Source organism: Strongylocentrotus purpuratus, unplaced genomic scaffold (assembly GCF_000002235.5).
Source record: "Strongylocentrotus purpuratus isolate Spur 01 unplaced genomic scaffold, Spur_5.0 spur5_scaffold_1, whole genome shotgun sequence".
In the NCBI taxonomy this organism is placed as follows: domain Eukaryota; kingdom Metazoa; phylum Echinodermata; class Echinoidea; order Camarodonta; family Strongylocentrotidae; genus Strongylocentrotus; species Strongylocentrotus purpuratus.
In genome coordinates this window covers 42690729-42762359 of record NW_022145594.1, presented here as the reverse complement: position 1 = coordinate 42762359, position 71631 = coordinate 42690729, and the positions used below count along the sequence as shown (strand labels likewise).

The 71631-nt window shown below is 37.6% G+C and overlaps 4 protein-coding genes and 2 long non-coding RNA genes across 10 annotated transcripts; 2 read left to right on the top strand and 4 right to left on the bottom strand.

Annotated features, from left to right (window-relative positions):
* The first annotated feature begins 5507 nt into the window (after window positions 1-5507).
* Window positions 5508-11384, top strand: LOC585934 (mitochondrial import receptor subunit TOM40 homolog). Its single transcript, XM_785739.4, has 6 exons — window positions 5508-5927; window positions 6802-6962; window positions 8377-8478; window positions 9164-9392; window positions 9945-10121; window positions 10992-11384. The coding sequence occupies exons 1-6, from the start codon at window positions 5744-5746 to the stop codon at window positions 11129-11131; spliced, it is 993 nt and encodes a 330-aa protein (XP_790832.1). The 5' UTR covers window positions 5508-5743; the 3' UTR covers window positions 11132-11384.
* Window positions 11385-16167: 4783 nt separating this feature from the next.
* Window positions 16168-43465, bottom strand: LOC585913 (coiled-coil domain-containing protein 191). Its single transcript, XM_030978264.1, has 17 exons — window positions 43286-43465; window positions 29583-29624; window positions 29113-29248; window positions 28164-28361; window positions 26704-26876; window positions 25899-26122; window positions 25390-25558; window positions 23904-24094; window positions 23194-23437; window positions 22257-22768; window positions 21160-21269; window positions 20556-20638; window positions 19724-19825; window positions 18873-19016; window positions 18270-18422; window positions 17570-17724; window positions 16168-16382 (listed from the first exon to the last, which is right to left on the bottom strand). The coding sequence occupies exons 1-17, from the start codon at window positions 43361-43363 to the stop codon at window positions 16247-16249; spliced, it is 2850 nt and encodes a 949-aa protein (XP_030834124.1). The 5' UTR covers window positions 43364-43465; the 3' UTR covers window positions 16168-16246.
* LOC115921136 lies at window positions 31003-33789 on the top strand. The gene is made up of 2 exons (XR_004062761.1): window positions 31003-31221; window positions 32077-33789. It is a non-coding gene; the product is annotated as an uncharacterized LOC115921136 (long non-coding RNA).
* LOC100888157 lies at window positions 34940-43006 on the bottom strand. Of its 4 annotated transcripts, none has more exons than XM_003728967.3 (6): window positions 41503-43006; window positions 41072-41228; window positions 40641-40797; window positions 40203-40396; window positions 36732-39922; window positions 34940-36453 (listed from the first exon to the last, which is right to left on the bottom strand). In XM_003728967.3, the coding sequence occupies exons 4-5, from the start codon at window positions 40382-40384 to the stop codon at window positions 36733-36735; spliced, it is 3372 nt and encodes a 1123-aa protein (XP_003729015.2). In that variant the 5' UTR covers window positions 40385-40396; window positions 40641-40797; window positions 41072-41228; window positions 41503-43006; the 3' UTR covers window positions 34940-36453; window position 36732. The 4 variants fall into 4 exon arrangements, with proteins under 4 accessions (XP_003729015.2, XP_011671542.2, XP_030834122.1 ...); XM_011673240.2 differs by having other exon boundaries at window positions 34940-36385; XM_030978262.1 differs by having other exon boundaries at window positions 34940-39922; window positions 41503-41659; window positions 42495-43006.
* A 1102-nt stretch (window positions 43466-44567) lies between the features above and the next one.
* Window positions 44568-59965, bottom strand: LOC580530 (DNA repair protein XRCC1). 2 transcript variants are annotated; one of them, XM_030978260.1, is made up of 14 exons: window positions 59759-59963; window positions 58540-58740; window positions 57196-57354; window positions 55652-55732; window positions 53682-53787; window positions 52861-52943; window positions 51847-51982; window positions 50861-51029; window positions 49910-50023; window positions 49239-49380; window positions 48452-48561; window positions 47180-47374; window positions 46809-46884; window positions 44568-46156 (listed from the first exon to the last, which is right to left on the bottom strand). In XM_030978260.1, the coding sequence occupies exons 1-14, from the start codon at window positions 59807-59809 to the stop codon at window positions 46043-46045; spliced, it is 1737 nt and encodes a 578-aa protein (XP_030834120.1). In that variant the 5' UTR covers window positions 59810-59963; the 3' UTR covers window positions 44568-46042. The 2 variants fall into 2 exon arrangements, with proteins under 2 accessions (XP_030834120.1, XP_030834121.1); XM_030978261.1 differs by lacking the exon at window positions 47180-47374 and having other exon boundaries at window positions 59759-59965.
* An 8657-nt stretch (window positions 59966-68622) lies between these two features.
* On the bottom strand, window positions 68623-71234 carry LOC115921135. The gene is made up of 3 exons (XR_004062760.1): window positions 71185-71234; window positions 69636-69760; window positions 68623-69127 (listed from the first exon to the last, which is right to left on the bottom strand). It is a non-coding gene; the product is annotated as an uncharacterized LOC115921135 (long non-coding RNA).
* Between the last annotated feature and the right edge of the window lie 397 nt (window positions 71235-71631).

Sequence of the window (71631 nt, the reverse complement as noted above, 5' to 3'; positions counted from 1 at the left end):
GGGCCTCCCACGGGAAAAAAAAACGTGTAAAAACACTTTAATTTTACCTTATTTAGGGGATGCCCCCCAAGGGACACACAAAAGTGCTTCCTACCCCCTCCCCCTCCCCCCCCCCCCCCCCCCCCCCCCCCACTGAGCGAAATATTGGTCGGCACGATTTTCAAATTTCAGCACACTTAATTTCAAATTGATTTCAAATTTGGGCCCCCCTAAGAAATCCTGGATCCGCGCCTGGGGCCACTGGCTAGAGGTATGGTGCATAGCTAAGAGAAATGAAAAGTCTGCTTTATTAAGCTGTAAAAGGGTAAACTTAAATGGTTTAATCCTTTATTTTCAATATAAAAGAATCAGGGGCGAATCCAGGGGGGTTCGGCGGTTTAACGGCGCGATTTATTGAAAAACATGAATCCGCCACTGGGTAAAACACCCCATTTGGCAAAAGCTAGATCCGCCCATGAGAATCTATTTATTCTTCATTTCATCTAAATGATGTTTGCATTTTAAGAAACTTATAACCTTGAAATCGACCACGACCATTCCAACCTGGTGTTCCTATGGCTCCCTTTGTACGACACTTCTTACGTTCTTACGTTGAAAATAAAGGATTACCGCACCTTCAAGCTTAGCTTATGTTCGAATCCCTTTTCATGATAACTTTATGTTAATATTACAAAGTAATTTTTTTAAATGGATAATGTATTGATTATATAATGTGTTTATTATCCCGATTATGTTGTAATTAGTTTGTAACTCTGGAAAAAGACCTTGAAGGAAAATCAATTGAATCAAATAATTCAAATCAAATAGGGCCTACCCTTTTTCATGCAAATAAAATTCAAAAAACCCAAAAGGAATTTAAAAATCATTTCTCAACTCTCCCATTTCTTTTTAGTATAGGCCTACACTCTGTTTAAGGATAATGCTGATCCGCTACAATCTTATCTACCGTAATGTACATATGTCAATGATGTTTGATATATATTCATTTCAATTCATACATTAAAGCCAGTTTCATGTTCTTAAGTAGACAATCTTAAAACATGGGACACAGTACATGAAGGCCTATTCATATTTGTGAAGGGTGGTTCTATTTATTTATTTCATTTTCATTTTGTCTTTTTTTTTAAAACCATGATTAAAAACATATCATAAATATAACAAAAAAATGATTCTGGTGGTATAGAAAGTTCAGAATTGTATAAAGCAATTAAGTAATAATTACAAATATTGGTAAAATAGGTATTGGGGGTAATGAAATTTTGTCTCCAATGGAAAATACGAGGCACACCTAAAAAGCCCAAGAAGCCTGTGGGAAAGAAGCCCAGGTAAAAATAGATGACGGTGAATAAAACAGATTAAAACAAGAACATAACTAAGGTTGGAGCATTAACATAAGTAAAAAATAAATAAAAAAGTGGAAGGCTTATAAGGTAAAGAAAGATGGGAAGTGGGTTGAATAATAAGATTTGCTATGGTAATCAGAAGAGAAAGTGGGTCGAGTACAGGAAAAACAGAGAGGTAGAGAGGGAGGGAGAAAGAGAAAGAGAGAGATAGAGAGAGGGAAGAAGAAAGAGAGAGGGGGAGAGAGAAAAGAGGGAGGGGAGTGTAGATCAGATTAAAGAGTGAGAGAAGAGAGATATAAGAAGAGACGGTGGCTCCAAAATAATACAAAATAATAATAATAGCTCACATTTATAATGCGCCTAGTACTTTTTTCTAGGCGCAATACATACAAACCCCCCCCCCCCCCCCCCACTGAGCGAATTTTTGGCTGGCGCGTTTTTCAAATTTTCGGGAGCAAAAAAAAAAAAAATTGTGCTCTGTACCCCCCCCCCCCCCCACCCCCCCCCCCCCCACCCCCCCCCCCCCCCCCCCCCCCCATTGAGCGACTTTTCGGCCGGCGCGATTTTCAAATTTCAGGGAGCAAAAAAAAAAAAAAGTTGGGCCCCCTCCCCTAAGAAATCCTGGATCCGCGCCTGCTGCCAGTCGCCTTGGTAAAAGCGCCAATTGCTCCTACAACCACATTAACTTTCGCATCCTACCGGGTACCCATTTAAAGGGATAGTTGAGTTCTGTTTTCAGACCGCAAATGCCTTCAGATTGCATGGTTATTGCTCTTATTCTTATCTATGACATTTCTAGTGCCCTTTTAGAACCTAAAATCAGTGGCGTACCTGGGGTACTCCGTCAGGGGGGGGGGGGGGGCAAGCGACCGAAACAAACAAAAAAGGCGATGCTAATTTTCACTTCTGGCGAACGAGCGAGCAAAAAAAATCTTTAAGTAACGTTTGGTATATAAACTGGTATTGTTGCTAGTTGGGGGTGGGAACATTCACTTGTTAGCGACGTTAATTTCATTTTTTTGCAAACAAGTGTAGCGAGCAAGAAAAAAAATCACTTCTTTTTTAATAATTGCCACTTAAACTTGGTTCAATTGTCCCATGCAGGGCGCGGGAACAATATTGTGTTTAGGGTGATTTTATACCCATTTTAGCTAGCGAGCGAAAATACATCTTTCTCTCAATGAATTGCTATATAAAATTTGTTTCATTGTTGCAGGTAGGGGCGGGCACAATCGTGTTTAAGGTAATGTCAATCCCATTTTGGCGGGCAGGCAACCCCCTACATTTCTCTTTTTAATGATATTGTAGCAGGTTAGTGGTGGGCACATAATTCCACGAGCTAGCGAGCGTAGCGAGCGAAAAAATTTTACTTTTCTTTTATAGGGAAAATATGGTACATAAAACTTGGGTTCATTGTTCCATGTCAGGGACGTGATTATTAAAAGCGGTGTTATTTCTATTTTGGCGAGCGAGCGTAGCGAGCGAGCGAAAAAAATCACTTCTCTTTTAAAGGGAAAATATGGTACATAAAACTTGGGTTCATTGTTCCATGTCAGGGACGTGATAATTAAAAGCGGTGTTATTTCTATTTTGGCGAGCGAGCGTAGCGAGCGAGCAAAATTTTTGTAATGATAATTGGTTCATAAATTTCAGATTTTTTTGTTGCAGGGCAGGGCTTACACAACAATGTCTTAGGTGATGTTAATTCCATTTTGGCGAGCACGAGCACACCAAAACTTCTTTGAATAACGTTTGGTACATAATTATTAATTGGTTATTGCAGGTTGGGGCGGGCACGTTAGCGGTGTCAATTCCATTTTGGCGAGCGAGCATAGCGAGCAAGCAAAAAAAATAAATTTTCTTTTAATAGAAATTAATAAATAAACTTGTTTTTATTGGTGCAGGTCAGGATGGACGCAATCGCGTTTAACGCGATTCAATATTTATTCCTTTTTGGCGAGAGGGCGAAAAAACATTTTTAATGATATTGTTGCAGGTCAAGGATGGGCACAATTGTTTCCAAAGCAATGTCTATTCATTTTATTCGCGAGCGAGTGTAGCGAGCGAGAAAAATGAATTAGTCTCTTTTAGTAACATTTGGTACATATATTGTGTGTTATTGTTGCCATGGTTGCAGGGCGGGGCCCGTCGGGGCAGGCACAATTGTATTCTAGGCAATACTAATCCTTTTCTTTTTTCAGGGGGACGAGCAAGTGAAAACATTTAATACAAAATAGGCTAGCAAGCAGTTCGCGCCAGCGAAGAGTTTCAAATTTGTTATATCACTTATATTTTCCTAATTTCATTTGTTATAATTTTTCAGGGCCGTATGCGGAATATTTTTCTGGTGGGGGAGGGGGAAGATGCGTTAAAAGTTTTCGAAGAATCTCAAAAGCAAAAGGAGTGAAGGGAGTTCGAGCGACCGAACTGGTCATGAGGGTACTTTTGCATTTTCAAAAGTAGAATTGAAGGATTTGGTATAGGCCTACACTACATTTTCAGGAAAAAAACTGTACGTTTTCAAAATATCTGGGGTCAACTGCCCCCCCCCCCCCCATGGTGCGTACGGCCATGGTCTTTTTTTTTTTTAATTTCCCCATTTTTATTCCTTTCCTTTTCTTTTCCCTTTTTCTTCCTTTTCTCTTCTTCTTCCTTTTTTTTCTTCCTTTTTTTCCTTTTTTCTCTTTCTTTCCTTTTTTCTTCCCTTTTCCTTTTTTCTTTTTCTTTCCTTTTCCTTTCTTTTCTTTTCTTTCCCCTTTTTCTTTTTTTCTCCTGGAGCCCGTCAGGGGGGGGCACTCTGCCCCCCCTGCCCCCCCCATAGGTACGCCAGTGCCTAAAATGGCTATGAAGGTAATTTTAAACCCTAAAATGTTTGAAATTTAGCCAATACGATCATACCTATTCAGCTCCACTTTAACAAAAAATACGGTGACCGTTAAAAGCGCGCTCATTAGGGGGTGGGATAGCGCGGAAGCTTAGACGTTTCCTTAAATTATTAGGAAAAGAAGGCGATTTATTGTACCGTTCTCGACCGTTAATCCTTGTCTGAATGAAGTTCCCCCCCCCCCCCCTCCCGCGCGAAGCGCGAAAGCTTTGACGTTTCATTAAATTATTATAAAAAGAAGACGACTTGCTGTACCGTTCTCGAATGTTAATCCTTGTCTGAATTCAGTTTCTCCACCTCCCGCGCAAAGCGCGGAATCTTTGACGTTTCATTAGATTATAAGAAAAAGCAGACGATTCGGTGTACTGTTCTTGACCCTTAAAGCCACACTGTCCTACTTGTATGTACTTGCTCCCTCTATACAGAAAACAATGCCTAATCGGTGACCATTGGTCCCCCATATGGTCCTCTTTTTCTTAATTAATTGAGAGCTGAGTTGATGAGATAACCACCTGTCCAGTAACCTTGCAGTGTGGTCTTATCCCTCCTATAAACTAGTACAGATAAACTTAAATCCTTATCTGAATTCAGTCCCCCCCCCCCCCCCCTTTCGCGCGAAGCGCTGAACTTTGGACGTGTCATTAAATTTTTATAGAAAGTAGACGATTCGTTAATTGAACCGTGCTCGACTCAAATCCTTGTCTAAATGAAGTTTCCTTTCTTTTCCTTTCTTTCCTCTCGGATTGTCTCCTCCCCTTTTTTCTTCTTCCTTTCTTTTCCTTTCTTTCTTTTCTTTTCCTCAGTCTTTTTTCTTTTCTTTCCCTCAGTTCCCTCTCTTTTTTTCCCTCCCCCTTTTCTCTTTTTTCCCGACGGCAGTGCAATTTTACAGACAATATCCTGACAGAGACGCCCCTGCATGGGAGCCATTGTTTTGTTTTTGGTATATGCTGATTTCTATTCCGTATTTCTTGCTAGCCCTCTTCATGCTGTAAATGCGGATCTTATGGCCCCTACGGCTCCCCTTTCCTGGTATAGATACCATGAACTGTGTCTCAGTACCCTTGATCATACCCCCCCCCCCCCCCGAGCCACATGTAACATATATATATATATATATATATATATTTTAAACATGATTTAATCGGAGATACAGGCACCTCCCTGGTTTTAGGATGAAATCGAGAATTGTTCACTAATGTACGCGTACGTTTAGAGTTCAGTGGAATTTCTCATAGGTTACCTCACGTGACGTATAGCAGCCAATCAAATTGCGTAATTATTTACACATGTTCCTATGAACGTACATGTGCGCTAATAAGCGCTATGTTGTAACAGATAATTGAACGCACACGAATTTCAACTTGTGGGACTGAAGTAAATCCGTACCGTGGGATGGTGGTGAGAGAAGTTAGAGTACATTTAAGGACGTAGTGAGCAATTTGTGAAGTTCACCAAACTTGTGTTTAAATTCAGTTGAAAGAGGGGAGAAAAGAGTGACTATTTATATATTATCACAATGGGAAACGTTTTTGCAGCTGAGAAAAATGCATCGCCACTAGGCGCCGGTAGTCCGCCGTTGATGGGCATGCCCATGCCTCCCGTCTCTCCGGGGGCTGCGGCAGCGCTGGCCGCAGCTAACAAGGCTAACAACGACCTTCCAAACCCGGGTAACTTTGAAGATCTCTTTAAGAAAGTGAAAGGTTAGTATAGTAAGAGTATGGAAGTTACTTGATGAAGTCAAACAGAAGAGAAAATATTTTTCCATTAGTCACTTCAGTCTTTACGATAATGTGGATTTAGTAACTTGTGACAGTTGGTTGTGACTTGTGAGTTGTGTCGAAGTGTAAATATTTTTTTTTATAATTTTGTGAAATTAAGCAATCACCAGATTGGTTAGCCTTAAAGACTAGTTCATTTTAATTGATAAGTCTCAATTGGCACCAATAACCCTTGGTGAAGAAGGAGGTAAATAAAGCGTAAAATGCGCTCGTAATCACCTCTTCCCGACGAACATTGCACACGGCTCACAACGGTTTGCTTCCTGTGTACAGAGTTTATCAGTTCCGCATTGAGCTACATCGCATGTGCAAAATCCATATGTATATGCATAATTCATGAGGCAGCTTACATTCATAAGCAACAGCTCATCTCATGTGCATAAATCTCTTCTTGCACATACCTTGCACACACTCGCACTTGGAAAAACTAACATCAAACGATGCAGCACAGGCTTCGGATTTCGCTAGTGGACACTTCTTTCTTCTCATGCAAAGCACTTTGAAATCGGTCAAGAATTTAACCAAAATATCATGATGATAAGTGGTCAAGGTGCGATTTACAGTACAAAAATGCTGACTTATTACAAAAGTTTGCGATGTGGTAGGTTCCAGTCTAAATACATGTAAATGCAAAGACATGCGGTGTAGAAAAAAAATTATTTGCCCGGCCAATTTCATACTCTAGGATAATGCTATAGTGATTAGTTTAGTACACGGTGATGCAGGCAGAGATTAATCTTGTTCTATGTAGCTCCTAATCTTTGCTTTCATTTCAATGTTGTTCCTTTGAATCCAGAAATCTTCCCCACACCACTCGAGGGATGCAAGCTGGTGGTCAACAAAGGTCTAAGCAATCACTTCCAGGTCAGCCATACACTGTCACTGTCTGCCTTCAATCCATCCTCGTACCACTTTGGTTCTACCTACGTTGGCAGCAAACAGATCAGTCCAAATGAGGTAAGGCTGTGCACAACAGTGTAATGAGGTACTCGAGTACACTCCAAGAGTCCAAGGCTTACAAGCGAAAAACTCTACCATTTTTTTTTCTACCGTTGTAGTATGGTGGTGGCAACTTTATTTTATTTTTTATTTTTTGCCACCACCGTACTACTACGGTAGAAATATCCCAGGTCCGTCTGGGAAAACTCATGCCTTTTTACTTTGAGTTGCAGTTGAAGGCGCCGATTTAATAATAATAATAATAGTAAACAATGCTGTTATAAAAACCAAAGATGACTTTACCTCCGAGTCTAAACAGAAATCCGGACATTTGGTCCCAGTTTTTGAGTGGTGAGTTAACAGTAATTGAACCGGAAACATTTTTAACCACAGTACCATGCCGGTGGCCGGCGCTCTCCCTGGTACGGGTAAGCGTCGGGTGACCAGGAATTTTTTTTTTTTTTTTTTTTTTTTTTTTTTGCGGGGGAATATTCGAGTACGACAAATCATACTCGAGTAGTTGTCAACAGTGCGAGTACTCGAGCATTTGACTACTCGTCGCTACCCTAAAATATGGTATGTAGTAGTAGAAGTAGGAAGATTAGTAGTCACACATTCCTACAATGTAGTATAATAAACAGGCGAGTCCATCACAGATGTATTGATGTGATGTCCTAATGCACTTCTAATAAGCCATTTTTGTTATGTAATCAAATCTATTACATCTGTTTTTGTAATTTCACCTGTAGTGAATAATTGTACTTCAATAGTCAGAATGCAAAATGCATATTACGTGTTGTTGGGTAGGGCAAGTCGTAATGTTTATCCAACTGGGTAACTAGGAATCCATACAGTTTACATTCGACTATTGAAATAAAAAATTGTAACAGATGAATGAAATAATTTGTATCGAGGCACTTCACAAAGACGTATGCATTGGATTTTGTGACATGATTACTAAAGTGATCTATTCTCTTGGATATTAGCCTACATGTAGACCCCTAGGTTTAGTTACAAAAACTTCCTAACTATAGCACTTCAAGGAATATATCCTGGCAGATGCCCACTTAATCCCTGGGATAAGAGAGACAGTTGCAGAAAAAACTCCTTGTCCAGTGCAAGTGTGACCAATTATGAAATTAGTGGTTCAAAACTTTTCATTGTTTGAGCCTTAGACATTCACTCCAATGAAACTCAGATGAGTATGTAATGATTCTCTGAAGATTTTTTGTTATATGTGATTCATTTAATGTTAGGATTCCTGGGAGTAATTTCTATTATCGTAAAGAAGTTTTCGGCTTGGACCCAGTAAATAAAGGTAATATATTTCATTATTCAATCAAATTGGTGTAGAATTGTTGTTTTTTTTGTTTGTTCTGTTTCGTTTATTTGATTCAATAACAGCTGTTCAATCCTTGTATTTTTTCTGCAGTCATTTCCCGTTCTTCTTGGTGACATAGATACCTCAGGGAGTCTCAACGCTCAGATCATTCATCAGCTAGCAGACAGAATACGCTCTAAATTTGTAGTACAGGTATGGTCTAAACTAGTAAACAAACAAAAAGGAAAAATTGTAAAAGATATAACTGCAGTAATGATGGCTCACTCTCTCCAATACAATGCCCCAAAAGGTTTGCTTTTTTAAAGGGGGAGGGGGTAAATCGACAGAAGGAGGGGGAGAGTGAGAGAGGAAACATTGAAATTAGACGATATATCACATTTGAATAAAAATAACATGGGAGATCAGGCATTTGTGCCGGACCAACAATTGTGAAATAACTTAACATTAGAGATCAGGAAATCACCATCAATTTCTTTTCATACATGTATAACTTGATGTTGTAGATTTTAAGCCTATCAGGAGCTCTGCGGTGCAGTAATATATATTATAAGATGATGACGTGGATCCTAAACAAATGATTGGTTAAAAGCGTACACGTGACCAGGCATTTATTTTGATAATGACCGGTCATTATCCAATTCTAATGACCAGTCATTAGTAAAATCATGTTATAAAACATCATTTTATATACCGTAGCAAATAAAAGATAATCTTATAACACAAATAATAGGCAGCATTTTGTTCGGGCATTAGTAAAATTACACAGTAATTACCTTGTGTGAGTAATTCTTACAAATGCCCTCACTGCTGTGTATTATTTGTATATTCACATTGCGTCTGTGCTTTATTAATGTATATTATTACCATTCTCCAACAGACACAGCAAACCAAATGGGGTGTATACCAAGCCGAGCTGGAGTACAAGGGCCCGTCCTACACTGGTGTGCTTACCATGGCTAACATAGATCCGTTAGAAGGCACAGGAATAGCCGTAGCTCATTACATGCAGAGCATTACACAGAGATTGGCTGTAGGGGCGGAGCTTCTTTATCACTGTGGGCAGGGCCAACAAGCCGCTGTAGTCTCGCTCGCAGGCAAATATGCAGGTAAGTAATAATAATAATAATACAGCATTTGTAATGCGCCATCGATCTAGTTAACTATTCTGAGGTGCAGAGGGATAGAATTGGAATGAGTTACATAGGGAAATGAGAAGAAGGAAAAAAAAAATTGCGCTGTAGTAGTGTAAAGAATTTTTTTGTCATGGGAGCTCGTTTTTTCAATTGCTATGGTTAAGTGAGATTTCATCATAGAGATTTTTAATTATTCTAAATTATTTTTGTAATCAAGGGTTCTTTTTCAGTTTCCTAGAGCTAAACATGCTTACATCTCATTTCTCTTTACCCCCACTTTTGTTTAGCGCAAGTCCGTGTTAATTTATTCCCTATGTTACCAACGTCATGAGAGACTTGAGTATCTGATTTATTTTATTGAGTAGCCATACTGGAGCTTGGTCAAAACACAAACACAAATTAAAATGGCAGATTTGATGGGAATTCATTATCACTCCACAATACTTGGGACCTTGTGGGACACCAATTCACCAAATACCTTAGATTTGCCCTTTAACATTTGTTTCCTTTCAAATTTTTCCACAGCCGACAATTGGATAGCCTCCAGTACTGTAGGACCAACAGCATTCCACGCAGCATACTACCATAAGGGGAAAGAAGTCCAGATCGGAGTGGAGTTTGAGAGTAATTTAAGAGGTAGAGAATCATCAGTCTCGCTAGGGTACCAAGTCGACCTACCAGCTGCTAATGTAGTATTCAAAGGTATGTGACTAGTTATGTCTTTGGGAGTAATTAAAGAGGTAGAAAATTGTCAGTTGAACAACGATATACATTCAATAATAGTTATATACAATCATGGGCATTTACTATCTCTTTCCTCATTGTTTTCTCGAGTCTTGATGAGTTTCATGTAGACTTACGAGTCTCTTATATGCACAACTAAGACATTACAACAATGGGTTGGTGCAAGGAAGAGAGGTGTGTGATCTAATTCACTTTTGTACACAATATACTGTGCGAAGACATAGTAAGCTTTGATATATCACATTCTCGAGAAACAAAATTTGTGACAAATCTATTTCTCACTTACTTAAAATTACCAAACATGGTAAGGGTATGAAAAATTTAGTTCATAACTGTAAATAACATGAAAACAAAGGTTATGAAAACAAAGATAAATTACATAAGAAGAAATATTGGAGAGTGTATCTAATTATAAATGTATGGTATATAACCCAGACCTGCCAACCAGTACGATTTAGTCGTATTTCATACGATTTTTAGAAGCAAATATGACAGTTTTATTTTTTTGTGTGTGTGTGCCATTTTCAATGGCAAAATGCCCTTTCTGTCATGTAAAGTATCCTACAAGCATCTCACATCAGCGATTTGGGGATGTTCATTGGTTCATCAAACACACCAGTCGTGACGAAATCATGCATATTCAACCAATGCCCCATCAAAAAAATTCTTACTGTATGTAGGAACTGTAAGAAGGATTGATCCGCGTCAGTAAAATACAACTTTGGGGATTAAAGAATACAGTTTTTGAACTCCAGAGGTTGGCAGGTCTGTATAACCGCTCACTGCTTTATTATTTTCATTTTCTCTACATTCTCTCTTCCATTACAGGTATGGTAGATACAAATTGGACTGTAGCCGCCGTTCTAGAGAAGAGACTTCAACCCATGCCCTTCACCTTTATCCTGAGTGGTGTGATCAACCAGACGAAGAACCAATGTAGATTTGGGTTTGGATTAATGATAGGTTGAATAGAAACAGCACTTTTATTATTTCTCGTTCGTACATGACCCGGTAAGCCTCCTCAAAATACCTCCTCCTCGGCAGCAAAATGATTCCTTTTTCGGATAAATGATGCGACATAAAGGCAGCAGTTCTTTATGATGATGTAAAGTTTAAAGCCCAACTGCACTACTTATAGCTACTTGCGCCCTCTATATTGCAAACAATGCCTAATCGGTGACCATTGGTCCCCCATGATCCCCTTTTTCTTATGTTAATTGAGAGCTGACTTGATGAGATAACCTCTTGTAGGTGACCATACAGGGAGGTCTAATCCTTCCTGGCCAAACTAGTGCAGAAGGGGTTTAATACATGTCGTGTTTCTGTATCTTATAACACAGAGGTTAATATGCATAGGACCTTTGTTGCTATTCATTTATGTGTAATAAGCAGCCACAGGTATTTTGTTTTGTATCTTAACAAGCCTGTAGACATTTTGATTGTACAGTCAAACCTGTCTATGAAGGCCATCCAAGGGAAAGCCAATGAGTGGCCACTGTAGACTGGTGACCTTTATAGACAGGTTCTTCAACACATTCCCTTTTAGAGGGAGACAATATGTGTTACCACTTTAGACAGGTGGTCTTTATAGAGAGGTGGCCACTAAGGCAGGTTTGGCTGTAACTGAATGTCAAGATTTGACATGGGAGGTGAAAATCTAGGGCAATATAGGCCTCTTTGTGTAATTACTAATCTTTGTGTTGTAATACCTTGGTCACACCACCAAACCGACTCTAAATCCACGCCAAGTCGACCGATTCATTGCCACTGGGGTAATGTGGTGTTCTGTCGAGGGTCTGTATCGTTGATTTGGCCAGAGTATCAGTGTTTGTTGTGTACTGTGCTTAAAGGCAGGGTATTCTACCGACTCTACTTCAGACTTATGTATACTGCCATCTGCTGCTCACGCTGTCCCATTGTGTCAACAGCCATGTCCCACAATGCATCACCAACTGCATGACACGTGCATAATGATGCTTGGGGACAGTACCTGGAAATTGCTCCATGTACTCCTTCACTGGAAGATGGTGCAATTGAAAATATATTACAGCACTGGCAGCAATGGCGGTAAAATACCCTTCCTTTAAGTCATTATATCTGCTGCGGACGTTTTTTGATGCGGCTTACCAGGTCTTGTCTGAACAAGATCTTACTCTAATAGCTATATCCCTCTCTCCTGTCTGTAAAGGTTTGATGATTCAGTTTTGAATTGTTCCCCATCATAGAATGCGTTTGTGGTAAACAAAGAATGGTATAGCAACTACAAGGTACACTTACCAATTAAATTATTCATAACCCTTGTAAATCTTATGTTTTTGTAACTCAAGAATGAATAAAGGGCCTTTGTTGAATACTTTCAGATGTAAAGTTTGATATGTCACATTCTCAAGAAACATGAATTAGAACAAATCAATTTTTCACATACTTCAAAAATTACAAAACTTTATAAGGGTATGAATAATTTTGTTGTTCAACTGTATATGTGTTTACTACCCAAGTCACACCACAAAAATTGACATCAAGTGACAAATGGTCTGCAAGCTCCTAGTCATTTGGGATAACATAATTCTTGTTCAGTCTATAGTTCTGAATCTTTTGTCAGTTTTGGCGATGTAACTGGGGTATTACCTTGAAGGAATTGATGTGTTTACAATTAGACCAAATGTAGAGCAATGTTTAATGGGTGACGGCAACTATGGTATATAATTTGATTGGAAATAAGATCCCAAAGGTCTGATTACGTGATTTTAAGGATTATATTATGGTACATATTAAATGGCTTATTAATTACCTTCTTAAAAAAGATAACAACTTTCACATGACTTAAAGCCAGTATTCTTTTTTCACAAATTTCAGTGATTGATTTTGATTCATTTTCAGCAGAATTAATGAATTGTTCATTGGAGCCACATGAGTTTTAGCCTATACCTTTTAACAGAAAGCTAAAGCATGTGTGGCTCCAAACAGATTTGATGATGTAATGTTTTTCCACAACAGAATTCAAAATGTGAAATAGTATTTTAGAATGGACTCTTGGATAATCTTGCAATATCATATATGGTGATATAAATGATCTCCTCATAGCCAGGTATTTAATTGAAGATAATTTGGGGCTTTTATAAATGACATGCAGTTGATATTTACCCCCTCGCTACTTCTAGTACTATCTTATCACTAATTATTATTTTCAAGTCAGATGAGGATGCCCAGTCCCTATAAATTAATGTACATTCTGAGCTCAAGGTGAGAGTTAAATTATTGATTACACCACTTTTACTCTTGTCATATTGTAGGCATATGTCATTGTATTGTGTTATCATCCCTTTGCGAACTACTGTTTAATATTACATCAGATTATTTATGTCAAAGTTTTTTTGGTATAGGTACACATAATTGGATCCAAAGTGAAAAACTTGTTTGTTTATTGTACTTTAGCCAACCAAATTTTACAAACACATACAATGACATTGATAAAAAGTGTTCTATAAGGGCCAAAAATGATCATTTAATTAGTAACCAAGTCATCATTGATATGTCAGGCAAACCTTTGATAAGTACCCTCATATAGTACTCCTATGCATAACATCATTTCAAAATGTTGACTGTTCTATTGTAAACCTGGCATGCATGATACTGTGTTACTGTTTTTGAGTTTAGAAATTATCTGCAAGAGACCAATTATAAATAAATAGGAAAATAAGAAATTATAATAAATTTTATTGGATAAGAGGAGTACAGTTTAATTTTTACCAGGTTAGCCTTTAAGCATATTGATCCAGAGCCATCTATACACAGAGTTTGGCCAACTTAGTGTCACTTGGTCACAACATGGCGTATATTCCTTTGTTTTGTGCTTGCCCCCAAAATCATTATTTACCATATTGTGTCCAGCTGGGTTGGCCAAACTCTTCTTATCATTGGCTCTACATTCATCACTAAACCAGAGACATAAATTATTTTCTATATGAAAGATTTCGAGTTGACTGTTCGGAATGAATAGGCTGGCATTTCTAATGTACTAATGGCAAATAATGGACTCTTCTCTGTGTTCACAAGCCTATTACCTCATTCTTATGTTATGAATGTTATCAACTTCGTATTCTAAAGAGGGAATATCATCATTACATTCACGAGTGAGGTTGGAGCCAATTTTTCTAACGTCATTTATTTACAAATGATGTGTATAGTGTATAACATATCATTTCTGTATGTATTTTATATTCTGTAAATGACTTTGGTTGTTCTTGTGAGCAACAAGTTAGAATAAAATAAGATATGAAATGTTCATGAAATTTGTTTAGTTACTGTGTGATTTATCAGTATTTAACCTATACATTTTCTTCTCTTTTCCTTGCATCGATCTCCTGTAATCCCTATTTCTTTTCTTTTTATTACTCCACTTTCTATCTTTCTCCATCCACCTCTCTTTCTCTATCCACCTCTCTTTCTCTCTCTCTCCTCTCTCTCTCTCTCTCTCTCTCCCTCTCCTCTCTGTCTTCTCTCTCCTCTCTCCCTTTCTCTCTCACTACCTGTTTATATACAGTTCTTAATGGACAAAAAATGAAAGAAATATTTACACTTATTGATCAAAGCAAATTCTTTTTATTGCGTTTCTGTGATAATCATCAAAATAAGTTTACCATTTTTAGATCCATCGAACTAGACGGTGAATAGCATTAGAAACAAGACTAGCTGAAAATCAAGGCCCTTTTTTTTCAAACTTTTAAATTCAGTAACAGCAGGAGAAACATTGCATAAATTCTAATTACTGACACTATTTATTTTGTACTAGTCAACATACACCATAAAACATGGATTATAGTTTATTTTAAGTTGATTAGCACAGCAAACCACCTTGTATTTCAGATTGCACAATACAGATGCCATTATGATAACTAAACTATTTTACATTTTTTTCACACACAGTAAAAGCAAGAAGCAGAATAAGGCATACATCTTTGACCAGTTCGCAAATGTTTTCACAAATAATTTGGCCTATGATCTTTACAAATGGTTTTTGATTTGATATTTTGATCATTCAAGAATATACCCGGTACTTCAAGAAAAGTCACAATCAATGAACAAAGTATAGATGATAATACGTCTATGCTCCATTGCAAATTTACTAATGCGGCTTTAAAGTGTTATTGAAAGGGATAGTTGAGTTTTGTTGCAGAGGGCGCTACACACAAAAATTTGTGAGATAATGAAAAACTGAGTGCCAAATATGAAAGAATATACTATTTAATTGACAAAATCATCTTTGTTTGATCAAATTAGGTTCAGAGACGGCTGAAATATCTATAAATATAACCATTTCTAATATTTCATCAGGAGAAAACAAGGAATTAAACCATCAGATCATTATAAAGCAAACAAATTATTGGTAGTTTTCTATTATCATTATGACAATATCAGGAAATGTTATCCAGAAGGATAGCATTATTTCAACAAGTATTACTGTTGTGTGACACAAACTTCAAGTAAAACAATGATACATGATCTTATATATATATATATATATATATTATTATCTTGGCGCTGATATTTTACAAAACATTTGATATTATCGATCTAATGATACGTTCAACAAATGGCCTTGAAAATATTTTTGTTGTTGATATAGTGTCAAACTGTCAATGTTGACAAATTGTATATTGACAAGTCAAACAAGAAAAGTAGGTACTGTCAACAGCATTATAAGGAGTGTCGTGGCCAAGTGGTTTAAGGCGCTTGACTGGAGATGCAAAGGTCGAGGGTTTGAATCCCGACACAGCACTAATATCCTTGGCAAGATATTAACCTGCACTTGCTACTCTCCACCTAGGTGATAAATGGGTACCTGGTAGGATACAACCGTCATTGTTGGTCAAACAGTTTGTGAGCGTCAAGTAATGCCTGGCTGAGCGCTCCCCAGGGAGTGTAGATTGTGCACACAGTGTGTGCAGGCAAGCATTGAATCCAATGACCGGAGAAACTTATATTTGTAGAGCGCTACGAAACATCATAGATGTATTAAGCGCTATATAAAAGCGGAATATCATTCTTATCATCATAATTTGACTAGAGTACTGTGATCATCTTCATGTAAATCCAAAGTCTGGAATGATAGATGCAACTTTCCTCCTCATCTCCTGGCGACGGATCTCCTTTGCTCTCTCCTCCTTCAGCATCCTTGGATACCGTCTCCAGGCTAGGAATGCAGTCTTCATTATCCGTCTGAAAAATCAGAAATTAAAAAAAATATAGCAACTGTCTATGCCCCTATCACAGTTCCTTCGGCTCTTATACTTACATGTATTCTAAAGATCTTCTTCCTTTTTTTATTTCTCTCTGTCTCTCCCTCTCGTAATTGTCTAATCTCTCACCCCATCCCCCTTTTTGCTGTCTGTCTGTCTCCCTATCTCTCTCTCTTACTCTTTCTTTCTCTATCTCTCTCTCCGTCTCTCTCTCTCTCTGTCTCTGTCTCTCTCTCTCTCTGTCTCTGTCTCTCTCTCTCTCTCATATCACTCTCTGTCTATACATATGTCATCATCATGTGTCTAATTCTCTTTTCATATGTTCATACTCTCATTAAATTTCTGTATAATCTTTATTCATGCTGTATTTTCGTCAATGAAAATTCAATAAATATGTAAACTACCGATTACAAGCTGATCAATTTTGTTAGCTTCTTTGTTTTTGTTTTTTTCTCTTGATTTCATGTACGTACAATTCATTCTATGTTGTGCAGTTTTTTATAATGATAATAATAATATATGAGATTCGTAAGGCGCAGAATCCACTTGACATCACATGCTCTAGTGAAACAAAACAACAAAGAAATCTTCTGTATTATAAATAAACTAACAGCAGCAAGATAGATCATACAAAAATAACAGAACAATTTATTACATGGCGAAAGCTACATTTTAAGATTATTTTTAAACACTTCATTCAACCAAGCTGCTATTTATCTCATAATGAGTAAAAAAAAAAATTTTAAAAATTAATCCATATAAAGCCAACTACACAAACTACCAATTACTAAGTGACCACCATCCTTGATGGTTCTACTGGGGGGTATTTCACAAAGATCCTAAGTTGAACTTATCTCTAAGTTGGACTGAACAATTATGGAAAGCTGTTAGCATCTATGACAAACATTTTGTAAAAGTTATTTTAAAAAGCATAAAATGTTGATTCAAATCATTCATATTTTCTATTTTCAAGGAGACTTCATGTTCTTGATGTGGAATTTATAACAGGTCTAAAATACTTGAATTTTCGCTTTTGAATATATTTCATTTTAAGGCTACAATTGGCTCTCCATAATGTTTAAGTCCAACTTGAGGGTTAAGTTTGACTAGGATCTTTGTGAAACACCCCCCTGGTTGTATTCCCTCACACAGCAACCATCCACTCACCTGGTATCATGTTCCTCCGCTCTCTCCTCTGATTGCCACGCCTTTATCCTCTCATCCGTGACCCAGTCTCTCCACGTCAACAAAGCTTTACATTTCAGTTTGCGGAGATAATGCTTTCTTGCTTTCTGCAGCTGAATGGATTGGTAATGGCCAAACTGAAGATATAGGGGAAAGAGTGAACACATAAGGTTGTAAGTACATAAATATATGACACAGTCCAACCTGCTTTAGTGACCACCTGTCTACAAAGACCACATTTTTTGTTTCCCTTGAAAATGATTTCTCCGGTTTCTCATTGAAACATATACTAAAGGAACCTCTCTACAAAGACTACATGTCTATAAAGACCACTTTTTGTGTTTCCCTTGGGTGGTCGCTATAGCCAGGTTTGACTTTAGTATGTTTTTTCTGTATGTGTGTGTTTAGGGGTAGGCTTTCATATAAGGAATCCCTCCTTTTTGTCTATCCCAAATGCTCTCAAAAAGCGCCATTGTAATTTTTATCACTATCTTGTTCTTCCCTTTTTGTATCATTCCATTCTGTATTTGTATGTTTTTAATGAAGACTGTTGAATAAACTTTGAATTGAATATGTGCATAGAAGAAAGAGTGAAATATAAGGTAGTAATGGTTTATACTTTAGATAGATAAAAGAAGAGCAGGCATAGTGAAATTATGAGAATGTTTAATACTTGAATTACCTTCTTCCAAGAGTTGAGGCTTCTCCTGAGAAGAATCTCTCTGAACCTTGCGTCGGCAAGGGCATTCTTACGTTGAATCACTTCCTGGGTCGTGTGATGCCATGACAACAGTACTCCGTGGAGCAGGTTGTTGCTATGGCTGTCTATCGCAACCTGTAGGACAGAAATGGACTTCAGATATTAACCTGCACTTGCTACTGTCCACCCAGGTGTTAAATGGGTACCCGGTAGGATGCGACCGTCATTGTTGGTCAAACAGTTTTTGAGCTTCAAGTAACGCCTGGCTGGAATGCTCCCAGGGAGTGTAGAGCAGAATAAAGCAGAATATTATTATTATTATTGTATCACTTGGCTCCTGTATGTCCCGCAGTATCTGATTAAGTACAATATGAACTTCAAAAGCTTAGAAAAAGTCCTTTTTATAACACATCAATGTAACCGCTTAAAAATTTGGTATGAAAGTGCTATACAAATGTGAATATTATCATTACTATTATAAATAAGAAAACACATCATATTATAATAATCTGTAATTTCCATTTGATGCAAGAAATGAAGACATACATATGTAAGGAGAGAGAAATATCATTTCGCTGCACCCACCTGCATATTTTGCTTTGCCACGTTAACCAGTTTACACCATGGTTTGAAACCATAATGACGGAGCAGCGAAGTCTGATAGTGAGCATCTGCTTGTGCCATCTGTCTGCGTGATTTCTCTATGCGCTCCAACTTCTCCTGTTCCCTCTGAAATTCAAAATAAATCACTCACAAATTAGGGTTTAAAATTGACACTATCAATATTTCTTTAGGAATAAAGACCTCTTAAAGGCCCACTGCACTACTTGTAGCTACTTGCGCCCTCTATACAACAAACAATGCCTAATCGGTGACCATTGGTCCCCCATGATCCTCTGTTTCTTATGTTAACTGAGAGCTGAGTTGATGAGATAACCACCTGTCCAGTGACCTTGCAGGGCGCTCTAATCCCTCCTGTAAACTACGGCAGATAAGCTTTAAAAGGGGTGGGCTCGAAACACAACTCTGATCAAAATAATTGTTACAAGGATCTTGTTCTAGTACCAAAAAAATGAATGATACTATCTATAAGTTCTTATCTTTCTTTTCTTTTTTTATTAAAATAGGAAAGCATTATATACAGTAAATTCAAGTTTTGTTTGCACAAAGTAGTACACATGTATGTCTCAAAATAACAAAGAGAATAGAATGAATATTTTTAACATGTACTTTTAGTTCATAAAGCAATTTTATTTATTTCATTTATTTATTCGTTTATATTTTACTTTTATTTTAGAGGAAGCCAAGCATAAAAAGTTGTTTAATGGTTACATTAAACATTCATTGAACATCCATACTTAATTTTAATAATTTCAACGAGAATAAATGACATGCATATGCATCAAGCAGAGAAACCTAATAGGAATCCTAGATACCTGTTTAGTGAGTCTTTTCTCCTCTCTCCTCTTCTCAATAGCTGCTTTCTTCTCTGCCTCCTCAGCTGCAACCTTCCTTTGTTCCTCTTCCTGCATCTCTTTCTAAAAAGGACAAAAAAGAGATATTTCATAAATATCTAACACTAGAGAGAGAGAGAGAGAGAGAGAGAGGGTGAAGGAGAGAGAGAGAGACAAACAGAAAAGACAGATATGGACAGAGAAAGAAAGAAGGGATGGGGTAGAGAGAGAGGCAGAGGGAGAGGCAGACAGAGAGAGAAGGAGATAGGCAGAGAGACAATGATGAAGAGAAAGAAGGGAAGAGGAGAGGAAGGATGGGTGAGATATTTAAAGATAGGGAAAAAAAATTAGGGAGAGAGAAACAAAACAGAACACTGTAATAGACATACCTGTATTATTAAGAGAGCCAATTAGAGAGACAGAGAGAAAAGAGAGAAGGGGAGACAGAAAGAAGATATGTATATATATATATAGAGAGAGAGAGAGAGAGAGAGAGAGAAGAGAAAGATGGAGAAGAGGGAGATAGAGACGAGAGAGTTAGAGAGAAAGAGAGAGGGAGAGAGAGAGAGAAGAGAGAGTTGGGGAGAAGAGAGAGAGAGCAAAAAGAGAGAGAGTGAGAGAGAGTAAGCCCACTAGGAAGAGCAACTGGGAAAAGGGATAGTGAGTAAACAGATATTCCATAGTTGCCACAGATAATGCCGAAATGTGAGCTTGAAAGAAAACACTTCTCATATTCATTATGATTTCAAACTCGTACTTATGACTCTAATCAAAGTTTTCTCTCTAGCTTTATATAAACGGAAACAATTATTACCAGTTTTTGTTGTTCCTTCTGTTTCTGTCTTTCTTCCCTTTCTGATTTCAACCTAGCTCTCTGAGCTGCTCTGTCCTCCATTCCTGTAACAACAAATACCAATGTAGATTTACATACTTCTCTACAAGAACAGAATTTAATACAGTCAAACCTGACTATAGCGACCGCCTAAGGGAAACACAAAGAGTGATCATTGTAGGTAGTTGGTCTTCGTACACAGGTTTCATTAGTACATGTTTCAAAGAGAAACCATTTTCAAGGGATACAACAAATGTGATCTTTGTAGACAGGTGGTCACTAAAGCAGGTTTCACTGTATTTACTAGTCCACAAGTTGTTTTGAAAATCAATGACAGGTTAATATGCACTCTCAAATAATCATCTCTGTATTTTTAGTCATAAAATTTGTTTTTAAATGCATTGTATCAGAGAGCATATTAGAATATCATGGAGCCTTGAGCGAGCACTGGACCCCAGCAACATACATGTACCGAGACTTTGGGCTTTGTAAACATCAGGTCATACTCCTTCCAAGTTTCAATCTTATATGTTTGACAATATGCGGACAACCCTGTGTACGGCATGACACATAATAGCTTTCTTACCTTTGCGTATAGGAGGTTGTGACCTTGAGGTTGACCTTGTCTTATTAGAGGAAGCTGAATCTTCACTCCAGGTGGTTCTAGTAGTTGAGTCCCCAGCAGACACTTCAGATCTAGAAAGATTTTTAAGAGAGTAATTTTGTATGGTACCATGGAATACAAATTGTGAATAGATAAATTTTGAAAAGAAGATAGCTACAGTGTTTTGGGCACGTAACTAGATGGAAGTATAGCTTGGCAAACACCATCTTGCAAGGAGGAACATATGGGACAAGAAAGAGGGGCAGACCAACTAGGATAAGAAAGTCATTTGGACAGGAAACTAGAACAGCTGAAGTCATGAAGTTATGGGGAACATGTGTCTCAAGGTTCATTTCATCGTCGCCCAAACAACCTCCAAGCTATGAGACATAGATGGATATACATCTAAGGTAAGAATACTCTCCAGGGAGTGGAGATGGTGCACATTGTGGGTAAATGAATCCGATGACTGGGGTGTTAATATCTGTAAAGCGCTTAGGGACTGTATTTCATATTAAGCGCTATATAAATCCAGATAATTATAAGATAATAGTTAAAATATTACATTTAAAGGCCCACTGTACTACTTGTAGCTCCTTGCTCTCTCTATATAGAAAACAATGCCTAATCCGCGACCATTGGTCCCCCATGATCCTCTTTTTCTTATGTTAATTGAGAGCTGAGTTGATGAGATAATCACCTGTCAGTGACCTTCCTGGGTGGTCTAATCTCTCCTAGCCAAACTAGTACAGATGGCGTTTAACAGATCAATCTGTTGGCTTGCAAAAGCAATGTTTTTTGCATCCACAATGCAATACTGCACACAATATTTTGTGTACAATGGGAATGAAGGCACAAGGCTAGCTTGGTTTGTAAAACATGACTTTCACAATGCAAGCAAGCGGTATTGGATCCTACTGTTCTGTGCATATCTTGAGAACCTTTTCAGTTCTGTTATGCGAAATTTAGGAGTCGATGCACTTTCAGATAATACCAAATTCCTTTTTTAATGATTTTTTTAAATAATTTTTTTTTGACATTTTGTTTTTACAACGACAATCAAACACAAAGAAACTAACCTCTCTGACCTCTGACCTCCTTTATTAAACATGTTATCCAATGGATGCCCTTCAGGATGCTCTTCCATGTCCTGTGTATACTCCCCATCTCTAATCTGGTCCAACTGCTTCTTCATTGCCTGTTGCTTCTGGCCTACCTGAAGCTCATCTATCAATCGTCTTTGCTCCCTCAGCTGCTCCTGTTGTTCAGCGAGGAGCTTCTGCTGTGCAGAGTATCTGTGTTCAAAGTTATTCACTGTGTATTGAATAGGCCTCTTGCCCTGTTTCGATTGTTGCCCATCAGAGGGAGGTTGTCCAGCTGATGGAATGTCCACATTGTCTCCAATCGAAGCCATTTCTTCTGCAGTGAGATTGACATGTTTTCTGGTAACCTGCCATGCATGTTTGGGTTTCTTTGAAGACTGGTGCCTGACCCCTTTCTCCTGTTTAATGTGTGTAGTACTGAGTCTGGATGAAGGGTCACTTCTGCTGGAGATGGGATCAGAGCTATCTTCACCACCAAAGTTTGCCCCCTACACAAAAAAGCAAGAAATATTAGATTTTGTTAAGAAATATAATCTAATTTAATTTGTAATACCAATATCTGTGTTTCTTAACCATGTCAATTGGCAACTTTTTGCAAAACATTTGCCACTCTCCACCCAGGTGTTAAATGGTAAAAAGGAACTCCTTGAATGTTTACAGTGATCACTGAAACCTGTGGCCTAGCTTGGCTATATTGGAACATCTTAAACAGCATTCCTCATATGTATCACCACTGTAAACATATCAAATATCAGATTATCATTACCTTTAACTTCTAAGCTTCATAAAAGCTTAGATTTTTTTTTCTTTCTCTCTTCCTTTTTTTTTTTTTTTTTTTTTTTTGGGGGGGGGGGGGGGTTTACTGAATCATGCATGAACATGCAAGCCATAGGTATGAACAATATAAACTCACCATAACCCTGCCCGCAGAGACTGGCCTATCAGAACGGGGAGTCGGTTCCTGTTCCTGACTACGATCAGTCCAGAGCTTGCCTGACGCTGCGGCATCGAGGAAGGCAGCCATCTTGGATCTCCTGTGAGACTGTTGCTCGTTGAGTTCTTTCTCTAAGCTCTCTTTGTGACGGTAAACCTGCCACGCTACAAAGGTTTTATGAAGAAGGCGATGACGATAATGTTTCTCTGCTGCATTTTTCCTCCTGTTGGAAAAAAATTTAGAATTCAAATGATCTAAAATATGTTTATTTTGGTCTTAAAGCAGTTACTTTTTCTAAACGAAAATCAAATATTCTTTGAAAGGTTGCGTTTCTCGGGTTCTAAGACCACTTAAAACTGCAACAAGAGGGAAAAATGCCGAGACCGTTGTTGCACACACCTGTGCTATTAAATCCCACAAATTGCCACTTGCCAATCGATTCACTATTGACTTAACACTGGAAATTACTTCTTCATCTATTTACATGTCATATTATTTGTACATGTATATATCACGAGCAGTGCACGTACAGAGTTTGACTATTTTGGAGTAAGCCCCATGAGTAACAAGCTGGCAGATATTAGCGCTATAGAAGACATTGTTATTATTTAATTTGAGGGCACTTTGGGGAGGGGATTTCTACAAAATGAAATGACCTTGATGATTCATATACGATCTCATTTCCAAACCTGTGAGAGAGTTTGATGTCCATCTCCGTCTGCTTAGCTTCTCTTTCAGCTCGACAGGCTCGGACGAAAGCTCTCCAAGCGTTCCAGGATTTGAGAATACTCCGCCATTCAGACAGCGCCCTCGCTTTGCCCATATGAAGCCGTTGGTCCTGGACCAGACGATACCATGCATGGAAGTGACTCTGGAGGGTCTGAAGACAAGGATTGGGAAACAATGATAATAATAATAATAATAATATTCCGCTTTTACATAGCGCTTAAAGGCTCACTGTACTACTTGTAGCTACTTGCTCCCTCTATGTAGAAAACAATGCCTAATCGGTGACCATTGGCCCCCCATGATCCTCTTTTTCTTATGTTAATTGAGAGCCGAGTTGATGAGATAGCCACCTGTCAGTGACCTTCCTGGGTGGTCTAATCCCTCCTAGCCAAACCAGTACAGATACAAATGTCTCTAAGCGCTTTACAGATTTCTATTACCCCGGTCATTGGATTCAATACTTGCCGCACACACACAAAAATGCCAGAACTGCATTTCTCAAAATACAATGGGATTATCTAATAATAATAGAAAAACAGTGTTTATGAAGCGCTTTCCACCAAAGTTTCTACGCACTTTTTAATTAAGAACTTCACAATTGATGCATATAACAACACAGAAAATTTCCAGTAGGTTCCTGGTATAAACTTCTTCCACTGGTGTAAATATAAAATGACCAAGATCACAAAAAACACTTAAATTAACAGAAAACGAGAGAGCACATAAGAATTGTCACTTGTAAAGCGCACCTCCTCCTCTAGGTGACGTTGCCCTAGTGGATTTTCAGAAAATTTTGTAAAAGTAAGGATTCACCAGGAATCAAAGTTTCAGGAATTTTCTCCCAGTATGACTGCAGCTATCTTGTCGTCATCCTATGAGTCATGACTGACCCTTTGTGACCCTATTGATGATCACGTTCCAACCAGTAACCTGGGCATAGCGATTAGCTGTGCAGATGTTCATGCCAGTTATCTCTTTTATTCCATCAGCCCATCAAATTTTTGGCCCACCACGTTTTTGTTGACTGTCAACATGACCTTGGGTAATGATCTACTCCAGGGGGGGTGTTTCACAAAGATCCTAAGGAGTGTCATTTTTGACAGAGATGGCGCATTATAAAAGTTCAATATTATTATTTATTATTATTAAGTTGAACTTATCTCTACGTTGGACTTAACAATTATGGAAAGCCGATTACACCTATGAAAATATTTTGTAAAAAGATATTTTAAAAGGCAAATAATGTTGATTCAAATCATTCTTATTTTCTATTATCAACGAGATTTCATGTTCTTGATGTGGAATTTATGAAGAGTCTAAAATACTTGAATTTTTGCTTTTGAATATATTCATTTTAAGGCTACAACTGGCTCTCCATAATTTTCAAGTCCAACATAGAGTTAAGTGTGAAACACCCCCAGGTTGTCACTAGCTAGACTGACCTACCTTAAGTCTATGAGCCTCCTGAGCATCTCCTATCATTCTCTCCTCCCTAGCTCTCCTGTCTCCATCTTCCTGCTGCCGTCGAGAATTCTCTATCTTCCTCATCACCAGCTCCTCCTTTCTCATTCTCTCATCTTCCTCTCTACGAGCTTCCGCTAAGATCGCTCTCTCCCTGAAGAATAGAAAGACGCTTGTTAATTAAGAGCTCCTTCAATACACCATCTATTCTACATCACTTATATATTTAATATTTTAATGTACTTATGTTTATTCCAGTGAAACATTTCAAGTGCAAAGCTATGTTTTACTTAAAACAAAATGTACGCGTTCTTGTAATGTGATTTTTATGGAAATGAATAAACTTAATTGAATTAATTGAACATTTTTAATTGCTTAATAAAGAAGTTAGGTACGTCAAATACTTGTGACCTCGTAAAAACGGTTGGATTCAAGACCTGAGACTACTTCATTATTACTTATGAATATTTTAAAAAATTATCCCAGGTTCTAACCTTGCTCTTGACTCCTCTTCCGATCTCTTCTGCTCCTGCATTTCCTTTCTGATCCTCGTCATCTCTTCTCTTATCATCTGTTCTTCTCTCTGTATCTTCATCGTCTTCTCTTTCTCTTCTTGTTGCACCATCTGTCTCGCCTGGTGCTGTGCGGACTTCTTGGCCTGTCTGGTTTCTAGCTGCTGCTTCTTTTCCTGCTCCTTCTTCAGCCGATTCTCTCTGACCTGCGTCATTGTAGTATAGAAATTGAAATATCAACCTTGTTTATTCCATTGTTTTCTGTCTTGGGGGCTTTAACTTTGCTTGATTCCTTAATAAATTCATCAGGCTTGTTGTTTCGTGTCCATTACTCTCACAGTCATGGCAGAGACACGTAAACAAAGAATAAATTATTTGAATACTTGTTATTGGGTCATGCTTATTTTATTCATGATTCAACGACATGAGAGCGAGAGTAGTAAAAGCTCACAGTTAACACCTGAATTAGTCATGACCTTGTAGATGTAATGTTATTCATGTTTTTCATAACTCAAGAATGAAAGGTGGACTGGTTGAATTAGGACATCTATTGAATACTTTTAGATGTAAAGCTTTAATATGTCACATAGTAAGAAACATAAGTCTGAACAAAATCAGTTTTTCACATACTTAAAAAATTACGAAACTTGGTAAGGGTGTGAGTAATTTGATTGTTGGACTGTGGACACTTGATGGTGTAGTCTCTGTAAACATATTATAACAAGGTTGATACAGGGGCCAAAATTAACCGAGTTCCAGTGGGCAATGGGTTAATCTGTGATAGTACCTTCTGTTGTCTTGCAGCCATTGTTGTTCTTGGATCTGACTTCTTCTTGTCTTCATTCGCTGCTTGTAGTCTCTTCTTCTGCTTTGGTTCTATCAACTCTTTATCCATCAAGGAACCCAGTATGCTCTGCACTTGACTGTAGTCATCCCTGTTTTCAATGTCAGCATAAAGTTCTGCAAAGGATAAATAAATTTCGGAAATAATATCGCTAGTAATATTCGTTTGTCTCGCAATGTATGGTCAACAAGGGATCTAAAAGATCACGACGTTTCGTGCGCCGCTGCTACACTTCGTCAGGTAATAAAATATATTGTAAGCAAGCATGTTTATACTCTAAGGGTGGACCGGCGGTCAAATAATTTGATCAATAATTAGAACAATAATGGACAAGGCTTAGTTGAAGAATATTATAGATTGTTTTCCTATACAAAAGTTCATAGAAATCTTTTGGCAAGATATTAATCTACATTTGCTACTCTCCACCCAGGTGTAGTAAATATGTACTCGGAAGGCAAAAACTTCTTAGAATGCTTGAGTGCTTTCTCATGGTAGCTTGGCTAAAGCCGGTGTAATAATATGATTGCAGGGCCCTCAAGGAGAACAGTATTTAATACTGATGAGGCTTCCCTGGGTAAAGAAGACAGATTATTATTATTTGGATTATAGAAAGCACACATGTATTCTGCTAAAATCCCAGTCATCAGATAAAAATATTCCATTCTTGTATAGTGCCAATTATTGTGATATTATATCCCCATGCACTTCCAAAGAGCTCAAAAGAATACTCATTTATATGCTTTTAATATGGTTAATTTTGAACTCATGTTGTTGTTGTTGTTGTTGTGTTTTGAGTTATTGGCGATTAGTCAGTGATTTGACTATTGTCGCCAAAATACTTTACGGCGTTGTTGTTGTTGTTGTTGTGTTTTGAGTTATTGGCGATTAGTCAGTGATTTGACTATTGTCGCCAAATTACTTTACGGCACGTGTTATATCTCTCAATTTTGGATTTTTTTAAAAATACATTTATTTCGTTTTATATTTATCTATCTTTTAAGATAGTATCGTAAAATAATATCGTAAGCAAAACATTCATGGGCTTTGTTAGTGTTTCTTAACAGTACGTGCAGATTATTTGTTATATCACATACACACCATACATAAATATGTATATAAGATAGCACCTACACAAGCTTCTATATTCAGTAATCTTATCATACCTTTTATCATTGTTGTTACTTTTTCTTATTTTATTTTCTTAATACATTATGTTATTATATTTTTTAATGTACTGAGTGTAATTTAACATATTTATAATATCGTATTATGTTTTACTGTTCTTATTTTATTTTCTTATTACATTATGATTTTTATTATATTTTTAATGTACTGAGTGTAATTTAGCATATGTTACCAAAGTTATGGTATCTTTGAAATTGTTTTAATTTCTTTGTACATACCATCAGATGTGGTGTATTTGGTCTTGCTGACAAGCATCGGATTGTGTCTCTCTAGCATGTCGTCCCATTCACTACGCAGAGTAGATTTGACCCCCGGTGACCTATCACCAGCGCCCTCAATGTCATACTCGTCATCCATGGTCACATGATCATCCAGGTTGCATTTGTCAGCCATCCACTGAGAGAGAAGATCTTGTGCTACATGGAGAAAAAAAACTTTCAGATTAAACTTACCATTTTATCTATCATTGTTCAACCTTTATTCAATTTCCTTTATTCATATTCAATATTTATCCTTTATACATACCGGTATTTTTCAATATTTATCCATAATCCTCAATACATATTCAATATTTATCCTTAATACATACAATGTATTCAATATTTATCCTAAACACATATTCAATATTTACCCTTTATTAAATATCTGTCTTTTATACATTATTCAATATTTATCCTTCATGCATATTCAATATTTATCCTTTAGTCATATCTAATATTTATCCTAAATACATTTTGAAGATGTAGTTTTTCTATGCATTCCATGACCAGCTTTAAAATATGGTCTCAGAAAAGTCATGTTTTACATGAACACATAGAAATTTTAAAAAATAAAATAAATACCATCAAATATAAATCTGCACATTTTAAGGTTAAAACAATCTCGAATTACAATAGACCAGACAAAAGACTTATTACATCTTATGGCCAAGATTCTATCATTAGTGGTCAATCAGGGCCCTGTTTCATGAATCTTGTTATCACTAACAAATCATACAATTCAAAGATAAATTAGCTCTCAGCCAATCAGACACCACGATTTCGGTAGCTTATAACAGTTATTGTAACTCGTTATTGATAACAGGTTTTATGAAACGGGGCCCTAAAGAATGGATTTGGTATAGCCATGTTACCCAGGCCCACCAAGATAGACACAAGATAAACATACCTTCACTATACGCCTCATCATGATCATGTACTGCATCAAGAGTGGCCTCCACCGTACTGTATCCATTTGACCTTTGACCTCTGCTTGGAAGGCCAAAGGTCACAGCTGCCGCTTGATTGGATGCTTCTTCCACTTTCTAAAACAGAGATAACCATTTATATGTTTGTTATCATTACCAATAGAACAATGTTTTGATCTTTGGAAACCATGTATGAGCATTTTTATGTATATGTGAGTGACAAATATCCAAATAACAGACTAGCACCGTGGTTATGTAGTAAAGTACGGCCTTCTATTAAACAGTAATAAACAAAACTACAGTTGAATGTAAATCAACAATCAACGAGTGTATATATCTCTGTAAAAATTTGATTTCTGTAAGAGATTGTTGTAGGTAAATACATTATTCTAAAATAATTACAAAATATTTAATAGACAAAGTTGCTGATTGACTACTACTAGTACATTACCTTGATCCAATCTTGAATATTATCAGTAGGTTTTGAGGACTTCTGCCAGAGAGAAAGAACATAAGATAAAAATATAAATGAATAAACATAGAGAAAAACAGCCAGTGATCTATAAATAATAAATTAAAATCAGATGTCTAAACATTCTACATCAATCATACATCCTAACATTTTTTTACACTGGCTTTTTAATTTTATTACAATATTTGTTGCAACATAAGAAAATTGGAACCATGCCTATGGCATGCAATATAGGGAAACCTCTCCACTTTTTTAAATTTCACTTTTAAAATAAATTTCATTTCACTCTTTGAAAATATTTATTTCACTTTAAATCACCTTTTTGATCAAAATATTTTTAAAGTTTTGAAATGCACCCTTTTGGGAAATATGGAGAAAAACATGCTCTTTCATATGACACCTCATTTGTTGTGCATCGCCTTCAGGATCACAAAGAATAAAGGTTTGAATCTCAATTTGGTAATAAAAACATTAACCAATTTTGCATGAGCGCGCAATGCACGTAGACTGCATAGCTACGCATGCAATTTCTATGGGAAGGGTTTTAGCACAAAAACAGAGTGCGCGATCAGACATTCTAATTGTAGGAGTGGAATAATTCATGCTATTTTGCCTAGTGAAAAAATACTGCACATGAGTCATGAGTCTTGGCTTGAATACATCAGAATCTTGAATGTTAACTATGGATGGTGGTAAAGAGTTCCAGTCTTTCCGGTGTTTTCAGAAGGAAATAATATTTGAAGAAATATTTGTTTGAACTAATTTCGATGAATGTCAAATCCAGAAATAATGTGGGTGTGGATCCTTAACTAATTAACTTGATAAGATTATTTGTTGATTAATAAAATTTAGATCTAGAAAATTCTAGTCTATGATCACTAGGGGCGCTGGTCTGAAAAATAAGGATTGTCCACATAAACAAGAATCATCTTCGTAAAAGCAGACAGATGCGTCTTTAAAAATTAGGATCGTCCGTGATTCTTATTTCCAATCCGCGCGTAGGCGATGCGAAAACCATATTCTGCGATGATGCTCCTTGATGCCTTTCACACTTTCTTTGCACAGAGACATTCACGTTAGTCGTTATGAACGATAAATCCTTGGGAAGACGGACCACCCATAAAAGAAGACGATGAACTGGGGGTATTTTAGTACGCGTAATACATTTTTTGCATTACCAGCACGCGAATCAGGAACCCTACACCTGCAGAGCGCTGAAGAAAAGAAACATCCGCAAAATCCTTATTTTTTACTTTATTTTACTAGGGTGCAATTTGCGCCCGATGTTGATTTGCATTTTGCACGAGCTTTTGATCACATAAATGCTACTTTTTACAACAGGGAAACTGTATTCAACACGTCTACTGATGTAATTGGTTCTCACTCAATAACCCTGCACCATAGAGATATATACTTAATAACACTAGAGGGCGTACTCGCTCAAATTGCTGTGTTGACCTGGAGCGGTGGCCGCCATTACTAAGGAGGGCAGAAAAACGAACGACCCAACAAGATACTGTGCACAACTTACGTGGAAAAATTTGGAGAAGCCAGGTTCGTGCGATGCATTTGGATGTTCGAACCGAAGAAAGAAAGGGAACTGCCTAATAGTTCACAAGTAAGTTCTTCTTAATGTTATGTTGATTAATAAGGAGATTTTGGAGCTAAAAATGTAGTTTATGCAGTGACTGTAGTCTGTACCCGGCACGGGTTGTCTCATGACAAGCCACCGCAGCTCCTGCAGCAGCGGAGCGCGCCAGTCCACGCCCGCCTGGCTGGGGCAGGCATGGGTTAAGGTTCTGGGGACGGTGATGGGAAAATTCTGCTGCGCTGGAGTCGCTCGCAACTCCAAGAGCCAGAGAGTCCAACTCGGAAATATAACTCCATGAGTTTGATTCTATTAAATAAAATGATATAATTAATTTTATCTTATCTAATTTCAAGATAAAAATCAAATGTCAACTTCTGACTTTATATTTTATTTTTAACTAGTCTATATCTAGGCTAGACCCTCGATCTAGATCTAGACTCTAGATCTAAACTCTAGTCTCTAATTTCTAAAGCCTGAAAGGCAAAGCCAGGCTAGACAGAAATAACCGTGTGATATGGGTCATTTCTTTAATAAAACTGACATTTGTTGACATTCCCCATAATATAATCAGAGGTCTAGTGCCAGCCAGACGCAGTCTCAGTAGAACAACCGACGATATAGAGAGACTGAAGCTTTTGGTCTAAGCCAGGCTAGCCTGCCATATTTCACATCACAGGAGTTATCCAACTACCTTAGGCTAGCCTAAAAATCCCACCGCACACTACACTATTTCTATCAAATAACATTATTTTATTTATTTGGCTGGAAGCTGCTTTCAGTTTCAGTCTTAAAAATCACATGAAATAGCATGAATAGTAGAACAATTGTCATGTTATGAGAAAAAACTCATTATTGTTTCCATTTGCTTTTATTGTAATGCAGGAATACACCCAAGAGAGGAAAGGATGTTACACACCACATCTCCTTCCTAGAGCTGTGCCTACTGTCTTTCCTGGACGTCCTCCCTATAAACAGACCCATGGCTCAAGACTCCCAGCAAAACCATGTACAACATCCGAAAGTGTTCCCGTGCCTCCAAAGAAACCCTATGACATTACAAGAGAACATGACTATTCTTTTTCTGTCTGAGTTGATTAGAAACTGAATATAACCAGACAGCAAGTGCAGGATGCCAAGAAAAAAAAAAGTGGTGAAACAAGGTAAACAGGAAAGATGGAAAAACCAGGACTCTCTTGCAGGAAGTCCACGAAAGCAAGCTCATTAGCCAGGATCAGCTTGACCTACTTCAACACAACTTTGGAGAGAACGCATTTTCAGGAAAAAAAACCAAAACATAGAACTTCATTCGTACAAACTACAAAGACAGATCGGTCTTTTATATTTTGCCTCTTGTCTGCATAGCTTATCCACTGGATGATTGACTGTGAAGCCGTTTAAAACTGGAGAGAGCTTTCAATAATCTTTTAAAATAACAGAACAATCTGAGACTTTTGTTCTGTGTAATGAAATAAAATTCTTGGGACACATTGTGACAGTTGCACAACCTAACCATAATTTTCTGTTTGTTAACTTTACACGAAGGCAAACTAAAGAGGAACTTAGAAGAGTTGATTAAATTAGGGGTTAAACAAAATGTACCTGAATTTTGAGTTGTTGTGAGGTACACTGTATTTGAATATTTACTCTATAAGCTTCATAATTGTACCTGCAATATCTGATTCAGTTGCTATAATTTTTGCAAATTATTTGCACTCTACATGTGCTTTGATTCTGCAGGTACAGTATGGATAACCTGAGATAAACATGTAGACCTTTTTTATAACATTGTCTGGATTGTTCTCAACCAAGTGATTTACATCATTAAAGATGAAAAGCAAGAAATTCACATCAAGTGAGCCCATTTTCAATAAACGAGAAGAATTCACAGATGTGTGGCAATTGAAAAGCTTGTGTAATGCACAGTTGCACACCATATACACACCCGTAGATCGTTTTGTACATAGGTTTGAATTTTGTTCCAAAATGGAAAACTGCTTTTGAAGAGATTTGATAACAGAGCAATTATATGGAATAATGTCACTAGATGTAAACCCATAAGATTGTGCACTCTTTGGCTTGTTGTATCTACTGTGTACATTTGAGGGTAATCAGTTTCAAATTTATTATTATACCTGATGAATAATGATGTCAAAAGACCATGTTACTATGAGGTTTCACTGAATAGTGTAGTGCAGTATCCTGAGATGTAAGTCTCATCAATTAGAGTTCTTCATAGCTATACAGGTGACTTGGAATACATATGCTCAATTACTTTTTCTGGTTTGCATTTATTACTCGATGAAATGTCTTTGTATTATTAGTAAATGTGACGCGCCTGCGTGCGCTTGGAGCCAAGACTAGTTAATAAAGTGTTTGTTATCGCTGACATCTTGACACATAGACATTGGCCTCCTGACATTTATGTTTTGGGAGTTATTGTGGTGGTTTTGGGATGTGTGATGCTTGTCTTTGGTGGCGAATCAATTTGTCGTGGTTGTGTTGCCTATGATCCGTGACAGTAAATTTGGGGCTAAAATCTGAGGTGTTGTTTTTGCAATGTCTGTCCTTTCAATTGTGTTGTATTATTGCAGTATATATGTCCAATAAAATGTCAAAACTTAAATGCCTATGCTGTAGAATATCAACACACATGTGCCGTGTGGTAATAAAAGGTTCATTTATTCATTTTTTCCTTCAAATTGAATTATAAGTTTATTCTCTAAAACTGGTTGATGAAGAAAATAAGAAATACACTGTATCAAGGAGAATATTATTTATGGAAAAAAAAAAGTGATGTGAATAAATAATGATTACATCAATGATCAGCTGTTTTTAAAGAATATTCATATATATTTATAGTGAACTGTAAAAAAATGAATTATTCTTTCAGACATATAGAGATTTTATAGAGATTAGGTGAAAGACATAAGGTGTGAATTTGATATAAATGAGTGAGAGAAGAAGAAAAAGAATGTTTGTTTGGATGGATGGATGAATGATTGGATGAGTAAATAACAATTTTTTTAAAATAAATGTGTATAATTCTTTCCTTCCCCCTCTTCCTATCTTCAGTATCGTCCTATATCTGCATTTCCATTATCTACCTATCCTTCTATATTATATCTATCTATCCATCTATTTATGTGTCTAGCTATCTACATACCCATCTCTATCCTTCTATATTATATCTATCTATCCATCTATTTATGTGTCTAGCTATCTACATACCCATCTCTATCCCAAATCTATAAGTATCAATCTGTTTATAATAGCCATAAACATAAAATGAATATATTAGAAGCGTTTATATTAATTTATATAAAGCGTTTTAAATCAATAAACCCTGGCTCTCATAATAACTGAATTAGAAAGACATTGACCCCCGGCCGGCATTGGCCCTGTAGCATAAAACTTTGGTTAATATCATGACATAAATATCAAATACAAGTCCCAAATGCTTGATTCTGATTGGTTGAAAGCAAGGTAATATTTCATGTCATAATATCACAGTTTTACATTGACAAAGAGGAAGAAAAATTGAAGATATACTGAAATATAAATAGCTTTTTGTGTCCCTTTTACCTCACCATAACACCCGTAATTAATCTTGACCTACACCAGATACCATGACTGAGGCATGAGTAGGGTTCATGCATTATGCAAAATACCACAATTATAACGTTTCATACTCGAAAACCGATAAATCAACCCGAAAAATGAAGCTTCACATTGCATATCAGTAGGGTTTTCAGGTCAAAACTATTCATATGTCCAAATGCATTAAATTTGGTATCATATGAAAGAGCTTGAAGAGTACAATTCAATATTTTTTTAATGAATCAAATTGGATAAATATTTTTCGAGATATGGCAATTTACGTGTCAAAATATCGCACATTCCGCGAAGACGGTCATGCATAGTGAATTAGGCCCAAAATTGTCCCAAGTTTTGGTCTAAAATTAGGTAAAATATTGACACTTTCACACATGAATCACAAATTACTTGAGATATCACCACTAAACTTTCAAGATATGTTACTTTATTTGTATGCTTTAAAAAAACATTACTTTAAAATGATACAATATTTGGTATTACATCTGCATTACCATGGAAACAGTTGAAAGGTCAATGAACTTTCTTTGGCCTGATTTGACGCTTTTAAACTGAGATCCATAATTATTTAAGATATAACCATAAGATATGCAGGATATGTTATTTTATCAATAAGCTCCCTAAATAGAATTTTAATTGTGAATTTATGTTGTAAAATGTTTTTGTTACCATAGAAACCAATACAAATCACTGATTTGTTAACGCTCTGATTTGACAAAAACAAATGCACTTTTCAACATAAATCCAAAATTAGACAAGTTTTCACCACCAAAACTGTTGGATATATTATTCTAACAATATGATTTACAATGGTATGGTTTTTAATGTTTTATGCAATGTATTACGTCTGTGTTGTCGGTTGTCATGGAAACAGTAAAGGTCTGTAAAGAAATGAGTGTGTGAGGAAATGTGAATGGAAATTGGAAAACGTGTTCACTAGTCACACAACATAACTCTCTTTTTATTTTAGCTACGAGGAAGCAAGGTTGCACTGACAATAAAATACATGAAAGAAAGTATTCTCTTTTCGTTAAGTTTATTAATGTATAAATATGATAGACTAACACTTGCAAGTGAAGTCAGTCAGGCGAATAAATGATTCGGAATACGAATCACATGAATGAGAATCGTAGATATTGCACGGACTTTTAAATGGTCATGTAATGATGAATAAATGCAGTGAAATGAATAGAGCTTACGACAGAGTGGAAATGAGGTCGAAAGTCCAATGAAGATGATGAAATGTGAAGAACGAAGGAAGGGGCTCACGCGATGATGGTGCGGAGGCTTGATGGCGGAAACGCGACTTCATTGACGTGGCTGAAGAGCCGTGAAGAACGCGATGCCGATGCCGACGCCGACGCTCGTGATGATGATGACGAATGTAGCTCTCGGGCGAAAAGAGAAGAGAAGAAAAGTTGGGCGCTCGACGATGAAACAGTGAGTCGTTTGATGTCGGAGGCCAAGGGTAGAAATGTAGACATCAAAGCCGGTGGTGAAGAAGAGCAGTGGGTCGCTCGATGAATCGTTGAGCCCGACTTCGTAGTGAAATCATCAGAGTTGCAGTAAGTCGAACTCGCTGATGAAATGATAGACGAACTATGGTGAGTCGAGCTCGTGAGTGGAAAGAGCTACCGTAACCCTTTCCTTTTCAAACGAATGTACCAGTATCACGAGCAAAGAAATAATTAATACCCCATGTTATGTGTTATTCCAAGTTTTAGTTATATACCGTTAAATTTATGAAGGAAAAAAAGAAGAAAGCATTCAGCTATAAAACTGTGACAAAGAATGATACATGTAATAAATACTGTTGATAATGATGAGGATAATAATAATAATAATATTAACAATAGTAATTATGATAATGATGATGATAATAATGATAAAAGATAATAACAATACTATTTCTCTTATTTTCTTACTTTATAGGATGATCAAATCACCTTTCTTCAGATCCATCAGAAGTGGGAAAGTCCAGGTGTCTTCAGGGAAGTCGTCATATACCATGTCAAACTCCGTACTTATCACATTCTGTTTGAAACGGCTAATTGCAGTAACGGAGCCAGTAAACCATTCAACGCTGCCATCCTCCTCACGACACTTTTGCTTACATTTTTTACCAACTAATGATGCTGGATCCAACAGGAGTTCAGGAAGAAGCGTCTGCTGCTGTTTGGCCTTTATTTGATTCCTTTGTTCAGAAATTTTTTTCATCCTTTCTGACTTGCTACTACGAACATTTGTTGTTATTTTTTCATTTGTGTGGTATTGAAGGTTGGTCTGGTCTCTAGCACCCTCTACATCAGCTGCTGTGATATTATTGAGTTCCAGGAGAGTTTTTAAGTTATCTGTGAGGGTTCCCTCTGAATGTTCAGTACCGTGAGTGGACTTCTGAAACAATTGAGGGTTCCCTTTGGAGTCTAGGACCCTCTTGTGGTACTTGAGCTGGGCATAAATAGCAGCTTTCCTTTTTGCTGGTTGTAGTTCACTGATCTTATCTTCATATGAATCCAAGGTCCAAACTCCTCCATACGCAAACACCCCTTCTGTAGCTGCCACTTTGGTAACTCGACTCCTTTGTTCTTGTTTTTCTTTCTTTTCTTGTTTTGCATGCAGTGCTTGCCTGTGCTGTTGTTTCAATTTGTCTTTTTTTCTCAGATACTGCTGTCTTATCGATGTGTACCGACATCTCGCCATGTCCAGCAATTTGTTTTTTTCTTCCTTGGTCATCTGGTCCAGCCAGGCACTTGGCTTGTTGTGCAGCCATAAGATATATGTTTCAAATGAATGGCAGGATGCAGCTGGCTTCAGGCGCACCAAAACATCAAGCACTGCAAAATCTCGCTCTGAAACATTATTGGTAGTTGGCACATTTTGAGCGGACTTCAGCAGATTAGCAGAAGGTGCGAAAAACTTCCCTCCTTCGAGCTGGTCCTTGGCCTGCCTCTCTAGAATTAATAACATCCCTGTCAGTACCATCTCTAGTGCAACTTGTGTATAAGTAGTGAAATCGGTATCTTCGCTTTCAGCAAACAATGCTTCATACATGACGTCTTTGTGAATTTCAATGTTCTCGAACAATACTTCCTTGTTTAAGATTGGTGAAGCGTCATTTGCCCATGATTTCAGCTTATTCTGCATGATAGCAAGTGGGTTGTTGAGCTGTAGGATATTATCTGTTCTTTCGACAAGCCGCCAAAATGGTCCGGTTATGACTTTGTCGATTATGCCTAGGGCGCGTATCTGAGCGAGATAAATTGTCTGTTGCACATCATATTGTACTGCTTTGAGAAGGTTGTTGGGATCAGGGAGAGTACTGATGAAATCAAAGATATGACGTCTATGGTAATACGTTGCAGCAGCAGAATAGAAGAGGACGTTGAAACGATTGGCACGATAAGAAATGAGGTGATTTTTTATGTTCTGTTCCTCTAGGTATGTCATCCAGTTTGCAGCCATACCTGACATGTCACATCCACGTTGAGTTAAGGCTTTCGCTGATGTTCTAATCAAGCGTGCTGCACCGCTCTCCGTCCCAAAAGCAAACTGATTCTTTCCAGCAGCGATAACATCAGCCTCATTTATTTTGAGGACCTTGTCTGCTTCTGTTGCAAAGTTAACAAATAGATGCATCTTGCAAAAGTAGTTGCCCATGTCTCCTATTTCCTTCTGAGCAGCTGTCGACAATGAATCCCAGTTGGATACAACATGAGGTAATAATTCTTCCCTAAATGATTGCACATACTTGTTAAATTGAGGATTGGTAGGCCCCTGGTCCCCCATTGTGTTTTTAACTGATGTGACCAATGCTGCTATTTTCTTTTCTTGTTCTGTGCTCTGATCACTACAAACTGCCTCAGCAATGTCACTAATGGCGCGTTTGAAGGCATCCAGATAAGTTTCGGCATCACCAGCGCCTACCTCTACAAGACCAATGCTGATCTGCTCTTTATCAGGCAACGTCACCTGGAAGCCTTGGTAGTGCCGGTGAAATTTCGTGGTAGCATCTGAGTGAAGGGTATTACCCTGAAGGTTGGAAGGATCTCCCCCTTCTTCCATATACTCCATAATTTGAGTCTGTGCAACAAATTTGGCTTCATTCAAGATTCTGTGAAGAGTTCCGTGTGATGGCAGCTTATCGGGCAACTTTCCAAGTAGGTTTTTGCAAACTGTTGTGATAACATTCCCTACTTTTGGCATACTAACGTTGCACTCGGTTAAAAGCACCATAATTGTTTCCCTCATTTCGTTTATGAAACGTCCACCTTCAAAGGTGTGGATAACATCACCTTCCAGCAACACATTTAGCTGCTCTAGTTCACGTACATGTACATCATTTTGTTCAATTGTGTTTTTTAGTTCTTTAATTTTGGCTTCATTTGTAGCAATGAGGTTACACTGGCTTTCTTTAGCTCTTCTCTTTATTTGACTCAAGTCCTTCAAGGCTGCACGTCGTTCACTCTTTGCCTCTTCCATTAACTCCTTCGTTCTCTCAATGCACTCATCCTTTTGGGCCACTTGCTGTTCCATTTCTTTTTTGTTTTGTTCCAGATCATGAATTTTCTTTACCTTTTTTCCCTTACACTCTGAATCTCGTTTCACCTGTTTTTTCAAGGAATTTATTTTTTCTGACTTGGCTTGTGACTTTCCTTTCAATGTGTCTACCTTCATGTTTACCTCATCAAGTTTATTTGATTTGAGTTCATATGCACTTTGAAGTTTAGCTTTCTCCTTCATCAGTTTGTTAATGTCTTTAGCATGAGTTGTTAATGTATTTCTATGCTTAATGACCACATCCGCAAGTTCTTGTTGAAGTCTGTTAGACTCTCGGACAACATCAGGATATTCAGTCTCTACTTTTTTCTGCTCTTCCTCCAATTGCGCGAGTTTCTGCTTTATTTCATTATTCTCAACGTGAAGTTCTTCATAGGTGCGCTTCGCTGGTATTTGAAGTGGAGGTGCTACTGGGGGCACAAACTCTGTGTTGAAAAAGTTGGGTAATGCAGCCTTTTTGTTCTTTCTCAACTTGGCCCTCTCTCTGACTGCTTTGGCTATCTTCAAACGTAGACTAAGTGGTTTGGACGTGTGTATAATAGAGTCTGGGTGGGCTAATCTGTAAAGAAATTGATAAAGAAATAAGATATCCATGAATACAATTTCATTTTTAATATATTGTATCGATTCAAAGTTTATTTTTTTGTATGAAGTTACAGGCTTTGTTTATCAAACTACTATCACATATCATCTTTGTACTTCTACATCTACTTGGGTAGTCTACAGGGTGCATCAGTCAGGACGTAGAGTAGAGGGGATGTAGATCCAACCTGCATGTCTTATAGAATACTGTAGATTTTTTTTAAAGACATTTTGCTTAATATATAGGTTATACTAACCGCAGGAGCAAATCTGCAGTCTCTTGAGCATTATGGGTTGGGATGTTGTCAATTATTTCGAAGACCAGGCCACACTTGATTGTTGTCAGCCTTCCCGCGACTGGGTTGGTCAAGTCACCATGGGTAACTCCAACAGCATCTGCAAACGGACCTAAAGAAATTTCTCCTCCATCGCCAGACATGTTGAATTACATCTGAAAATATAGAATAAAACAGTAAAATATATTAAATTAATTTTCTTTGTTTGTGTTCTTTTTTGTTTGACTGTAGTGGTCTGGACTCTAAAGAAAAACAAATGGAACATTTAATATTTAGAGACAAAATCAAGTTTTAGTTAACAAAATATCACACAAATATATAATTTTGTGATTTAAGAATTTATAACATTTATCATAGGAAGCCAAATAGTGAATTATCATTCATCAATATATTGCTCACCTATGAAATGCAATTTGCAGGTTGAGGATTATGCTCACGCATTCAATGTCAATGACGGATCACATCATCGATGGACGAAGAGTGGATGGTAGTTGTCAACCATTCCAGTTCAAGGCGGCCTGCATCACTTGGCTTGTCCAAATAATATTAATATAATCTGCACAGATATAGAAATTAGGAAATCATGTATAAATATATGAACGTAAAGATATACAAATTTAATTTAAGTTACTACTACATGTTGTAACAAACATGAAATAATTTTTTAAATTTTTAATAGCAAGTATTTCGAAAAAACTTTTTATTTTATTATTAATTTTATTACAATTTAGAATAATTTAGTTATAAAAATATCACACAAATTTAAGAATTTATAACATTTACCATAGGAAGCCAAATAGTGAATTATCATTCATCAATATATTGCTCACCTATGAAATGCAATTTGCAGGTTGAGGATTATGCTCACGCATTCAATGTCAATGACGGATCACATCATCGATGGACGAAGAGTGGATGGTAGTTGTCAACCATTCCAGTTCAAGGCGGCCTGCATCACTTGGCTTGTCCAAATAATATTAATATAATCTGCACAGATATAGAAATTAGGAAATCATGTATAAATGTATGAACGTAAAGATATACAAATTTAATTTAAGTTACTACTACATGTTGTAACAAACATGAAATAATTTTTTTAATTTTTAATAGCAAGTATTTCGAAAAAACTTTTTATTTTATTATTAATTTTATTACAATTTAGAATAATTTAGTTATAAAAATATCACACAAATTTAAGAATTTATAACATTTACCATAGGAAGCCAAATAGTGAATTATCATTCATCAATATATTGCTCACCTATGAAATGCAATTTGCAGGTTGAGGATTATGCTCACGCATTCAATGTCAATGACGGATCACATCATCGATGGACGAAGAGTGGATGGTAGTTGTCAACCATTCCAGTTCAAGGCGGCCTGCATCACTTGGCTTGTCCAAATAATATTAATATAATCTGCACAGATATAGAAATTAGGAAATCATGTATAAATATATGAACGTAAATATATATACAAATTCTAATTTAAGTTACTAGATCTATTAATACATGTAACAAACATGAAACAATTGTTTTTATTTTTTTATTGCAAGTATTTCGAAAAAACTTTTCATTTTATTATTAATTTTACAATTTAGAATAATTCATAACCTGTTACATGGAAACCAAAGTCAATTGCAAACATTAATTGGCTTCACTTTCAAATAAAACCTCATTAGAGGGTCTATGCATCGTTTGTGAAAATTTGCATAAGCATTTCAATCTCTAGCATGGCCCTCCCATATTAATGATAAAAACACCCCTGTTTATAATGGACTCGTCCATCCCGAGTGGTACGACCGCACAGGTAGGTACAAATTGGACCGTACCATTTTTATAAGTAGGTAATGCTAAAGTAAGTGGGACATCCGTCTTTCTCAAACTTGTTACATTTATCTTAGATTTGTTCATAATACATATCATAATTATATTTTTATCGTAATAATAATAATTTGAATATTAATTCATGCACCAACATTTGAAATAAATGTCATAAACGACTTCATTAATCGCCTCAAAACACAGCGCGCAGGCTCACTCTGTTCAAAATCCAGCCCCATTGACCGCTGCACATTCATTGTCTAGTCCCACGTCGCGTACAATAGCGTTTGTTGTGCGACAAAGGGTGACGACAATTCACCACACTCGCAGTTAAATTTCATTCTCCGCTCAAAACTTATAACAATATAGCTTAGAAATTCACACATAAAGTAAAAAACACATGTAGAATTCAGATTAAGATCACACCTACCTTCAAACTTGAAGTTTTTCAGTGAAAAAATGGCACCGAAAATGCGTTTTTATATAACTTCAGTTCTCGAGCAGCTATCGAGATGGTCCAAAGTTGATTGTACATATTAGCCCCCATAGATGAAGGTGAAACCCGTCAATCAGTCATTCGTTCAACGAATCAGCTGCGGAAAAGCAGCCGAAGTCGACCGTCGCGTCTCATTCGGCAAAATTTAGGGGCCGATTTGGCAGAATTTCTCGGTCGCGCGAGTCGTTCGGAAGAACGGGGCGGAGCCTAAGACGTTCATTCATAAGTTCATACGATGAGTTGTGTATGAGGTACGGTGAATATTTATGCATTTTTAGAAAGCTGAGAGTCTACGCTTTCTAACGGTGTATAGGGTCTAATACATAGGGGTTTGAGGAACAAAAAGGATGCTCTTTTCAAGTTTAAAAAGGTTACGATTTTACGGACATTTTGAGCTAGTTGCGTGGGTGTCTTCACTGAGAGAGGGGACAACTGAAAACCCTAATATCAGTAGCACAGTTTCGAAGGGAACATCCGGGTATTTCTCGAAGTTGTGCCCTCCTTTAATGGCGGACCGCGCTCCACGCGCGCACAGAGCTTTGAACGGGCGCGTATGACGAGTCCGCACTCTAGCCTTATTAAGTATATATCTCTATGCCCTGCACACAATTGATAAACAACACAAATGACGTTTAGCTCGCTCTTCATTTGGATTTAGCCAGCATAATTATAAGTACATGGGACAACAGTGAAGGACGAGTCATTCCAAAGAACGAATAGTTTACCTTGGTAACCGTCGCCGTAGGCTTATTCTTTGACGTCAATCGCTTCCATCTATAAAGATCACCTTGATTTCCTGCCATTCTGACTAAATCACCAACTCACATTTCATACAAAGAAGATGAATTGCTATAGGAATAAATAATAAATAGGGTCGCTTTTTCTTCTGGACAAGCCAAGGTTGAATGCACTACCTCGTCTTAAACGTAAGTGGCGCTCGACCTTTTCCTTAGCCGGTGTCCTTTATAGCTATTAAGCTTTTTCAGCTGCGAACCATATTGAAGTCTAAATTTAAGTCAGATACCAGCTCTATAACACACGTTTCAATGGGATAGTCAAGAAGTTTAGACTTATGACGGTTTCTAGGAACGGGCCCATGGCCCACTTTAATAGGGTGGGGAGCCGGAGAAAGGAAAAGTTCTCCTACATGTTTACAGGCATTTTGTTAGTAATTTAATCTTTAAAATGTTCTATACAAGATGAAGGATGAGAATTAGCTCACATAATCAGAGAAACCAAAACCAAATTGAAATGATGGTTTATATCTTTTATTATTTAACATCCCATCTGATTTGGTCAGTATTTCAGTATTTGACATTACAGACATTCTATCATGTGTTCGTCTGTCCTCTATCCACCACCCCCCCCCCCCCCCCCCCCCCACCCCCCCCCCCCCCCCCCCCACCCTCTCTCTTTTTTTTCTTTTTTTTTTTTTTTCAGCCCAGAGCTCTCCCTTTGAACTCTTTCCTTTTCGTTCCCCTAACTGTCTCTCATTATAAATATTTCCCTCCAGTTGCTTTGCTCCTTCCCTTTTGTCTTCCCCTCTCCCCTCTCTCTCTCTTCCTCTTTCTCGCTCTTCATCCTACTATACCCCCCCCCCCCATCTCTCTCTCTATCTCTCACTCTGTTTCATCTTCTTCCTCTTCATCTTTTAGTACCATAATTTGTCTTAGTTCTAACGACTTTATATGCAAAGTTGGTGTATTTCTGCAATATTACTATCAATGAAAGCAAAAATTAAAGAAAAATTATCATACATATAGTACATTGCTGAGTAAAATTATCATACCAACATGATATCTGTGTTATAGAACACTACTGTATTAATGTCACATAAAACTTAGATCACACATTCTTTGAATTGATCTAAATGATCGAGTGATATTCCTTAGATTTTGTGGAAGTTTATTCCAAAGTTCCGGTGATATATCTTTTGAAAAGCCTTATATGCAATATGATTTGGTCATAAAAACACTGATATGAACACAACTTGAGAATAAAAAGCACAAAATCATGTTGTAATGTCTTTTATTGTACATGTAAATTGTATTCACATTAGTAGCAAAGTGATACAAAAATATCAGAAATACATGTATGTTACACATTCATAATGACATAAATCACAAAGATGGCAAAGCTTTTTACCCATAAATTAAACAAAACATGTCCATTTTGAATGGGTACACAGTTTTATGTACATAATTGTTCTAGAAACCTGCCACTGATGTGTATTAAAGAAAAAGAAATAGAAAAATGAAGAAAACTGTACAGCTTTATTCATGAGAAATGGGCTTGAACATTTGCTTCCTGGCACAATTTCAAAGTGTAACTTTAAACATTTTCCATTGGATGGAAATAACATGAAAGGACAAATAATGCATTCAGTGCATTTTATGCTTGTTTTTGGACAGCAATTGTTCTACCCCCTCCAGATAATTACAACAAATTTCAGCACGAAATATCAATCATAGTACAAACACACATTTAGTAGACCTTCTATCAATATCTGTGGCATGTCTTTATGTGGCTGATTAAAATGGAATACACCTTGCCAATAATCAACTATCTACTTAAACCAGAAACTCTCTGAATTGTTAAGGACAGCCACTTTTGTTGCAAGAAACTTACGTGAACTGCATTAAAGTGGTGTTATAATATACCATGATTCAATTATTTCACACAAATTGTTTTGCAAATCTGACAAGGCAAAAAGTTGCTTTGTATGAACCCAAATTCTCAGAGGGCTGGCTCTTGAAACTTTGATTTGCCCAGTGGCTACAGAAGAAAAAAGACAGTGCTGTGAAGTCTATAGCATTTTAACATACAGGTATTACATGTAACCTTGGCAGACTTCTTTTATTTTGAAATGCAGGGTATTCTACCGACACTACTCGAGATTTTAATATACTGCCATCTAATTCTAACAATCTCCCGATGTGTTGACAATCATTTCCCACAATGCATCACCAACTGCATGATGCATGTGTGATGATACTTGAATACAGGAACCAGAAATCACTCTCTGTGTACACAATCACGGTATGAATGTGCGACTGAATATACATTACAGCAGTGGTAGCAATGTTGGTAAAATGCCCTCCCTTTAATTCTTGTTCTTTGCTTTTATCTCCTTTTCACTCTGTTTGAACTGACAAAGGAACATCTTAACCTGACAGAAAAGATAAGATTTTGATACAATCAAACCTGCTATAGCAACCACCTGTCTATAAAGACCATATTTTTTTGTTTCCCTTGAAAATGGTTTCTCATTGAAACATGTACTTCATGAACCTGTACATGAGGACCACCTGTCTATAGACCAATTTTCTTGTCTCCCTTGGGGAGTCTTTCTAGACAGGTTTCACTGTATAACACACATCTTCCCTAGACTGCAGTCCAAGTTATTTCGGGCCTAACTATTCCATCTATAGGTCAAAGGTTGAGTTGGCAATGTCAGGATTGTAAGGGATCATCTAAGAAGCTCAATTGGCTGGCACCACAATGTAAGGCTGGTAAGGGACCATCTTGAGTTTCTCGTTGCAGGCATACAGCCACCGTGGTCTCACAAAGGTAATGGATGAGTTTTCAGACAAAGCCTGCCAAAGGACGGAAAGAAAGAAATAATAGACGATTATATGATGCATATAATAATATGATTGCAGGACCCCTGGGAGAACAGTATTAATATTGATGAGGCTACCCTGGGTAAACAAGACATATTATTATTATTATTATTATCTTTGAAATGTCATGAATTGTCACATATTACGATACAACAGCAAAGAAAGATTGATTTCAAAGAAACATTCTATTGTGAGGGCGAGAAACAAGTGGTTTAATGTTCTTAGTATGCTAATTTACCCCTAAAGATTAAACACCAGTACGTGTTTGAAGTCATAAAGACTAGAACCAAATGTACAAATCTACAGCTATTTCTACTTCTTACAAGTTCGAATAGAGTACTAAAAAGGTGTCCCAACATTGACAATTATCTGAAGTACACTTTGGTGCAAAGTTACAGAGTAAGAGAGAGAGTGTGTGAGAGAGAGAGAGAGAGAGAAGGAGAGGCACACCTATGGGGGAGAGACTATAGTAACAAATTCTATATGTACAGGCATGAAAAGCAAACTATATTTTACATTTCAACATTTTCACATAAAGACACTTAGTAGAGAGTAGAAAACTAAGAAGGTTAAGGACAATGGAAAAAAGTTATATTTCATTGAACAGACGACTTCCTGATCTTACCTCTTCAAAGTTGTTATCCCAGTTCGAGTTGGTGATGACGTAGTTGACGCTCTCATCCATGTAGTTCTCGATAAGGCTGAAAGAAAAAACATTAATCGGAATGTAAATGAGTCTACTTTTAACAATATGAATTCCATGATGAATGTGATCTTACCTATTGAATGCAATTAGAATGTATTCTTATCCGTTGAATGCAATGATGAATGTATTCTTACCTATTGAATGCAATGATAAATGTATTCTTATTCATTGAATGCAATGATGAATGTATTCTTATACAATGAATGCAATGATGAATGTATTCTTACCCCATTGAATACAATGGTGAATGTATTCTTACCCATCAAATGCAATTATGAATGAATTCTTACCCATTGAATGCAATGATGAACCTGTTGACCTGCCTTCTTTCCTCTTTATCAAACTTGCCAAAGAGGAAGAACCGTTTACTGCTGAAGAAATCTGGGAGATCAGGAATCTCTCCGGGACTTGAACTTTGACCTTTCTTGCATGGGCTTCCTCCCTTTGGTGATGTTTTGGTTTGAGCCTTTGGTTTTGCTTGAGCTCTACAATGATGAGAATATGATTTGATTTGATTTATTTACCTTCAGCAATACACTATATACATTGGTATTTACATATACATATACATATATACAAGAAGAGAAAATTGGTTGGTAAAAAGGGCCAGATAATAGCACATGTGCTAGTCGAGCCTAACCCCTTAGAGCTAAACAAAGTATTTTGGTACAAGTACAGTTCAGAAAACAAAAATAATGAATTTACTAATACAATCCAGATATGTATGCCATCTTCACACACTAACTGCATCATTGGCACATTGAGGGGGGGGGGGGGCACAAATGGCCTGGGTCTACCCTTTTGAACCAGTTTTTCCAAGTCAATGAGAAGCTCCACATTACACCTTCATCTTAAAAATGTAGGCCTATACTGGTAATCATCATGAGGGTTATTTACAGTTCTAATTGCCAATTCAACAACTGTTACAAAATTTAGAGGAAAAAAGACTCAAATTATCTTGTGAATGTACAGTTGCTGCAACATATGCTCAGGCAATAATTTCGCTGGGCTTTATTCATCATAAATACAGGGTTTGAGCTAGGGTTGCTATTGGGTTTTAGGTTCAAGATAAGGGAAAGGGGTTAAGTATACTGTCTGGTCCAGGGTTTAAATTGGGTATTCGGTTAATGCAGAATATTGAAAGCAGAGCAGTTGTAGCTGGAGTGTACAAATACAAATTTTCCATAAACCTAGTGGCACAGATGAAGTGATTATAAATAATAATAATAATATGCAATATTTATATAGCACACATATCCACCATGACTTGTATGGTGCTCAAGGCGCTCATACTATTACCCCGGCTCTGCTACGCAGCCAATTTCTGCGCTCACAGTATTCAAGGAATTCCTTCCTACCGGTACCCATTTAACACCTGGGTGGAGAGTGGCAAATGTAAATTAATATCTTGCCAAAAAACATTAGTGCCGTGGCGGGACTCGAACCGCAGACCTTGTGATCCAAAGTCCAACAACCTATCCACTAGACCACGACACCTCTATATATAGGCAGTGGCATATCTTTATTAATTGTTATATTAACATGGCAGAAGAATGACCTACTTTCTGATTTCATCCTCAGTATCATCACCAGACGATCCTCCTGACATGGGCTCGGTATCGTTCCCCTCCTCATCGGTAGATCCGCTGTATTCATCAACATCAGCAGGTTTCTATCAAAAGATAAGATAGATACAAACATGTCATTCAATGAGAGACAGAGAGATGGACAGAGAGAGAGACAGAGAGAGACAGAGAGAGACAGAGGGAAAGAGAGTGACAGAGAGAGACAGACGGAAAGAGAGAGTGACAGAGAGAGAGAGAGAGATGCAGAATGTGACAGATACAGACACAAAGAGCAAGAGAGAAATCTGGGCATGGAAACAGGGAAAAAAGAAAGTGAGAGAGAGAGAGAAGGACAACAAAAGGAGAGAGCTGGACAGGCAGAGAAACAGACAAAAAGGAGAAGGAAAGGTCAGAAAAAGAAAGACGGAGAGAGAACAGTTATAATCATGAAAATATTGAATATTTTCCATATGCATAACATCACAACTACTATATATCCCTGAGTGCTTAAGGGTAGATATAGAAAAAATAAGATATAGTATAAAAATCTAATACTATCAGAGAGGCACAAATGAAAGACCATGATACAAGAAATAGAAAACAATCCATTTTCAGAATGTAAACAGATTCACAGGTGTTGCACAATCCCCAATCATTAGAAGATTCAATCGAAAGGTGACAATGGAAAGTATAACTGAAATATGAAAAGTAATACATGAAATGCAATGATTGAAAGAAGGGAAGATAATGGATAGAGAACTGAAAGATGAAAGAAGAAATTTACCTTTGGAGTTGGTGTCTTTGGTTGAGGGCTCTTTGATGAAGAAGGTTTGACTGGAGTCACTACTTCTTCCTCCTCCATCTCCTCTTCCTCTTCAGATTCACTCTCATCACTAGAACTATCCCGTCCACTTGATAACTTGTATCTATGGCAACGGAAATGCGAAGAAACTTGTGAATATGATGTGAATGGGAAGGCCAAAGAAAAGGTGATAACTGAAAGAATGTTACACAGAACCTTTTGTCTGTTTGGAGCCATAATGGTGTAAACTCATATATTAAAGTACAGAGTTAAATATTTTATGACAGGATTTATTTTGGAGCTAAATTGACTTCATATTGCTCCTCAAATTGGCAACAGTGATATTTTCTTTTAGGACTACAATGATAGAAAATATGCAATGTCTCTAAGAACAATACACACAGGAATATTGTTGTAGAGTTGAACAAAAAATTGTATCCCTTCCCAACCCACCCCCTCTAACAGAAAAATTTAAAAAAACGATCGTTTACCAATATGCAGTACTACAATGCTTAGACCAGCATTTTTCGTCTCAAGCATTTGATGTTTTGTATGGAAATTCATATAAACAAACAAACTGGCATTTTTAAACGAGACTCCTTTTCCCTTTAAGTTATTCATGCTGTTGATATATCCAGAAATATTGAGCTTACCGTATCCATGGTAACAGTGTGCGTTTCCTGTAGCTGTCTAGAATCCATTCTTTCTTCACAATCTTTCCCTTGCCCTTCACCTGGTTGTACTTGGGTGTGTTCGCAAAAGCACAGCTACAAATTGAATTAAAGTTTTAAAAGTTTAAAGGCATGAAAATCTCTATCTACATGTTCAATGGTATAACTTGTGCATTCATAACAATGTGCAATAAATGTAACTCTAATAGTGCTGTTTAAATAGAAGATGATATAGATTATGGATCTAATCAAATAAAATCCAGGAATTTGTAGAGTGTCAATAATTAGTTGCTTTTCTTCTTTTCAGGCCTTGAATTTTGTCATTTTTGTACAAAAAAAAAGCCCAAAAGGCCTGAAATCCGGAAAAAGCCTGAAAACTGGCATCCTGGGACCCATTTCACAGAGCCTTTTTTCAATGACAAATGACAAAAATCAGTGACAAATCTGCTGGTAACCAATCAGAAGCAAGGATTTCACTAGCTTCTGTAGAGGTGTCATGTAGAGGTGTCATGGACGTGTGGATATGTCACCGGACTGTGGATCACAAGGTCCGCGGTTCAAGTCCCACCACGGCACTAATGTCCTTTGGCAAGACATAGATCTACATTTGTCACTCTCCACCCAGGTGTTAAATGGGTACCCGGTAGGATGCGAAAGCTAATGTGCTTAGATTAGCAAGTGTGTGCTTGTAAAAATGATGCATTGGCTTGAATGCTCCACAGGGAGTGGAGAATGTGCATACATTGTGTGCGGGTAAGCCTGAATCCGATGACCGGGTAATAATATGAGTAAAGGGCCCTCAGGGAGAACAGTATGAATACTGATGAGGCTACTCTGGGTAAACAAGACATATTATTATTATTATTATTATTGTAACAAAAACTGTGACTGTGTGGCCCTGTGATGTAATGGTGCAGGAAGGGTTCAACTTACATGAGATGTGTAGCACCAGGACCCCAGTCTGCCTGGTACTTGGCTCCCATCTCAGTGGCTTTCTTTCTCAGCTCACCCCTCAAAGGATGCTGGAAACCACTCATCACAAAGACCACCTTCTTCATCAGCTTCCCGAAGGCTTCTCCCGTAGCGGGCTGAGGTTTCGACTCTATAATCATTATGGATTCAATACATTACATTTGCTATTATCTTATTTCATCATAAACTTATATGTAGAGGTGTTGTGGTCTAGTGGATAATAATAATAATAATAATAATAATGAGATATTTTTATACCGCAAATTGCAAATTGCCTCTAAGCGGTTTAGAAGAAAATAGCTGATAAGTAAAGGAAACAGAAATGCATTACAAATTTTATCAATTCAATTAACATTAAAACTTTGCAAGTCTCTGGACTGTGAACTGCTGAAAACCACTCAGCACAAAGACCACCTTCTTCATCAGCTTCCCGAAGGCTTCTCCCGTAGCGGGCTGAGGCTGGGATTTTGACTCTATATTCATTATGGATTCAATACATTACATTTGCTATTGCAGTCAAACCTGTCTATAGCAACCGCTCAAGGGAAACACAAAAAGTGGTCTTTGTAGACAGGTGGTCTTTATATAAAGGTGCCTATAGTCCATGTTTCAATGAGAAATCATTTTTAGGGGAAACAAACAATGTGGTCTTTGTACACAGGTGGTCACTAAAGCAGGTTTGACTATATCATATTTCATCAAAAACTAATATGTAGAGGTGTTGTGGTCTAGTGGATAAGTCTTATCTCTTAGGTACATAGTTCCAATGGATATTAATCGCAAATAAGTCTCAATAAATCACAACTGTTTATAAACAAAATTGAAAATTTATATAAAATCACTGCATTTCTTCAGTGGCAAATGCAAAAGAGCCCTTTTGCAGAATAAAAATGTAGAATAAAGTTTGGAGCGAACATCGCTATCGAATAACTCTCTAGTCTACTCACCTTTTGATTTATTTGGGACGGATTCTTTCCTGCGTGGCTCTTCTCTCTTAGGTTCTACAGCTGGTCTCTTGTGACTGTTCTCTCCTTCTTTTTTATCAGCATCAGATAGACGTCTCTTGGTTGAAGACTGGGAAGGCTGGAGGAGGAAACATTTGAAAAATGATATATTAACTGAGTATACAACATGATTTTTTTAAATAAACAATTTTAAGAACAAAATTGGGTTTGTTTTCTGAAGTTTGAATATTGAGGAAAGAGTTCAATGATCTGTAAATGAAGTTGGGATCTTTCTATAAAAAAAAAAACTTTTCTTTAGAGTAGAAGGCATATGAGGTGACTTCCAAATGTTTGATTAATGGCATACCCAAGATATTATGATAAAGGAAAATAAATCAAAGCTCTTGAAACAACATTCATGTGCCTTTTGATCGTTCTAAAATATGCATGTGGCGGCGAAGCTTATTAATTTAGGAGTCAGTTTGTCCTGCTTGATGTGCGTGGATACAGCCTTACACCGTCATACATGCAGACAAGGGTCCAAAGTGATCAGATTAATATGATTTAAACCACCTAAAGTACCTTATTAGACTTTAAAGAGAAGGTTGAGTTCTGGGAAGAGGTGAAAAATTATTTGTGAGCGTCATGATTGTTATTCTACAAGGGTGGAAGAACATCAGATAAAACATGTTCCCTGAAAAGCATGGCTCTTCAAATGCCTTCATATTCTGAATATGGCATGTAACATCGTAAAAACCGGACAGATTTTTACACCACGTGTTCGTGTAGTCCCATATACATCCTTCTGTGTACAGTGCTTGTAACTTTACCAAGACTTGGCCAAATTTCTTATCATTTTGATGATTCAAGAACCTTGCAATACACACAAATACTTATGCTAGATGATAAACATTTTCTGATCGATTCCACACCGTTTCTTTCACAATGCAATCGCATGACCAGAACACAACTTTATCTTTAAGAGACTGCAACACTACAAAACTACTGCTGACGCACCTGTTTAGGTGAAGATGTAGAAGATGATGATGATGCTTGTTGAGATGGTGGTATGCTGGATGCTGCCCTCACTGCTGCTGCTCCTAAAAGACACATGTATCATTGACAGGATGAATTATGATACGAATTGAAATCGTTTACTTTGTTGTTGGGAATCAAGTTGATTCTTTTATTTTGTGTGGACCTGTTGTTTCATTCATTTTAGTAAAAATCACATAATAGAGAACTGCCTAAAAAGGGAGAAAAAGGAGTGCTTGCCGATGCAATATGTGCTACTACTCACAACCATATGAGAATTAAGACAAATTATTATTATTATAATTTCTTTATTGCAACCAAAACTTGAAGTTGGATCTCAAACACAAATACAAAAAAAATACATAACAATGGTAGAAATAATTTACACAAAGTCAAAGAAACTGTAGAGCTTCATAAATAAATATATGAATGACAATGTGGTTGAGCTACAATCAAGTTATAACACATCAAATAAATGAAAGCTCATGAGTAAAATATTGCATAATGATTGAGTTCAGGTCAGGTAGGTATGTCTTTAATTCGAGCAGTTTATAATGAAATTGATAATAATCATAATGGATAAAAAAAAAATTAAAAAAACACAAGACATTAGATTCAGATTCAAATTATCGTGGAAAATGGGTCTGGCCCTCCCAATCATCCCATGAGATGCGGTAAGGCCATATTTCATTAACTTTTTACCAAGGATTTAAGAGATCTATAGAGGGAAGCCAGGCTGGACAAAAATAAATTGTTGGAACCATTTCGCTGAAAATCTAACATTGATTTGAATGATTACCTACCTGTGAGAGGTTTCTGTGTAGATTCGGTGTCTCTGCCCTTGAAGAAACTTCCGACAGATAGAGATGACTTGCTCTCTTCTTTCAGTCGGAACTTACCCAGAGTTGGCTTGGGAAGAAATTACAATAAGAAAATTATGAACGTACATGGGGGGTGTTTTCACAAAGACTAAGATCGACTTTAAGTTGGACTTAACTATGGCAGGCCATTCATGCCACTGGTTGCTCTCACTATTATGATCTTTATGAATTATCGAAAAATGTAAATTCTGTAGATTTATGACTACGATTTGAACGTCCCCCCCCCCCCCCCCCCCCCTTGAGAGACCAATGCCAGTAAATGGTGAGAGGAAACAGTGGCAGTCTTTGTGAAACAATCCCATAGAGATTTTGGCACAATGACACTTGTCTTGATTTCTGGTACAACACTTTTATTTCTAGATGCCCTGGCTAAAATCAAATCAAATCAATTTCCCCTGCAAATAAAAACATATCAATGTGATTCTACTTCTATTAAATTTAAAGAAATATGCCATGATTATTACTTGTCTCGTGGAAGGTTATTTACAACATATTGTTTGTACAGTGCAAGAAGGGCATTGACTCATATACTGTACTTTAACAGAGTTAACACCCCTCTGGCTCTGAAATAACATTTTGGTAAACATGGTAGCACCATATGGCCCCGTTTGCATATGACGTGGCAAAACCGCATCATATTCAAACTTTTATTAATTACATTTAAAGCATAACACAGTTCTTCTCCTTCATACATGACTGATTTGCTTAAACAATACCACCCACCCCGAACCCTCCATTCAAGCAATCAAGCATTACTTTGTGGACCAAAAACCAATACTCTATGGGGGCAGATCTTTTGCAGTTGCTGGACCAAACCTTTGGAACAATCTTCCCAATTTCATACGACAGGCACCCACTTCTGCAACATTCAAATCTTTACTAAAAACGCACCTCTTTGGCCTTATTTAATTAGCTTAAACTATCCTTACTTACGTTCTTTGTTTTGACCATGTTAGCTATCTCTTTATTATGTTATTTACTATGTTAATTTAGTCATTTTAGTAGTTATAAGATTTGTATATTTCTCTGTGTTATTATTATTGTTTATTTTCATTTTAAAGTGTCATATATGCATCACATTTCTGTATCTTATAACACATACATGTACATGTAGCTCTGAATACGCATAGGACCTTTGTTGCGCGCAGTTGCCATTGATTAACACATGAAAATAATGCGGCGGTCTACCGCAACATATCTGAACGAGTCTTGAGGGTTAAAATGATTATTAAAATGAAGTGAATGGTGGTGAAAGTGAATTATAGGTCAGTTTTCTAGGTTACATCATGTATTCCTTTCAAAGAAAATAAGAGCCCTGAAAATGGGTGGTGACCTCCGCTACCAGGGACCCGTTTCACAAAGCCTTTTTTCAATGACAAATGACAAAAATCAGTGACAAATCTGTTGGTAACCAATCAGAAGCAAGGATTTTAGTAGCTTATAACGAAAAGTGTCATTTGTCAGTGATGACCAGTTTGTGAAATGGGGCCCAGCTCTTTGGTTCTTGATGTTTTGATCGTTATGTTGTGGTCATCTTCAGGAGAATGACTACGATACTGAAGACAATCAGAGAACACTGATCACGATCTTAAAAAACTGAAGAGCTCTTAGTCTAAACGGAGGCCATCAGCCCTTCTAAGGGCTATAATAGCGCGATTTCACAAACATGACGGAAGGCAAAGACGACGGTAATGCGAGTGAAAAAAACAATCAGCGCATGCGCGAAACAGAATTTTCTCTGTCCTGTTGATTTTCACAACCGTACGCATCCATTATAGCATTCGTTCCCTAAACACGACGGAAGAGCTGTATCCCCGTAATTTTCCTGTCGTCTTTGCTTCTGTAGTCTTTGCGAAAGGGCTCTAATGCCTTTGGAAGAGACATTGACTAACCTGTCCAGAAGTGCCTTCTTGTTGATCACCCGCTCCTGGTGGACCATGTAGCTTGATGAAAGACAGTCCATACTTACAGCGCTGTCACAAATAAAAAAAGGACCGGTATTAATCTTTATTTGGATATATCGAGAGATCAGTGACACAAAGACGTAACTCTGTAGTTTGCCAAAATGAGTATTTGATATCAAAATGCTCAGAAAAATGTGGGCTTTCCAGGAAACACAAAGGCATCACTCCACCCAACACCCCATTGAAGTCAATGGCTAGTGAAATATAGACTTAACCCCGTAAGGCCCAAGTGTTGAGTGACACACAAACCACTTTTTCTAAAAATGGCCAAAATGGAGTAAGTCTTAATGTCACTGACACCTCGATATGTACATGAATACAATCCTGTGACAGACATAAGCCAGGCTACAATACGCACCAAACTCGACAAAGAATTAATATTCAGTATATTTTCTTTCACTAAGTAATTGTTGTAGATAGTTATTTTTGCAGAGAATCTTCCGCTAATGTAACAAATTCAGGGTTATGTTCAAACTGTTCTTGATTTGCAGTCCAATGCCTACAAATTTCAAGTGGCTGTTATAAAAATATAGAATGGTGTTCCTCATTGTATCCGTACCGCTCCTCTTAAAAAATTGAAAAACGGTGCTCAAGACACATCTTTTCCTTCTTTTTTTTAATTCATTTATTTAAAACGGTTTACTGATAAGAAATCCTTTGTGGCCACATAGCTGAATTGCAGATTCTTTTACAATCAGAATAGATCAAATGGATAGATAAATTAATACTAATAATACATTTATATCAGTAAATATCTGTAATTATTAGGATCTCTGTCCAGTAGTGCTGTGTTTGTGCCATCGAACTGGATCGACCAAATCAATTGATTCATAATATATGTATATGCAATATTTTTTCCCGTAACATGAGAGTAATTTTAATAGTTTCATACTATTAATTAAATGTATTGTTAACTGTAACTGTCCAATTGTTTTAAATGGGGGCACGCTACAAAAGTCCTATCTCGCACCCCGGGGCAACGTGTCTGACACGGCCGGTTGTAGCAACTACTCCGAAGATCAAGATTACCGTAATCTTGATCTAAGGAGACACGAACGAACGAACGAAGTAAATATCCAACATTTTGTACAAATGACATAATCTAGGGCATCAATAAAGGTTTATCGTAATCTAAGATGACTATTGATTGAACAACGCAAAGGAATTTTTCTGGATGAAGTATCTGATATTGTTTTAAAGCCCCACTACTACTCCTACTACTACTACTACTACTACTACTAATATAGCTACTTGCACCCTCTATATAGCAATCAATGACCATTGATCCCCCAAGAATGATCCCCTTCCTCTAATGTTAATCGAGAGCTGATTTGATGAGATAACCACCTGTCAGTGACCATGCAGGGATGTCTAATCCCTCCTGGCCAAACTAGTGCAGTTGGGCTTTAAGTTTAACTAGCAATACAATGAGCAAGGGACTATATGAATGAACGAACCCCCTTGGCATATACCTTATTGAAAGGCTGTGTACAAACGATCTTGATGCGATCAAACTTCTTGTCTGCGACGGCTTTCGAGAGGCTTTCTGGTCCAAACATCCGTACACGGTTCATATTTGTGTTGTTCCTACTCTCCACTGGCGACATAAATGAAGATGTTACCAAGATGACCTGTCAATGTAATAAATACAAATAACGAAGACAGATTATTAGCAGATCACACATATAGCTGATACAGTCAAACCTGTCTATAGCGACCGCCCAAGGGAAACACAAAAAGTGGTCTTTGTAGATAGTTTCCTTTTAATAGTACATGTTTCAATATAAAACCGTTTTCCAAGGAAACAAAACAATGGGTTGTTGTAGACAGGTGGTCTTTGTAGACAGGTGGTCACTAAAGCAGGTTTGACTGTATCTGGCATTCCTTTCAGATAATTACACTTTAATCCATCGCAAATCATGGTTGAACATAAAAATATCTGACATATCTTTAGCTAGCTTAGATACATGAAGACAGTATTGAACTACATGTATAATCTCTTGCTTGCTAAATAACTTGTCTATTCCAGACATTGGCAATCAAGGCTTTCTATCTACTTCTATCTCCGGTTCTTCATATGTTTAATTATCATTTTCGATTTAATGGAATAATACAGGATTTTTGGAAGGCCTGTATATTCATAGTGTAGCAAGCCAGTCATGTGAGCCCAGCACTGCGCACCAGCCTCATGTAATGAAGATCAGGGGACCGTTTCTCAAAACCATTATAAGTCTAACTTCTTAGACATCCTATTGAAACGTGTGTTATAGAATTAACACACGCTTCTTAGGGATGTCCACGAACTTAGACTCATGACGGTTTTGAGAAACTGGCCCGAGACGAACAATAAGTTGATTCAATCCAGGTGAATATTTCAAATAAGTTTTTAACAAACTATTTTCAGCGATTCTTCACATATCTTTAAAATCTATGTTTAATGTATGTCCAAGTTATTATTTTTCAAGATCCACCCTTGCTTGATATTTCACTTTCTCTGAAATGAATACAAAAGAGGAAACAAGAATGAGAATCTAGTTAAAGGGGTAACTTGTAGTATGGCAAATAATGGTTAACGCCATCTTCAACTTCTTTTTGACAACTGCACGTAAACAAATGGACTTGTTTAACGGTCAGTGCGCTAGCGTTCGCAAAACAGACCAAAGTTCGGTTTTGCGTATGCTGCATGCATATGATCACTACGGTCACGTCATCCGTGGTTGTATTATACCCGATTGGCCCAGAGTCAGGCCACGGGTAAAACACATAGTCTCGTCATGCTACACCTCCTTTAAGTATATTTTGAGGGGTCTGCGTACCTGATATAAATCATCTGAGTCTGAGCTGGAATGACCACCAAGGATCTCCACGAACGCAGACGACTCGTTGCCAACGTCGATGGAGTGAATGTTGGAAGCTTTATCGAGCTGCAGAATGACAGAGACCTGCTTCTCACCTTCGGACCCTCCTGTCCATTTCTTGTAGGAGTCTCCCTTCAGGAGATTATCTGCCTTGTGCAACTGACATAAAATAAAGACAATTCATAAAGATTAGAAAGAAGGTGGTTAGGAGAGAATGAATGCCCGGCTGTGACAGCAAACCCAGAAATACAGAATAGAATCTTGCAGAATAAAAATCAGGTTCATTTACCTGTTTACTTTAGTCTAACTTAGTTTTATTTCTTTTAATTACCGGTAAGATTAAGAGATTATTAAGATTATTTCTTGTATTAAGAGTCTCCCTTCAAGAGATTGTCTGCCTTGTGCAACTGCGATAAAACAAAGAGTAGATCTAGATCTAGGCCTAGACAATTCATAGTCTCCTGGTCTACTGTAACTTAAAGAAACTCATTCAAATCCAACCTGGAAAAAGCATGGAGAGCTCAATATACGGTTAACATGGTTAAAGGAAAAACAAAGAATTAGATGTGAGAAAGATTGATGTAAATGCCTCTATTAGAATGAACTAAGTAAGATATTTACAGTGGGAGTTCGAGTTTTAACTCGAGCTCGAGCTAGCGCGCGCTCGCGCTCGAGACTTTACTCCTGGGCAATTCCACGGTAACGGAAGGACACTCAGACAAGATTTTTGAACTTCAGGTTCATACTAAAAGAAATGTTTTATTAGTATGTATTAAACTATGGGGAACAAAATGTGTTTCAGTCAAGTGGAAAGCTTCATCAACTTCACAAAGTTTGGATAAACACTAATTAACTGGAAAAACCATGTCCATTTGTATGTCCTTCCGTTACCATGGTTACCGAGATAATTAATATGCACATTCTTAAACTACTTAGACTAACTATAATGACAATTTTTTGGGGGAGAATTAAAGGCACTTATATAGGTATTATATCTGTACTGTTTCACATCTTATACTAATAAAACAGTTCTTTTAGTATGAACCTGAAGTTCAAAAATCTTGTCTGAGTGTCCTTTCGTTACCGTGGAATTGCCCTCCTGATCAGGCCGGGTACACTCGGATTACCAAGCCCACAGCCCTGGCAGAAAACCGATACAAGTTTCGATGGAACTTACCGTGTCCTCGCTGGTGCAAGATACAACATGCTTCACTTGAACAATCGTCATTTTCACTCTTTATCTAGCTGAAAGATTTCTCTTTAAAGTAATGGAGAAGGTTACATTGCCAATTTGGAACAGGAATTGAAATAATCTAGACCTTATTGGTAATTCACTTCGAAAAATGATAGTCTACAGCCTTTGTTTTTCCCGCAACATGCACCGACCTGAAAGGTGACGTCATTGCATTAGAATATCGGGCCGGATCGGATAGTCGGCTCGGTTCTTTCTTCTTCTTTCTTCGGTTCTTTTCATTTCTTCTTCTTTCTTCTTCTTCTTCTTCTTCTTCTTCTTCTTCTTTATGTCCAATTCCAGTTCAGTGGATATAAAATGGTTTGTATTTTTTTAACCAAAAATAAAATATAAAAAAATAAAATCTGAATTGAATCACATAAAAATTATATTTCATTCAAAGAAAAGGAAAGTAAATAGGAATTAGAAATCCTAAACATTCCGAATGCCCCTATAGAAAGGAAAATAATTTTAAGTAAAATTGAAAAATTTAAAGCACTTTTTAAACCTGGCAAAAAGGGACACTTGAATTTAATTTTAAAATATATTTATCATTGGAGGATTGAATTGCGGAGAAGCGGTGTAAAAAAAAAAAAAAACTATCTAAGGGCCTTGGGAGTAGTCATTGGCTTTTGGTGAAATTAAAGACAAATTTGCTAAGCGGACACTTTTTTTTTTTTTTTTTTGGAGGCCAAAAAAATCGCAACGACTCAGCCGGCAGAAAAGTTGCTCAGTGGGGGGGGGGGGGGGGGGGGGGGGGGGGGGGGGGGGGGGGGGGGGGGGGGGGGGGGGGGGGGGGGGGGGGGGGGGGGGGGGGGGGGGGGGGGTAAGCGGACACTTTTTTTTTTTTTTTGGTCTCAAAATTTCAAAAATTTGACATTTTTTTACGTATGGGGGGGGTAAGGTCACCTTATTTAGGTTAGCCGTGGGTATAATTTTTTTTTTTTTTTTTTTTTTTTTTTTTTTTTTAATAAAAATAAAAAACAAACAAAACCAAAGGGGGGGGGGTTTTAGGTTTTTTTAGGGGGGTTTACATACATTAAAATACCAAAGGGGGGGGGGGTTGAACCCCCAAACACCCCCCCCCCCCCCCTTGACTCCGATGCCTCCGCCACTGGGTAAGGCATTTAATAACGGTCGGATGAGCATATTTTGATAACTTATTTGTGACACTGGCATGCAGGTCACTAATTGGAGTGGGGTAAAGGGGACATAGCCCAAGAATTTTGGGCATTACATTACGATCAAATGAGCATCCAGAGGGGTGCCTTAGGGCCCTTGGTACTGTAGGTCCAGTGGGTACATCCTCCGGAAGCTCAGGGAAAACCATGCCATTTCAGCAACATTTGTAAACCACTGGTATCGAATTTGATTAGGGGGAAACTGCCCCAAGCCCCCCCCCCCCCCCCCCCATCATTACGCCAGTGCGAGGAAGCGTATAGTGAATGAGAGGGTGAAGGTGACGGAAGTGACTACCCCCTCACAGGTTTTTTGAAGTTTTGTTGTATAAAAATTGCTTTCCTTAGTAAAACTATTATATTAACACGAGCATTATACTTTTTTCACACTTCAATTTTCTACAATTATCTAGTTGAACACATTGAAAGATATTATGCGATGGAGCACTATAGCTACCGAGTGACAAGATTTTTGCACTTGTATTTGTCTAAACGCTGCCCTTCAGAGCCTAAAAGTTTGTTACAGTCTTTAGTCAGTATTTGCTATACATTTGTTTTGGGCACTTTTTCAAATTTTCCGGGGGAACGACGATAAGTATCAATATGACTAAATAAATGGAGATATAGCAGTGTGACCCATTATTCTAGTGGATAGGCAATCGCCTCATATCTGGAAGGTATAGAATTAGTAAGCGTATAAACTGAATTGAATAGACCCGTGTTCTATTCATTATTGCTATGTCAGGGCAGTGGCCTAATGTCATATCACTTTAAGTTAAAGTCAGTAGTTTTCAAAATAAATGAAAATAACATAAAACCTCACTATTATATTTGTAATATCAGAAACTGAAAGAAAAAATTACAAGCGATCTTGACAACATCGGACTACAAAAATAATAATAATTATGCATTTTAAGGGAACAACCCCCCCCCCCACACACACACACACACAAACACACGCACACACACACACACCACATACACACACAAACACATACACAAACACCTCCTAAACAAAGGAGTAAATAACATGTACATGTAATACTCTTTTTTTTTAAACAAGCGACTCTCTGAATTAGTTAGAATACGTCGTTTGCTACATCTACAACAAGATGTATGAATATAAACAAAATACTTAGAGATTAGCAGTGTGACACATTAGTCTAGTAGTGGATAGGCAATTGCCTGGTAACTGGAGGGTATCGGGTTCGACACCCAGTTCGTGTTTTTTTTTTGTTATCTTTGAAAAAGAAAAACTGACGTTAAACCGCTTTTTACCGCACTCAAAGTCCATATTTATTGTTATATACCTCACTTAAGAAATCCAGCCATCTGATTGGTCGAATTGCATTCATAAACTTCAACTGTTCCTGTAAAATTCCCGGTAACCATGCTTAAAACATTTCAATATTTTTTAATAACCATGGTTATTAAAAAAATAGGTCAGTCTCCATGGTTACCCCATAGGTTTACATGTTAAAAAATGGTTTGAGCGATGGAGGATACCATACGTGTGCGAAAAATTGGTCGGCAATATTTCAATACAATTGAATCTCGATCGATCTTACCGACAATTTTATCTTGCATTCAGGGGCGTCGCCAATGGGGGGGTGTGGGGGGTGCGACACCCCCCCCCCCCACCTGTCAGGATATTGTCGGTAAAATTGCGCTGCCGTCGGGAAAAAAGAGAAAAGGGGAAGGAAAAAAAGAGAGGGAAAGGGAAAGAAAAGAAAAAGAAAAGGAAAAGAAAAGAAAGAAAGGAAAAGAAAGGAAAGAAAGGAAAAGAAAGGAAAGAAAAGAGAAGAAGAAAGAGAAAAAAGAAAAAGAGGGAGGAGAGGAAAGAAAGGAAAAGAAAGAAAAGGGAGAAAAAGAAGAAAGAAAATAGTAAAAGGGAAACAAAAGAAACGGGGGTGAAAGAGAGGAGAGGTAAGAGCCTGAGAGAGGAGGAGTAGGAGTAGAAGAGAGAAGGGGGTTGTTGGGTGGAGTCGTCTCGTCGAGGGAGCAAGAAAGACACGGGTAAATATGTTGCTATGTCGGGTCAGCTGTGTCGGTATTCTTGCTCGATCCTCGTGTACTATATCAATGCAGAAGTTTGAAGTCGGTGAGATGTATATTGTCGGTCGGCCGACAAGTTTTTTTCCCTACGAACTGTGACTTTTTATCCGCTGTGACGACTTCGAGAGTGACTACAACTACAATACTTGTAATTTCTCGAAGTTTAATTTTCCTATAATATCAGCTAAAGAAATCAGAGGTTTAAAATTTTCGGGGAAACTAAATTCAAACAAGGTTTAAGAGTCAACAACGGTACGACGAATCGTCTTCCTTTCTCTATATTGTGATGAAACGCCCAAAAAACTTCATTTAAACGAGTCGAGAACGGTACAACGAATCGTATTCTTTCTTTAATATTTTAAGGAAACGTCAAAGCTTTCGCGCTCCGCGCTAAAGGGGGAAACTGAATTCAGACAATTAGGGCTTACTAAGAGTAAGAGTCGAGCACGGTTCAACGAATCGTCTACTTTCTCTAATAATTTAATGAAACGCCAAAACCTCCGCGCTTTGCGCGGAAGGGGGACAACTGAATTCAGATAAGGATTAAGAGACGAAACAGTACACCAAATAGGGCTTATTAAGAGTCGAAACGGTACAAACGAATCGTCTTCTTTCTCTAATAATTTAATGAAACGTCAAAACTTCCGCGCTTCGCGCGAGAGGTGGAAACTGAATTCAGACAATTAGGGCTTATTAAGAGTCGAAAACGGTACAACGAATTGTCTTATTTCTCTAATAATTTAATGAAACGTCAAACTTCCGCGCTTCGCGCGGAAGGGGGACAACTGAATTCAGATAAGGATTAAGAGTCGAAAACAGTACACCAAATAGGGCTTATTAAGAGTCGAAAACGGTACAAACGAATCGTCTTCTTTCTCTAATAATTTAATGAAACGTCAAAGCTTCGGCGCTTCGCGCGAGAGGGGGGAAACTGAATTCAGATGAATAGGGAGTAATAAGAATCGAAAACGGTACGACGAATCGTCTTCCTTTCTCTATATTGTGATGAAACGCCAAAATTCCGCGCTTCGCGCGAAGGGAGAAAACTTCATTTAGACGCGTCGAGAACGGTACAACGAAATGTCTTCTTTCTCTAATAATTTAATGAAACGGTCAAAATTTTCGCGCTTCGCGCGGAGGGGGAAGCTTCATTCAGACAAGGATTAACAGTAGAGAACGGTACAGCAAATCGTCTTCTTTTCATAATAATTTAATGAAACGTCTAAGCTTTCGCGCTTAGCGCGGGAGGGGGGGGGAACTTCATTTAGACAAGGATTAACAGTCGAGAAAGGTACAATAAATCGTCTTCTTTTCCTAATAATTTAGAGGCCTTATCACCCACACGAGGCCCCTAATGAGCGCTCTTTAAGTGATTCGCTTGCTCACTACCGCCCTCCCTAAAATAAGATCCTAGCTCTGCGCCTGCATTAAAATATACCAGCTATGATGCTGACTAAGTTGACGAAATAATTTGTACATTTTATGTCGTCGAGGAAAATGACCATTTGCGCATATGCAAGTACTATAGATAGTCCATAGGAAAAACATTTTAGCCTTCGGCCCCGGGTTTATAGGGTTAAATTGGTAGATATTGGACATTTAATTTTGTCGGTAATTGGTCGCTAGTTTTGTCGGTAATCGTTGGCCTCTACACCCCCCCCCCCCCCCCCCCCCCCCCCCCCCCCCCCCACTGAAAAAGGTCTAGCGACGCCCCTGCTTGCATTGTTGACATGAAGACGAAAATAAACTCTCAAAAACAAAAAAACAACATCTGCCGATAGATCTTGATCTAAGTTCGTGCCAATATGCATTGTAAAAGTAAAAGAAGGGTCCGTTTCATGTAGACCGAAAACTTCAGTCTCTCTAATCGTCGGTTGTTCCACTGAGACTACGTCTGGCTCCACTAGACCTCCGATTATAGAGACTGAAGTCTGGGGACCTCTTTCTGTGAGGCACTGTACGGAACAAATGGTTCGGTTCGACCGGACCGCGATGAATAAGATATGCAACGAGATTTTCACTCTTTACATCCTCATAACTGCTGCAATTATAACACAAATTAAAAATAACATATATATAGCTTATTTGACTTACGATAGCTTGCTCATTTAGATCCTAAATTAATGATTAATCCGAGAAAGTCTCGTCGTCAACATTATCCGTCTTGGTTTTAGTTGATGAATATTCATTTTTTCTTTTCGAACGTTCAATAGCTACCGTAGCTACTTACGAGTCGGCCCGGCTTGACCAACGAACTCCCACGAAACGAGTGCTCTGATTGGCCATTGGCTATGTTTTGGTAGGTGGACCCGGAAATATATCGGCCGCCGGGTAATATTTCGAATGCATGAACGTACTGCTTCGCGGTTCTGAGATACAAATTGGATAATTCATATAAGTAAGTCCGTAAATTATCCATTTAATATTGAGTTATCAAATTTTGATAACTGTAATTAGGACAAATGACATACCGACCTAATTTACATCTGATTTAGAAATCAGGAAATTAGATCTAAATAAAGAAAATCGGGGAGAAAATGTCGTGGACGAAAATATGTACATAGCCACCCCCACGGTACGAGATCTCTGGGTTGCCATCTGTATTGGGGAATGACAACAAATGTCAGTTTTATTAAAGAAATGACACAAATCAGATGGTTATTGCTGTCTACGTTTCATGGAGCTTTTGCGAAGCATCCCTCACGCGGAGCCGTTTTCAATCCATTTTAATGTATATATTGGAGAAAACTGCCAAGCATGTTAACGGCGCGCGATAGCCGAGTGGTCTAATCGTTGGTTTCGAATCCCGTCTTCGACATAATGTAAATTATTTTTTATTTTTTATTTTTTAGTCTATTTTTTTCGGCATATAAAAGTATTAATGACTGCTTTAATATTCGAGAAATAGTTGTTTTCATACGCTCTCGGGAAGGTTACAATTGGGCTATTCCCCTCGGCAAGCCTCGGGGAATAGCACAATTCTAACCTTCCCTTGAGCGTAATAAAACAACTATTTCTCTCAAAGCAGTCATTAATACTATACTATTCTTTTAATTGTTCGATACAATCGAGCTTGCAAATAACTTGTAAACAAAGAATACGCTCAGTGGAGGCGGGGGGGGGGGGGGGGGGGGAGGGGGTAGTGACTCCTCATTTTTTTGGGGGGCCCTTTAACGTGTTTTAAAACTTTTTTCCAGGGGTCCAAGCCCCCCCCCCCCCCCCCCCTCTGGTCGTCAGCTAAATGGCGACCAGGGGGGGGGGTCGTCAGGGGGGGGGCGGTCGTTAGCGTAGCCTGCGGCCGGTAGCTTTAGCCACAAAGCCAATCCATTTTTAAAACTGGATTCAAGAGCCTCTTATTGCCAGGTTAACATCGTTTTTTACATTTTCAATTATTGAATTTACTCGTTTTATTCACTCTCTACTGTCCCGTTCTATCCTTTTCCAGTCTGTCAACAACTAGTTTGCAGCATGAAAACAATGAACAGGGTTTTACTTCTCCTAAAAATTTAATAAAAGCGCCCTAATCTTGCACGAGGTGCATGATTCAAAGGGCCTTTTATATTTTAAGTCTATTGAAAGCATCCCCCCCCCCAATAGTCAGGGCTGTTAGGGCTATATAGGGGTCGTTTGGTGCAGATTCTTCTAAAAGCACCAAATTTGGCCCAGAGGTAGCTTATACCATACTATTACGATTTCTGAGGGGGGTTCAACTCCGCTTCTGCATCCGTCTAGCCATGGGGAAATTTTGGAGGGTCAAAAGTGCACACTGCTTCCATTTATCGTGTATTAGCCTATGAAGACGACAAGTTTTTAGTGCACCAGCGAAATGGGGATTTTGGACTGCGCGCAGCGCGCAAAATATTTAAATTAAAATTTTGAATATTCATGAGCTCTTTTCCACTTATTAGCATATTATCGCAATGAAAAAAAGACAATGCGCATGCGTTACTATATCGACAGAATCTTAATTGGGCCGGATAAATGTAGAACAAAGGTCAGAATTGGGGAGGTGTGTGGGGAGGAGGGGGGGGGGGGGAAGACTTTTAAATGGTTGACTTAGTTGGGGCCACAAACTTCACTGTCACCAGGATGGAAAGTACATTTTAAAAAATTCAGTTCAGTTAAAAGGCAAAAATAATGACCCCATTTCACTCAATTCATTTTTTACCATTTTTTGTTGTTCGTTTATTAACTTAAATATTTTTTTAATCAGACAAATTGCACTGATCATTTAGCCCACTTTACAAGTGATATTAATATCACTTGTAAAGTGGGCTAAATATTGTTAGTGTCCAATTAATGAATCATTCTCACCTCGACTTCAATGATCTTCAATACAGAGACCCCTTCTAATAGTGACATTTCCATAGGCTCTATTACCCCAATTACCTATGCTTTCATCATTTCGGCATCGACTTATTCTTTATTTAACCCCCCCCCCCCCCTCATCTTTATTGTAAACCATTTTTTATACTGCATTTATACATTAGTCTTGCCCACTCTCTTGTTACATTTCCGCTTTCTCTCTCATTAGGAAAGATGGTTAAATCTATCTCGCTGATGCCAGATATAAACAAACATCAAAAGGTCGAACACCATACTCAATTCTACACAAGACTGCATCAGCCCCCATCTCACCTCATTCATACAGCATTATCATTACAGAGTGCCTACATCATCATAATCACCAGCATCATCACATATATTTCACAAAATAAGAAAATGAAAAGAACAGAATTCAGCAGTATTAACTGATTTATTAACATTTATGAACTCATTTATCAACATATTTTGTTTCTATAAAGTCTTTTTAAATCCAACATGACATCAACAAAATGATGACAAATGGATGGGGGGAGGGGGGTGCTGTCTCTTGAATTCAAATCTTTCAGTTGTAAAAATTTACTGTAGATTTTGAGGAAAAAAATATTCCAATAATATCAACATGCTATTTTATTATGTAAAGCACAGGTATATACTGAGTTTTATGAGTACTTTATCTTACATTGGACATTATTGTTGTTGTTTTTACTACTACCTGTATTATCATTATTATTACTGCTATTATCATGATCATTGTCATTATTGTTACTATTTTTAATATTTTTATTATTATTAATATTAATTATATTAATACAGTCTTACTATTGAACTACATCATTTTATCCCCCCCCCCCTACAATTTACTATCCAGTTCAGCATCCCTCATATTTTTGTCAGAACTTGACTTAAGATTAAATATAAAAAAACTATGTTACATGTACACGCATTTAAAAGAACAAATGATTACTTTCATGATCCTCGATATATCTTCTTCTTCTTCTTCTTCTGGTAATCTTCAAAAGGTGTTGTAGCCTATCACAAAGATGAACTAATACTAAAGATTACAAGTGGTGTGAGGAAGACAGATTGTTTCTAAGTGGGATAAGGAGAATAGATGCCTCAGAAGTAGTCCTGACAGTTCTCTGGACTGTCAGCATGCACTATATTTGCTGGAAGTCAGTTCCATTAACTTTGGGACAGAGTGTTGGGCAAATACAAACTTGTCTACCTATGTCGCTTCTGGCTTGGTGCAACTGGAGGGTCATGTCATGGTACTTCCTGCTCGTGATTTGTTAAAGCCCGTCTGTACTAGTTTGGCCAGGGGGATAAGACCACCCTGCAAGGTCACTGACAGGTGGTTATCTCATCAAATCAGCTCTCAATTAATATAAGAAAAAGAGGATCATGGGGGACCAACAGGCACAGATTAGGCATTGTTTGCTATATAGAGGGCGCAAGTAGGTATAAGTAGTGCAGTGGGAAAATTTTCAAGGAAGAGCGGAGAGACCATTGACTATCTTGTGCACCATTCCCAGTCTTCTTGCAGAGTGCTTTGTAGTTGTAGATATAGTAGGCAACTAAAAGGTGCTGATCATCTCAGTCAAACTGCTGCTTCTCTTGTGGTCCCCATTGTGAAGTAGCGTCCTGGATATCTGAGATGTTGTAGGGATCCCAGACACCGGAACAGTTCTCAAGATGAGGGTGGACTAGGGACTTGTACAAAAGAAGCCTGGGTATCAAACCTTCTGCATGGGACAACCTGAATAATAAAACAAAAAGAGAGGAGAAATCAAATAAGATTAAAACTGCTGCATTATATTGGATGTTCAAAAATAGTACCTCCCCACTTTTGTTTAGGTCTTGCATTTTAATTTTACTAAAAAATGATAAACTTATGTCTATCTGATAGGGCCTTTTTTAGAGAAGAGTAAAGGTTTAGATGTATTTCCAATTATTTTAAAAGTAATTTCCAATTTATTTTAAGTTATTATTTGCTAGACTTTTGTGAACAAAAGTTTGTTAGATATAATGTAATATTTAGGAAAAACTGCCTTTGAGTATGTCTTTTAATATGCTGAGAGAATAAACTGTAGCAACACCATAGTTTGTCACCTAAATAAAGCTAGAGAATAAATGAGAATTACCAGATATAATGCAACACAAGATGACAGTTCCCCAAATCTTTGTATATAGTCCAAGTCGAGTGCGGTGTTCGCATGGGCTTAGATTATACAGCCTGAATATTTTCGAACTTCATACAAACATACCTTGCCAGAGTTCAACATAGGTGTCTTGTTCCTGATTAGATCTACACCATAACATTTGATGATCAGGTCCTGGTGCTCTTTGTTGCACTTCTGTGATCATTATCTGCTTCTTTGTTCCATAGGTTCTACAATTAAAAGAAAACAGAAACTTAGTAAGGTTCCTGCTAATATCAAATGCATGTATTAGTTATCAGTTTATAACTTTGTTCATGTCCTAGAGAAAGAAATATCCATGTCATATGTAGGGTTGGATCCAGAATTCTCACCAACATAAAAGGGGTGGCATAAAATCCTGAAAATAACCAATTATTTCAAACAAGGCACAATGACATAACTAAGAGTGAAATCAGGGGAAGTGGGAGGGGGGGGGGGGGGAGGAGGAGATACCTTTTTTGTTTTGTTTTTGTTGTTGTTGGTAGATCTAGCCTAGATCTACATTCAAACTAAGCTGAATCTGGACCTGGATCACAATAATGACACATGCGCGCGACTAGTCTAGTAGTGGAGCAAAATGAGCCTAGACCCATGGCTATGGAAGTCTTTGCTAAGCTATGGCATAACACAAGGTATAGATCTAGATCTAATTGCCTATTTTTAATATTATTAGTAGACCCTACTAGTAGGGGGCTTTAGACCTACATCTAGACCCGTCCCTATGCCACATCTGAATAAGGGGACACAAAATGATTGTGCACCCCCCCCCCCCCCCCCCTCCATAACTTCCACATTGACCCACCTAAACCAGGCATTTAGGTCTATTTAGTCTTTTTTTTAAAATTAGAATGCATTAGGCCTAGAATCTAGCCCTAGATATAGGTCTATACTAGATACGGGGTTAAATGCTGTTTATAGTAGTTAAGTGCTAGATCTAGACTAGACGGTAGACCTAGCCTAGCCTAGGCTCTGCTTAGCTTTAGCCCGAATTTTTCTGTCTCTTTCGTTCGTTAGCCTCTGATTTGGGTAGGGTCAGCTAAAGAGAGGAGCCGACCCTACCCAAATCAGAGGCTAACGAACGAAAGAGACAGAAAATTCAGGCTAGACTATGCTATGAATACTAGTCTACAGCTAGAGGTCTAGGCTTTACAGTAACACACTGTAAAGTTATAGCCACGCCAGCTCAGGAAACGCAGTCGCTTCTTGGTGGAGTGTTACAGCCGGCTAGCACCGGCGAATTGAAAATCATAAACCGCTCGACGAGATCTCGTCGGCTTGGACTAGCAATGAGCCATTTGCGCAGTCTACAACAGGTCCACATCTACGACCGATTACTATCGGTAATCAAGCTATGAACTGAACTTAAAATTATGAGATGTGCTCTAATGAAATAACCTACGGTAAAATCCTGATTGTTTCTAAAAATATTACCGTCGATGACTTATATTAGAGTTCATTCAATCAGTTAATATTCTTTGGTCAGAAGAAAGAAAAGAGGATGGGGTAGGGGGTTAACCGGGTAATACGTTGTGACAATGCGGAGAGCCCCTCACTGCAATGACGAACACATCACAATCATTTCAGAGACCTTCACACAAAATGGATCTTTACTTACTTTTCTTGATATCATAGGGTATCACTTCGATGTCAATGTTCGCCTGAAGATTTTCTGCTTCACTGAGATGTACTTGACAAACTTCTATTATAATAGAAATTCACTTAAAAGAAAAATGTTTCATTGTTCGTAATTGAATAACTTGAAAGTTGCAGTTCATACAACCGCCATTTTCGTGGTCAAATCGTAGGGAATTCTGGGAATGCAAAAAATGTTTTATGCATGACCTAATACATAAAACATTTTGTCGATGGCCAATCAACAAACAGAAGTTGGCGTATTTTTGACGTCATTGCTCATGAATATTCATTGACCCTCCAAAACCGTCGTTCAAATCGGACAAAACCCCCATAATGCATCCAATGCAAAACCTATGAAATGTCAAAGGTCACGATTTTAGTTGGCCCTCTAGTCCTCCTACGGAGGACATACGTGTATGATCGAATC

What these genes read in the sequence shown, in the direction of transcription:
- LOC585934 (XM_785739.4), top strand. Translation starts at nt 5,744, where the DNA reads ATGGGAAACGTTTTTGCAGCTGAGAAAAATGCATCGCCACTAGGCGCC. An exon ending in GCTCTAAATTTGTAGTACAG is followed by an intron (nt 8,479 to 9,163) that starts GTATGGTCTAAA and finishes ATTCTCCAACAG; the next exon opens with ACACAGCAAACCAAATGGGG. An exon ending in TGCTAATGTAGTATTCAAAG is followed by an intron (nt 10,122 to 10,991) that starts GTATGTGACTAG and finishes CTTCCATTACAG; the next exon opens with GTATGGTAGATACAAATTGG.
- LOC100888157 (XM_003728967.3), bottom strand. Translation starts at nt 40,384, where the DNA reads ATGTCTGGCGATGGAGGAGAAATTTCTTTAGGTCCGTTTGCAGATGCT. An exon ending in ACTGCAGATTTGCTCCTGCG is followed by an intron (nt 39,923 to 40,202) that starts GTTAGTATAACC and finishes ATTTCTTTACAG; the next exon opens with ATTAGCCCACCCAGACTCTA.
- LOC585913 (XM_030978264.1), bottom strand. Translation starts at nt 43,363, where the DNA reads ATGGCAGGAAATCAAGGTGATCTTTATAGATGGAAGCGATTGACGTCA. An exon ending in ATATTCAAGATTGGATCAAG is followed by an intron (nt 29,249 to 29,582) that starts GTAATGTACTAG and finishes TCTCTGTTTTAG; the next exon opens with AAAGTGGAAGAAGCATCCAA. An exon ending in AGGAGGCTCATAGACTTAAG is followed by an intron (nt 24,095 to 25,389) that starts GTAGGTCAGTCT and finishes CCTTGTCTTCAG; the next exon opens with ACCCTCCAGAGTCACTTCCA.
- LOC580530 (XM_030978260.1), bottom strand. Translation starts at nt 59,809, where the DNA reads ATGACGATTGTTCAAGTGAAGCATGTTGTATCTTGCACCAGCGAGGAC. An exon ending in TACACAGAAACCTCTCACAG is followed by an intron (nt 52,944 to 53,681) that starts GTAGGTAATCAT and finishes TGTGTCTTTTAG; the next exon opens with GAGCAGCAGCAGTGAGGGCA. An exon ending in GGGATAACAACTTTGAAGAG is followed by an intron (nt 46,157 to 46,808) that starts GTAAGATCAGGA and finishes GTCCTTTGGCAG; the next exon opens with GCTTTGTCTGAAAACTCATC.